Genomic DNA, 70,717 nt, shown 5'->3' on the forward strand with positions numbered 1-70,717 from the left:
GCTCAATTACATAGTTATGACTTTGGACAGTAACACTTTGATTTTGGTCACTAATCCTATGTCACTGAAGGACGTTCTTTGACCAGAGACACGTTTCAGGTGTCAGACCAGGTCTGGAAAAATTAGGGCGCGAGTCGCCATTGTGAGCTGGCAGCTCAGAAGGCCCCTGGTATCCTGGGCTCAGCTTGGGCTGTGAGGTCACAGAGCCGCTCTGTGTCACACCTGGTGTGTAGTGCTGTGCACGGACACCGCTCCGGCAGTGCTGGCAGCGGCAGCAGCGGCGGCAGCAGCATCTGCAGCGGCAGCAGCATTTGCAGCGGCAGCAGCGGAAGCGCCAGCATTTGCAGCAGCGGCGGCAGTGGCCAAAGCAGCAGCAGCATTTGCAGCAGCAGCGGTCACAGCAGCAGCATCATTTACAGCAGCAGCGGCAGTGGTCACAGCAGCAGCAGTTATTTGCAGCAGCAGCGGCATTTGCAGCGGCAGCAGCGGAAAGGCCAGCATTTGCAGCAGCGGCGGCTGTGGCCAAAGCAGCAGCAGCATCGGCAGTAGCAGCATTTGCTGCAGCAGCTGCAGCGGCCACAGAAGCAGCAGCAGCATTAGTGGCAGAGCCAGTGGCTGTGACACAAGTTCTTGGGATTCCCTTACACTCCATCAGCTCTCCTTCTACTCAGCTGAGGCTGAATATGGCAGAAAAGGCAAGAACCAAAGCTGAGGAGGGATTTTCACTTTATTGATAGTCATTGAACACTATCCCAACAGAACCCTTCAGCTCTCGTCATGCCCTGCTCTGCCTTGCTATTGGCATTTCTCTGTTTAACTCCCTTTCCGTAGAGACTGGAAACATAATTTTAGCACTGGAATGTCTGTTATAATGTAAAATGTACATAAGTGAAAGGAAAGAAAAGAAAATGTCAGCTACTTAACGAACTAAGGAAACTTCTCGCAGCAACAAATATACACCTGTGATGCTGATGGGATTGCTTTTTAAAACCCGCAAAAATATTATGTGAAATGCAGTCAGTAAAGCTGCGTCTCTCACTCGGTGCAGCTCTGCTCCCTCCTGCTGGCCACATGTGCACGTTCTTGTGCCTTAAACCAGGGAAACCCAACTGCAGGAGATCCGAATATTCATTTAACCAAACAGCGCTTCATCAGAGCTCTTTGCGGGTTCCCTGCTCAAAGTGACGCATGTTTTGGGGTAATCACTGTTACTGAACAGACCGCAAAGGAAAATACTGAGTTTGCATCTTGGGAGTCACAGGGCACTGAGAACCCAGACACCTGTGCTGAGAGTTGGATTTGGTCATTAGAGCAAGATTATTCCTGCGGTAATCTGAGGGTGCGAGGGAAACAGTGATTTGGGGAGGATAGGATACTTTTTATAGCTGTCACATTTTTGGCAACACAGTGTTTGTGGGTCCCTGACACGGACAATCAGAGATGTGGCGGCTGAGGTTCTGGAGTGGAAATGCTTTTCTTCTGCTATTGAAGCCCAAATCCCCCTCCAACAGTCTGAGAGTAACGAATCTGGAAATATTAGTTTGCCTCAGCAGGCAAAGCCTCTGGTGCCCAGTGGTGCTGTGTGACCGCTGTGTCACTTGTCACCTCTGTCACTGAGTGTAAAGACAGTGTAAAACCAGGTGCTTTGGAAAGCTCCCCCAGTCTCTGCTGATGTTCAAAATCTGTCTCACGTGCACCCTGAACATACACATGGAGACAGGACAAGCAGATCTCAGGAAGGCCTGGCCCTGCAGGCCGGACGTCCCCAGTCCCGCATCCCCAGCTGATGCCATCGCACAGCCCCCCGATGTCACAGAGCATTTCCAGGACGATCCCAGGTGTCCCCAGGGTCCCCTGGCCGCTGCCACCACAACCTCTCTTGCCACATCTCTGGCTGCCCTCCCTGACAACCTCTCTTGCCACATCTCTGGCTGCTCTCACTGCTCGCCACGCTCTGTGCCGCAGAGACGAGGCAGACGCAGACGTTGTCGTCCTCATCCCTTTCGATGCCGCGGCTGAGACAGGTGAAGTCCGGAGACTCCTGCTTCCCTGCCATGGTTCAGCATTGGCCATGAGCTCCCCTGTGACCAGTGGGATTTGCATCCCCAGGCTTTGAACAAATCCAGTGGGGGGGAATCCACAACTGCTCTGGGCAAAGGGTCTCGACACCCTCATCATACAATCTGTTATCAAGAGTTCTGGTGTTCTCTGGTGAGACAGGACTTGCACGGTACAGGACCAAGATGTCACCAATGGGTGACTGAGATCGTTTAAAGAGCCACTGTCAAAGATATGAGCAAAAGTGGTTTAATATGATGTTGGAAAAATGCAACTGAACAAAGTTCCACGGCAAGGTTCACTAGTAACGTACAGCACAGTCATTTGAACAGTGATTCAAAACTACTAAGGCACAAAGCAAAGTACCAAGGCACAATTCTGCTTTTTCCTCAGGCTTTCAAAGCATCTCCCAGCATGGACGGAGCTTTCATGGGCACTTGGAGACCTCATCGCCCACGGGGCCTCATCTCGGCCCAGTTCACCCCCCCTGGACCCAAATACTCAGTCCAGGGGACAACGGGTAAGACAAGGAGCAGAGCGGTGTGTGGCACGGTGAGCACACCCGGCACAAAACCAGCTACAAACCCGCTTCCCTTTTCTTCCTAGGGTACATCAACCACAACCCCACCAAAGTCAGAGCCCCCGCGTACACCTGCAGAGGGGCAAAAGCTCCTGCGGAAGGCGGCTGCTCCCCAGGCCCTCGCTATTACGTGGAGCCCTCCATGACCAGGACTGGGAAGTACGTGGCTCCAGCCTACGCCATCACTGGACTGCCCAGGATCAAGACGGAGATCACACCTGGACCCAGTGAGTAACATTTCTCCAGCTGTTTGTTCAGACAAGGCAAATATGTTTTCACCTTTCCCTGCCATAGCGGCACACAAGAGAGATGGGTACAAAAGATAGATGGGCACAAAAGATAGATGAATACAAAACATAGATGGGTACAAAAGATAGATGGGTACAAAAGGCCCAGCTCACCCTTCCAATGAGCTGTCGATGTTTCCCAGCAGCTGGCACTTCTGCAGCTGTTAGGGAGAGAAGCTCTTGTTGAAATTGCCACCTTAGATTAAGAAAAACACCAGAACTTCACCGCTTTTGTGCTGTTGTCCTCTGCCCCAGGCGATTACAGCCCGGAGAAGTCCAACCGACACATCTTTAAGAGCACACCTGAGCCATCCATGGGCTTCCGGAACAGGGGAGTCAAAACCGACTTCACTCCAGGTACGTGAGCACAGGAGATGGAAACCCCTGCAGCTGGGGAGGCCTCTATGACAATGTGCTGCTCAGCTTTTCACCCAGAGTCAGCTGGGAAAGGGGGCAGACATCCCTCCTGCTGCCCTGAGCAGGCTGCAGGGCGCCTGTCTCTGCCCAGAGGTTTCTTCTCTTCCCGTTGCTCTTGCAGGTCCCGGCACCTACACCTTGCCCAGGGTGCTGGGCCCCAACACGGCGCACACGGCTGCCAGCCCGTGCTACTCCATGACGAGCAGGAGCCAGCGGGATCGCTACGATGCCGATCTGGCCAAGGTGAGAGTCACATCCAGGGGCCGCAAAAACACACAAAGAGAAAAATCACTGCCCACGCCTCCACCAAGTTGCACTAGAAGGGCTGTGTGGTTCCCAAATCCTTTGCCCAGCTCGCTGAACTGGTGCATCCTGTGCCGGGCGCAGGTAAGAACAAACACCGGCCATTTTCACCCAGCAGCTGCCCTGACTCTCTTACAGACCCCAGGCCCTGCAGCGCTCCCGAAGATCGAGCTGGACGTTTTCAAAACCAGAGCTCCCGGGTACACCATGGGAACCCGCTCCCAGCTCCGAGACAAGACGGTCAAACCGGGGCCAGCGGACTACGGCACGGGAAGGGTAAGGCAGCCGCCTTCTGCTCCTGCGCGGCTTTGCCAAAGCATCTCCCCTTCCGCTGGGGCTGCCTTGAGCTGCACAGTGTCCTGCTGCAGTGACAAGCTGCAGGACAGCCCTCCTGTCCCTTCCCTTGTCCCCAGCCCAGCAGAGGGAAGGCAAGGAACACTGCTTTCCCCTTACGCTGTCTCAGCCAGGAAATGTTACAGGCTCATACACTGCGAGCTCTTCAAGAGGCCACTCCTCAGAAGGGACAAGCAGACACAGGTCCCCGCCTTCCTAATGCTGGGAAGATGATTTTGGAGGGGAGGGGAATCCAGTAAAGTCTGGCTGGAGCTCGACGTCCTCTGGACTCAGACCCAGCTCAGCTCAGCTCAGCTCAGCTTTCCACACCAGCTGTGATGAGCTTTTCAGTCTGTTTGCTGCAGGGCAACAGGCACCCAGACAAGTGATGACAAGTGCCCATGGTCACCTTTTCCTCCTTTACCCCTTCCAGGTGGAGCTGATCAAGCCCCAGGCGCCTGCAGCCACGTTTGGACTGCGCCATTCCGTGTACACCACTCCCCTGATCCTCCACGTTTGAGATGTGTTGAATAAAACAACGTGTTGCTCAGAGAGGTTTTTTTCTTCACCTTGAGACATGGGGAGGGGTCTTCTGTGGGTGAGGAAGAGCTGCTTGCTCTGTTCAACCCTACAAGCAGCTAAAACCCTGCAAGATTCAGACTGGAGAGCATTGAAATCCTAAGAGGAAGTGACAGACAGGTCTAACTGCACATTTTCTCCTGATTGCCCTAAACACAACCAAATGAGGATCCCGATTGCTCACTTCACCCTGGACTTGTCTTGTTCCTCCTCTGAAACCTGCTGCACACCTGGCTGAGGACAGATACAATCCACACAGTGCGACTGGAGCTGAACGCTGCACCCCAAAAGCAGCCGGGTCCTTCCCTGCACGCTCTCAGCAGAGAGCAGAGCATCCTGGGGACAGCTCGGGAAAAATAATCACTAATTCCTATTTGAAAAGGCAAAAAATAGTGATACAGCAAGGATTTCTCCTGGGTGATACGGGATATTTTTCATAGGTTTGCCATGATGTGTCCTGGAGGCTCAATTACATAGTTATGACTTTGGACAGTAACACTTTGATTTTGGTCACTAATCCTATGTCACTGAAGGACGTTCTTTGACCAGAGACACGGTTCAGGTGTCAGACCAGCCTGTCCAAAGCACTCCTGCTCTGAACCAGCTCGTACGAGGCTCTACGTTTGCAATCATTAGAGCTTTATCCTGGGATACGTGATGGGAGACGCAGACAAGTGTCTGCAGGGGAAATTGGTGATTTGCACATTGAAGCCGTTATTTCAGCCCCAGCAAACGTCAAGGGCCAGCAAACTCTGTGCAAACTGTGCACAGGCACAACCTGGAAACAGAGGCAGGACCTGGAAACACACACACGACCTGGAAACACGGGCACAACCTGGAAACACGGGCACAACCTGGAAACAGGGGCACAACCTGGAAACATGGGCACAACCTGGAAACACGGGCACAACCTGGAAACACGGGCACAACCTGGGAGCACAGGCAGCAGGAGCCCGAGACAGCTCCAGTTCATCTCCTCCAGTGTTCGGGTGCAAGCTCAAGACATTTGAGAACGTAGAGACACCTCACCTGAGGCCCACACGCTTTGGCTTCCCATGTTTCAAACTCCTGAGCTTAATAGGAAATGTTTAAATATTTTTATATCTATGTTTAAGAGCTGGAGGTATTCTGATGGTCAGGAAAAAGAAGAATTACAAATTGGAAAAAGATTCCTGCAAGTTGCCTTTGCAGAGAAAGCATAAAGGCAAGTTAAGCCTGGATGAACTACCCAATGTCCCTGAGAACCTCATGTCTGTCTGTCCAGCCCTCCAGGGATGGCGACTCCAGCACTGCCCTGGGCAGCCTGTTCCAATGCCCCACAGCCCTTTGGGGAAGAAATTGTTCCCACATCCAACCTCAGCCTCCCCTGGCGCAACTTGAGGCCGTTTCCTCTGCTCCTGGCGCTTGTTCCTTGGGAAAAGTGACAAATTCATCGGACATTACCAGCTGACTTCTCTACCAGCTTGCACAAAACTTTCTTTTCTAAGAAGCAGGGATGAAGTTGATCTATACGACAACACTGATCTATACCATGACACTGATCTATACCACACTATGCTGCCCTGCTTGCTAAGGCCTTTGGGTCACTGGATCTGGTATTGTCTGACTTAAGTCCCAACCTACCAACAAAGGGCATTTTTAAGGATGCCAGAGCAATGAAGACGTTTGTGTACAATGGGACATTCCACCCTATGGCTTGAATATCAACTAAGGAGCATCAATTCCTATAAGATTTACTCCATTTGAAATATGGCATCTATATATCTATATGATACTGAAATGAGGCGTGAAGAAAGGAAAACTCATGACTTCTGTAAAGCCCATGTAATAAAACTGCCCAGATTTCAGATCACAGATATATTCCAAATATCTCAACTCGACCATTGTGCTCACAGGCTCCTGTCCTGCTCAGGGACTCCAACCATTCCAACATCTGCACGGCTTTTGAGACCAGGGAATAGCCCAGGGGATGAAAATTTGGGTGTGAGTCGCCATTGTGAGCTGGCAGCTCAGAAGGCCCCTGGTATCCTGGGCTCAGCTTGGGCTGTGAGGTCACAGAGCCGCTCTGTGTCACACCTGGTGTGTAGTGCTGTGCACGGACACCGCTCCGGCAGTGCTGGCAGCGGCAGCAGCGGCGGCAGCAGCATCTGCAGCGGCAGCAGCATTTGCAGCGGCAGCAGCGGAAGTGCCAGCATTTGCAGCAGCGGCGGCAGTGGCCAAAGCAGCAGCAGCATTTGCAGCAGCAGCGGTCACAGCAGCAGCATCATTTACAGCAGCAGCGGCAGTGGTCACAGCAGCAGCAGTTATTTGCAGCAGCTGCAGTGGCCACAGCAGCAGCAGTATTTGTGGCAGAGCTCGTGGCAGTGCCACGATGCAGGGGTGGGGGGTCACCTCGCTCCTTATCCTCCTCCTCCTGGTTCTGCAAGCCCAGGAGGCCGGGGCAGCGCCGTATGGAGATTGGAGACCTGGTAGGCAGGCAGGCGGGGGTGGGCACCCGGCCCAGAGATTTCCAGTAAGAAATCCCCGAGGATCCGTGTGTTTGTCCATCCAGCCCTTGAGGGGTCTTACATGCGGCCTGGAAACAGCATCTTGAGAGCTGCCAGGGGCCAGCAAGCAGGTCACCATGGACCCTCAACAGCTTGGGAACCTCCACCCACATCTGGGTCCCACATCATTACCTGACCCCCCCTCCAGTCACCGCAGGTCACTGAGAAAGAAGCAGATTGAGAAGATCTAACGGAATGTGCTTGATTCCAGATGTGCCTGTAGCCGATGGCCTTGCGACTCCTCAGCCGGCTCTTGTCCGGGAGCATCACGGCAATCCCTCAGGTCTGTTATTGAACCAGTGAGCATTTAGGGTTTAATATTCTAAAGACGTCCATTGAAATATTTCCTGGGAGCTTCTCTGCTGTGTCTGTCTGCAGACACGGCTGCACGCAAGGGATTTCTAGGGTACAACTGCTCCCAGGGCTGACACTCGGGGCATCTCATGATGCCGTTGTGGCTTTTAAGCTCTTTGGGGAGCTGCCAGCTCAGAGCTGTTCAGTGACGATGGTGGCATCACAGTGTGTGATGGAAACTTCTCGGGGGTGTTCAGGTGCAGGTGTGAACACCGGGAGGGCTTTTCCAGCCTCGCAGCTCACTCGGCATCGCGAGGGTGAGTGCTCAGCCTTGGCTGACTTCACGGGCCAAGCACTTGTGTTCAGTATTTTATTGCTCAGGAATTTAACTTTATACTGTCTGTTAAGGTCCTCAGAGAACAAGGCCTAAGGTATTAAGACGAAAATCTTCCCAGCATAAATCAGTCCTCAACCAAGTCCTGGAGGAACTGGACAAAGTAGAGCACGGTGGGTAGTTATCGCTCTAGAGCAGAAGACTTGGGAAGTGGAGGTTTAGATACAAGTGCTCTTCAGAAGGGCGCTTTCCCTGACTATACTGACACCCTCAAATGCTCTGGCTTTGTTTCTGAGTGTTATCAATGTATTTTGAGAAATATTGCCTCCTGAAGATATTGGTTCTTGAAGAGGTTACTTCTCATTAAACTGACTCCATTTCTTTCTAAAGACCTGAGCCATGACACTGGGGAGACCGTGGCGATTCAGAAAAGAGGCGATCAGGTAGTGCCGATCTACGACGAAGGGACTTGGACAATGGAATCACGAGGCATGCCAGGTAATTGCTGTCCTTTGGTCATCCAGTGTCACGAACCAAAACCCCTGTGTCTGCAGGCTCCTCAGCAGCCAAACTCTTGCCTTGAGTGCCCCCCCAGGCACAAGGGAGGGGATCCCTCCTGTGCACTGAGGTCCAAAGGGATGCACTGAGAGATCGAGCACGGTTTAGGGGGAACCTGCCCCGAACTCCTGCATCCTCTGCTGAGGCTTTACCTCTCTCTGATTCTTGGCAGAGCTGCCCAACCCTGGGGAAGCCCGCCAGGCTGGAATCAACGGCCTCCTTGACAAGATTCCAGGTACAGAGCAGCCTTGCAGGGCCAGAAGTGGGAGACAAGGCCTGAAGGCTGGGGGCGTGCAAGCAGTGCCCGTGCTGCAGCAAAGGCAAAGGGGGTGCGGGGTTCAGGTGAATCCCCATGGGCCGGACTCTGTCCTCCTGGGGTGTGGGTCCCCGGGGAGGGAGAGCTGGGGGTGGCATTCCCTGACACAGGGACGGTTTCTGTCTGTCTCACTCCAAGGGACAGTTGGTCAAACAGCTGTCAGACCTCGCGTGACATCACCCGTAGTGTGCAGGAAACACTAAGGTACAGAATTGTTCATCCAGGTTGGAGCGTCAAGAGTAAGAACAATACTACTGACACCGCGACCTACAAGAACCGCTGCTTAGCAGCCGTCGTGGGGGTCTTGGGCACCATCCTGTTTGGGATAGTGCTGTTTTGTGCATGCTGGCTGTGCAAGAGGAGAATACAAAAGTGAGTTGTTGAGCAGGGGGTGTTGCCAAACTCCTGTATCAGACGGCGGCCATTAGCCTTGAAACATTTAGAGGCAGGGTATTCTGAAGTACCCGCTTAGTTACTGGCCAAACTCCACTGAGGTTCCTGCTGAGGATGGTTGAACTGGCTGCTCAGCTCCTGGGCGCTCTTTAACAAAACCTGCTCTTGCTGTTCCAAGTGTTAGTTTAAAGTGGCTCTGCCTCAACAAGAGCTGCCCCAGCAACAGATGCAGGCAGAGCAAGGTCAGGAAGAAAAACAAGGGACGACATTGCCATGGAAAGGGAGAAGCACAATAGTGACGTGTTCCTGCCAGCAGAAATCACCCTGTTGGGTGCTGCTGTAAACCCCAGATGTTCACCTCGGCCAGGGTGTCCCTGCAGCTCCGACCGCAGCTCCCCGTGCAGCCGGGTGCCTGCACACCACAGGGCGCCCAGCGCTGCCCCGCAGCCTCGCACCCCCCGGCACCGCGGCCACGGCCGGGACTCAGCAGCCTCTTCTCTCCGCAGGCGCCGCGAAGCCAAGGCCATGGGAGATGGGAACGTGTAACAGCAATAAACACAGTTGAGCAGCACAATTGCCTGGGAACTCACCAGTTCTGCGCGAACTTCATGTCGGGGCAGGCAGGGAGGTGGATGCCGCGGTGCCAGCGGGCAGGGAGCTGGGGGGGGACCTTCCGTCTGGCTGGGGGGACACAGCTTCCCTGGTGGGACCGGCCTGCGGAGCTGGGCCAGGAGGGAGAGCTGCAGACACAGGAAACATTGGGGCTTTTCACAAAATGATTTTAACCTCATGTCCATCAATTCCCACTTTTACCATCTCATAACACATCGTGATGCTTAATACATCTCCCACCTTTTGTATTCCAGCAAAAGCTTAAATAAACCATCTGTCCTACAGTAACAATTAAAGCTTTACAGAAGACAGGAAACTACCGCTGAACCTCGTGCTGCTGAACCACGTGCTGCCATTTCTTTCTATGAGCTGCCATTTCTTTCTGTCAGTAATTGCAACATATGGAGAAAGAGACCCGAGAAATTGCCTTTCTTAGCTTCCAGACCAATAGATACATATGAGTGTGAAAAACTGAAACTAAACTCATGAAGGAATCCCAAATTATCTTTATATCACAGGCCATGCTAATTTCTGCAGGCCTGGAGGGAGCAACTTCAATGCCTTATTCAGCTTTATTCATTAACTGAAATATTTTCATTGAAATAAAGTTTCACCAAAATAAAGTATTTTCATGTCAGTCTGCTGATTTTCTTAATTTTTCAACACTATTATGTTTCACTGAAACAAAGATGCCTTGTTACCTTTACTCCACGTCTATAATTTCACAGAGACTCGTCATGTTAATTTGATGCTATTTACTACTATATGTTATTATTTGGTTTTGACATACATCAAATGCCGTGTGTCAGAGTGCTGTGATATTGGTCCCACGGGAAAGTGGAGCTTTTTGTATCTGCATAGTTGGTGCTTAAATACAATACATTTCAGAATAAGGAGCAAAATGAGTTTCTGAGCATTGAATGGTCTGTCAGAGGGAAATCCCATATTCCAGTACTAACCAACGAAGCAAAGTGTCTGCTGCTTACAGACCACGGGAATTTAATTGTCATATCACATTCTGGCAGGTTTCTTGCACTGACGGGGCTCTCATGACATTTCACAGTGATAATAATGATTCAGATTTCAATGGATTCAAATTTAGACTGCTGGGAAGAGAAGGGGACTCAAAAAGAGATTGCTGAGCAGAGACATGACGGCAAAGACTCTGGTGAACCTGAAGAGACGGCAATACTGCACTCTCAAACCCTCCATGTCTGCACATAGATATACAGATATTCTTAACGGCGCAGAAATGTGGAGCTGCTCACCTTGCAAGAAAAGATCCTGCTCACCAAGCAGGAGGCCCAAGCTTTACCACTAAACACAACTCCCATGATCTGCAAACATCACTTCAGTAACTCGGGCTGCCTGGAAAAACTGCTCTTCACCCTTCCTGTTTAACTGAAACTGTCCTTTCAATTCCAAAGGCCACCCATTAGCATTACAAAGTCACAGGACTTTCTCCTCAGTTCTGCTGCGCTGCTTTGCTCACATTCAGGATGCTGAGACAGCCTGATCTCTGAGGGAATTTTGTTTTGTTTTAAGCAGAAGAAGAGATATTCTCATTCGAGACACCAACAAGACGCCTAACAAGAGTCTTTTGCGAACAAAAATCCTTAAACTACTGTAAGCGGCTGAAGCGGACCGCGGTAAGTGCGGCGCTGCCCTGCGGTCCCTGCGCGCAGCAGCCCCGGCCCCGCCGCCTCAGCCGCCTCTTCCCGCCCTTTGTCCCGCCCGTTGTTCTCCCTCAGGGCCCGGCGGCCCCTCAGCGCCTCCCGCCGCCGCTGCCCCTGCCCTGCGCCCGCTCGCGGGACTGCGAACGGGGCCTTTAGACAGCAAAAAGACTATTTTCTAAAATAATGTGCCTTTGACAAGTGATTCTGGAACCTTTTCAGTGATTCTCTGCCACAGTTCGCACACAAAACAAACTGACCAACGGGACACAAAAGCCCAACATTCATGACCCTCCCTGACTGAACAAGCACGGCTTTCAAGAACAATTGACATCACAGAAAATAAGTTGGGGCAAGGTGAAAACAATTCTTCTTCCCACCTAAAGTAACAGACACCCACAGGATTGAATTGCCTATTTATTGTAAAACAATTTCTGGGGGCAATGTTTTATCGGGCACCTGTACTTTGGAGCACTCTATGGCTACGTGGGACCTTAGAGCACAGTTTGGAAGGTACAAGGGCTTTTACTGGATAAAATCCCACCGATGTCAATCCCCAGCACCCCGGCTGCCTACGTCTTTACCCCGGAGTTCATCGAGCTCTTTCTTCCTCTTGCTTTTCTTTGTTAGAGGATGAGATTTCCCAAGCGGCAGGGCTGTTGTTCTGAACAGTAACGTGCTTGGGAATTGGCCACGGGGCCGGTTTTCCCTGAGCAGGTTTAGGGTGGCAGGTCGCTCTCTTCAGCCTCCCGGCACCTGGACTCCTCAGGAACATCTGCCGCAGGAGCTGAATTCAGCGCTTGCCAAGGGCCCCAGAGTCACCCAGGGATGAAAAGCCCACAGTAAATACACTGCTGAGGAAACACCAAACACCGAGTCACCATCCACCATTTCTGTATTTAACTCCCTTTCTAGCAGAGACTGGAAAGAAACATTTTAGCACTAGTATGTGTGTTTTAATGTCAGACAAAGATCAGTGAAAGGGAAGGAAACATCAGCTACTTAAAAAAACAATGAAACCTCTCACAGCAACAAATACACACCTGAAATGGTGATGGGATTTCTTTTTAAAACACAGTTGAACAGCACAATTGTCTGGGAACTCACCAGTTCTGCGCCGAACTGCAGTGGTTCTTGTAGGTCGCAGGATCTGTAGTATTGTTCTTATTCTTGGTGCTCCACACCTGGGCCCAGTGAGTAACATTCCTCCAGCTGTTTGTTCAGACAAGGCAAATACGTTTTCACATTTCCCTGCCGTAGCGGCACACGAGAGAGATGGGAACAAAACATAGATGGGTACAAAAGAGAGATGGGTACAAAAGATAGATGAATACAAAAGATAGATGGGTACAAAAGATAGATGGGTACAAAAGGATGAATAGATGAATCCAGCAAAGTCTGGCTGGAGCTCGACGTCCTCTGCACTCAGCCCCAGCTCAGCTCAGCTCAGCTCAGCTTTTCACACCTGCTGTGATGAGCTTTTCAGTCTGTTAACTGCTGAAATCTAGACTTTTACTGTCTGCAAAAACAAACTTCATTAATGTCTTTTACCTCCTGCTAAACTGGTTTTGTCTTTTGTTCACATACGTCCCCCAAAACGAGAAGGAAATGCAATGAATCACAGCCTCAGGACATCTCGAGTGCTCTGCTAATACCTGAGGTTTCCAACGAGCGTGCTGCACGAATAGGTGCAGCGAGCTGGAGGCTGCAAGGCACACGAACAGGGTGTGCGAGGAGGAGCGGCCAGTGCACGTCGGCACCCTTGTTCTGGCAGACGGCGTCGCTGAGGACAAGCCTGCTGGGTCAGGACGCTGAACTGCGCTGCACCCACAGCCAGCCCTGACCAAACAGAGACACAGAGAGAAGAGATGCAGAGCGACTGTCCAGAAATGGCACTGGGCTCGGGAGAACGAGCAGGGCAACAGGCACCCAGACAAGTGATGACAAGTGCCCATGGTCACCTTTTCCTCCTTTACCTCTTCCAGGTGGAGCTGATCAAGCCCCAGGCGCCTGCAGCCACGTTTGGACTGCGCCATTCCGTGTACACCACTCCCCTGATCCTCCACCTTTGAGATGTGTTGAATAAAACAACGTGTTGCTCAGAGAGGTTTTCTCTTCACCTTGAGACATGGGGAGGGGTCTTCTGTGGGTGAGGAAGAGCTGCTTGCTCTGTTCAACCCTACAAGCAGCAAAAACCCTGCAAGATTCAGACTGGAGGGCACAGAAATCATAAGAGGAAATGACGCAGACAGGTCTAGCTGCATATTTTCTCCTGATTGCCCTAAACACAACCAAATGAGGGCCCTGATTCCTCACTTTGCCCCGGACTTGTCTTCTTCCTCCTCTGAAACCTGCTGCACAGGTAATCATTAATTCCTATTTGAAAAGGCAAAAAGCAGTGATACAGCAAGGATTTCTCCTGGGTGATACGGGATATTTTTTATAGGTTTGCCATGATGTGTTTGGAGGCTCAATTACATAGTTATGACTTTGGACAGTAACACTTTGATTTTGGTCACTAATCCTGTCATTGAAGGACGTTCTTTGACCAGAGACACATTTCAGGTGTCAGACCAGGCCTGGAAAAATTTGGGTGTGAGTCGCCATTGTGAGCTGGCAGCTCAGAAGGCCCCTGGTATCCTGGGCTCAGCTTGGGCTGTGAGGTCACAGAGCCGCTCTGTGTCACACCTGGTGTGTAGTGCTGTGCACGGACACCGCTCCGGCAGTGCTGGCAGCGGCAGCAGCGGCGGCAGCAGCATCTGCAGCGGCAGCAGCATTTGCAGCGGCAGCAGCGGAAGCGCCAGCATTTGCAGCAGCGGCGGCAGTGGCCAAAGCAGCAGCAGCATTTGCAGCAGCAGCGGTCACAGCAGCAGCATCATTTACAGCAGCAGCGGCAGTGGTCACAGCAGCAGCAGTTATTTGCAGCAGCAGCGGTCACAGCAGCAGCATCATTTACAGTAGCAGCGGCAGTGGTCACAGCAGCAGCAGCATCTGCAGCAGCAGCGGCATTTGCAGCAGCAGCAGCGGAAAGGCCAGCATTTGCAGCAGCGGCGGCTGTGGCCAAAGCAGCAGCAGCATCGGCAGTAGCAGCATTTGCTGCAGCAGCTGCAGCGGCCACAGAAGCAGCAGCAGCATTAGTGGCAGAGCCAGTGGCTGTGACACAAGTTCTTGGGATTCCCTTACACTCCATCAGCTCTCCTTCTACTCAGCTGAGGCTGAATATGGCAGAAAAGGCAAGAACCAAAGCTGAGGAGGGATTTTCACTTTGTTGATAGTCATTGAACACTATCCCAACAGAACCCTTCAGCTCTCGTCATGCCCTGCTCTGCCTTGCTATTGGCATTTCTCTGTTTAACTCCCTTTCCGTAGAGACTGGAAACATAATTTTAGCACTGGAATGTCTGTTATAATGTAAAATGTACATAAGTGAAAGAAAAGAAAATGTCAGCTACTTAACGAACTAAGGAAACTTCTCGCAGCAACAAATATACACCTGTGATGCTGATGGGATTGCTTTTTAAAACCCGCAAAAATATTATGTGAAATGCAGTCAGTAAAGCTGCGTCTCTCACTCGGTGCAGCTCTGCTCCCTCCTGCTGGCCACATGTGCACGTTCTTGTGCCTTAAACCAGGGAAACCCAACTGCAGGAGATCCCAATATTCATTTAACCAAACAGCGCTTCATCAGAGCTCTTTGCGGGTTCCCTGCTCAAAGTGACGCATGTTTTGGGGTAATCACTGTTACTGAACAGACCGCAAAGGAAAATACTGAGTTTGCATCTTGGGAGTCACAGGGCACTGAGAACCCAGACACCTGTGCTGAGAGCTGGATTTGGTCATTAGAGCAAGATTATTCCTGTGGTAATCTGAGGGTGCGAGGGAAACAGTGATTTGGGGAGGATATGATACTTTTTATAGCTGTCACATTTTTGGCAACACAGTGTTTGTGGGTCCCTGACACGGACAATCAGAGATGTGGCGGCTGAGGTTCTGGAGTGGAAATGCTTTTCTTCTGCTATTGAAGCCCAAATCCCCCTCCAACAGTCTGAGAGTAACGAATCTGGAAATATTAGTTTGCCTCAGCAGGCAAAGCCTCTGGTGCCCAGTGGTGCTGTGTGACCGCTGTGTCACTTGTCACCTCTGTCACTGAGTGTAAAGACAGTGTAAAACCAGGTGCTTTGGAAAGCTCCCCCAGTCTCTGCTGATGTTCAAAATCTGTCTCATGTGCACCCTGAACATACACATGGAGACAGGACAAGCAGATCTCAGGAAGGCCTGGCCCTGCAGGCCGGACGTCCCCAGTCCCGCATCCCCAGCTGATGCCATCGCACAGCCCCCCGATGTCACAGAGCATTTCCAGGACGATCCCAGGTGTCCCCAGGGTCCCCTGGCCGCTGCCACCACAACCTCTCTTGCCACATCTCTGGCTGCCCTCACTGACAACCTCTCTTGCCACATCTCTGGCTGCTCTCACTGCTCGCCACGCTCTGTGCCGCAGAGACGAGGCAGACGCAGACGTTGTTGTCCTCATCCCTTTCGATGCCGCGGCTGAGACAGGTGGAGTCCGGAGACTCCTGCTTCCCTGCCACGGTTCAGCATTGGCCATGAGCTCCCCTGTGACCAGTGGGATTTGCATCCCCAGGCTTTGAACAAATCCAGTGGGGGGGAATCCACAACTGCTCTGGGCAAGGGATCTCGACACCCTCATCGTACAATCTGTTATCAAGAGTTCTGGTGTTCTCTGGTGAGACAGGACTTGCACAGTACAGGACCAAGATGTCACCAATGGGTGACTGAGATCGTTTAAAGAGCCACTGTCAAAGATATGAGCAAAAGTGGGTTTAATATGATGTTGGAAAAATGCAACTGAACAAAGTTCCACGGCAAGGTTCACTAGTAACGTACAGCACAGTCATTTGAACAGTGATTCAAAACTACTAAGGCACAAAGCAAAGTACCAAGACACAATTCTGCTTTTTCCTCAGGCTTTCAAAGCATCTCCCAGCATGGACGGAGCTTTCGTGGGCACTTGGAGACCTCATCGCCCACGGGGCCTCATCTCGGCCCAGTTCACCCCCCCTGGACCCAAATACTCAGTCCAGGGGACAACGGGTAAGACAAGGAGCAGAGCGGTGTGTGGCACGGTGAGCACACCCGGCACAAACCAGCTACAAACCCGCTTCCCTTTTCTTCCTAGGGTACATCAACCACAACCCCACCAAAGTCAGAGCCCCCGCGTACACCTGCAGAGGGGCAAAAGCTCCTGCGGAAGGCGGCTGCTCCCCAGGCCCTCGCTATTACGTGGAGCCCTCCATGACCAGGACTGGGAAGTACATGGCTCCAGCCTACGCCATCACTGGACTGCCCAGGATCAAGACGGAGATCACACCTGGACCCAGTGAGTAACATTGCTCCAGCTGTTTGTTCAGACAAGGCAAATATGTTTTCACCTTTCACCTTTTGTACCACTACCATAGTGGTACAAAACATAGATGTGTACAAAAGATAGATGGGTACAAAAGATAAATGAATACAAAAGATAGATGGGTGCAGAAGGCTCAGCTCACCCTTTCAATGAGCTGTCGATGTTTTCCAGCAACTGGCTCTTCTGCAGCTGTTAGGGAGAGCAGCTCCCGGTGAAATTGCCTCCTTAGACTGAGAAAAATACCAGAACTTCACCGCTTTTGTGCTGTTGTCCTCTGCCCCAGGCGATTACAGCCCGGAAAAGTCCAACCGACACATCTTTAAGTGCCCGCCTGAGCCATCCATGGCGTTCCGGAACAGGGGAGTCAAAACCGACTTCACTCCAGGTACGTGAGCACAGGAGATGGAAACCCCTGCAGCTGGGGAGGCCTCTATGACAATGTGCTGCTCAGCTTTTCACCCAGAGTCAGCTGGGAAAGGGGGCAGACATCCCTCCTGCTGCCCTGAGCAGGCTGCAGGGCGCCTGTCTCTGCCCAGAGGTTTCTTCTCTTCCCGTTGCTCTTGCAGGTCCCGGCACCTACACCTTGCCCAGGGTGCTGGGCCCCAACACGGCGCACACGGCTGCCAGCCCGTGCTACTCCATGACGAGCAGGAGCCAGCGGGATCGCTACGATGCCGATCTGGCCAAGGTGAGAGTCACATCCAGGGGCCGCAAAAACACACAAAGAGAAAAATCACTGCCCACGCCTCCACCAAGTTGCACTAGAAGGGCTGTGTGGTTCCCAAATCCTTTGCCCAGCTCGCTGAACTGGTGCATCCTGTGCCGGGCGCAGGTAAGAACAAACACCGGCCATTTTCACCCAGCAGCTGCCCTGACTCTCTTACAGACCCCAGGCCCTGCAGCGCTCCCGAAGATCGAGCTGGACGTTTTCAAAACCAGAGCTCCCGGGTACACCATGGGAACCCGCTCCCAGCTCCGAGACAAGACGGTCAAACCGGGGCCAGCGGACTACGGCACGGGAAGGGTAAGGCAGCCGCCTTCTGCTCCTGCGCGGCTTTGCCAAAGCATCTCCCCTTCCGCTGGGGCTGCCTTGAGCTGCACAGTGTCCTGCTGCAGTGACAAGCTGCAGGACAGCCCTCCTGTCCCTTCCCTTGTCCCCAGCCCAGCAGAGGGAAGGCAAGGAACACTGCTTTCCCCTTACGCTGTCTCAGCCAGTCAATGTTACAGGCTCATACACTGCGAGCTCTTCAGGAGGCCACTCCTCAGAAGGGACAAGCAGACACAGGTCCCCGCCTTCCTAATGCTGGGAAGATGATTTTGGAGGGGAGGGGAATCCAGTAAAGTCTGGCTGGAGCTCGACGTCCTCTGGACTCAGACCCAGCTCAGCTCAGCTCAGCTCAGCTTTCCACACCAGCTGTGATGAGCTTTTCAGTCTGTTTGCTGCAGGGCAACAGGCACCCAGACCAGCCATGAGAAGTGCCCATGGTCACCTTTTCCTCCTTTACCTCTTCCAGGTGGAGCTGATCAAGCCCCAGGCGCCTGCAGCCACGTTTGGACTGCGCCATTCCGTGTACACCACTCCCCTGATCCTCCACCTTTGAGATGTGTTGAATAAAACATCGTGTTGCTCAGAGATGTTTTTTCTTCACCTTGAGACATGGGGAGGGGGCTTCTATGGGTGAGGAAGAGCTGCTTGCTCTGTTCAACCCTACAAGCAGCTAAAACCCTGTAAGATTCAGACTGGAGAGCATTGAAATCCTAAGAGGAAGTGACAGACAGGTCTAACTGCACATTTTCTCCTGATTGCCCTAAACACAACCAAATGAGGATCCCGATTGCTCACTTCACCCTGGACTTGTCTTGTTCCTCCTCTGAAACCTGCTGCACACCTGGCTGAGGACAGATACAATCCACACAGTGCGACTGGAGCTGAACGCTGCACCCCAAAAGCAGCCGGGTCCTTCCCTGCACGCTCTCAGCAGAGAGCAGAGCATCCTGGGGACAGCTCGGGAAAAATAATCACTAATTCCTATTTGAAAAGGCAAAAAATAGTGATACAGCAAGGATTTCTCCTGGGTGATACGGGATATTTTTTATAGGTTTGCAGTGATGTGTCCTGGAGGCTCAATTACATAGTTATGACTTTGGACAGTAACACTTTGATTTTGGTCACTAATCCTATGTCACTGAAGGATGTTCTTTGACCAGAGACACGGTTCAGGTGTCAGACCAGCCTGTCCAAAGCACTCTTGCTCTGAACCAGCTCGTACGAGGCTCTACGTTTGCAATCATTAGAGCTTTATCCTGGGATACATGATGGGAGACGCAGACAAGTGTCTGCAGGGGAAATTGGTGATTTGCACATTGAAGCCGTTATTTCAGCCCCAGCAAACGTCAAGGGCCAGCAAACTCTGTGCAAACTGTGCACAGGCACAACCTGGAAACAGAGGCAGGACCTGGAAACACACACACGACCTGGAAACACGGGCACAACCTGGAAACACGGGCACAACCTGGAAACACGGGCACAACCTGGGAGCACGGGCACAACCTGGGAGCACAGGCAGCAGGAGCCCGAGACAGCTCCAGTTCATCTCCTCCAGTGTTCGGGTGCAAGCTCAAGACATTTGAGAACGTAGAGACACCTCACCTGAGGCCCACACGCTTTGGCTTCCCATGTTTCAAACTCCTGAGCTTAATAGGAAATGTTTAAATATTTTTATATCTATGTTTAAGAGCTGGAGGTATTCTGATGGTCAGGAAAAAGAAGAATTACAAATTGGAAAAAGATTCCTGCAAGTTGCCTTTGCAGAGAAAGCATAAAGGCAAGTTAAGCCTGGAAGAACTACCCAATGTCCTGAGAACCTCATGTCCGTCTGTCCAGCCCTCCAGGGATGGTGACTCCAGCACTGCCCTGGGCAGCCTGTTCCAATGCCCCACAGCCCTTTGGGGAAGAAATTGTTCCCACATCCAACCTCAACCTCCCCTGGCGCAACTTGAGGCCGTTTCCTCTGCTCCTGGCGCTTGTTCCTGGGGAAAAGTGACAAATTCATCAGACATTACCAGCTGACTTCTCTACCAGCTTGCACAAAACTTTCTGTTCTGAGAAGGAGGGATGAAGTGGATCCATACCATGACACTGATCTATACCACACTATGCTGCCCTGCTTGCTAAGGTCTTTGGGTCACTGGATCTGGTATTGTCTGACTTAAGTCCTGACCTACTGTCGAGGGTTTAGATTGTGGGGTGACAATAAAACCCTGGCAGATGTATTGTTAACTGCCTCTCCCCCCCACTTCCCCCTTTTGCCCCTCCCTCTCCCCCCTTCCCACTCAGCACAGGCGATCGGGAGGGACAGAAGGACAGAGAGAAGAGAGTTGGAAGAATTAACAATGTTTTACTAATGCTACTAATAAGAATAGAAAAAATAATACAAAATACACAAAACCAATCTTGAAAGTCTCAGCAACTGCAGAGCTGGCACCCAAAGTCCTGGACTGGACTCTGCAGCAACCGGAGCTGGATTCAGTCTGTCACTGGCCTCAGTTCGCAGGGACGACTCGCAAGGTCCTCTGCTAATGTCGCCATAAGGAAAAGGGACGAGATCCTCGTGATCTCCCACTTTTATATGCAGTATTCACGTGAATGGAATGTTATACACAGTTGGTCAGTTTCTTGGTCACTTGTTTCTCGTCGCCCCTCTCGACAGATGTCCATCCGTGCTTATCAATAAGTTTGCATTCCATTGCTGTGTCACCAAAACATCTATCTGGTTCTCCAGGAAAATGCAGTTAATATGAAGCTTGAGCTGACAGGCAAAATTCACTGAAAGAGAAACTTGTTTTTAACAAAACCAGGACACCTACCAACACTAGAAAAGACAATTTTAGGGATGCCAGAGCAATGAAGACATTTGTGTACAATGGGACATTCCACCCTATGGCTTGAATATCAACTAAGGAGCATCAATTCCTATAAGATTTACTCCATTTGAAATATGGCATCTATAAATCTATATGATACTGAAATGAGGCGTGAAGAAAGGAAAACTCATGACTTCTGTAAAGCCCATGTAATAAAACTGCCCAGATTTCAGATCACAGATATATTCCAAATATCTGTACTCAACCATTGCGCTCACAGGCTCCTGTCCTGCTCAGGGACTCCAACCATTCCAACATCTGCACAGCGAGCTACAGGAATCCAGGAGCATCCTGGAGTGCATGGAGGAGAATTTCTGATATCAGGGAATAGCCCAGGGGATGAAAATTTGGGTGTGAGTCGCCATTGTGAGCTGGCAGCTCAGAAGGCCCCTGGTATCCTGGGCTCAGCTTGGGCTGTGAGGTCACAGAGCCGCTCTGTGTCACACCTGGTGTGTAGTGCTGTGCACGGACACCGCTCCGGCAGTGCTGGCAGCGGCAGCAGCGGCGGCAGCAGCATCTGCAGCGGCAGCAGCATTTGCAGCGGCAGCAGCGGAAGCACCAGCATTTACAGCAGCGGCGGCAGTGGCCAAAGCAGCAGCAGCATTTGCAGCAGCAGCGGTCACAGCAGCAGCATCATTTACAGCAGCAGCGGCAGTGGTCACAGCAGCAGCAGTTATTTGCAGCAGCTGCAGTGGCCACAGCAGCAGCAGTATTTGTGGCAGAGCTCGTGGCAGTGCCACGATGCAGGGGTGGGGGGTCACCTCACTCTTTATCCTCCTCCTCCTGGCTCTGCAAGCCCAGGAGGCCGGGGCAGCTCCGTATGGAGATTGGAGACCTGGTAGGCGGGCAGGCGGGGGTGGGCACCCGGCCCAGAGATTTCCAGTAAGAAATCCCCGAGGATCCATGTGTTTGTCCATCCAGCCCTTGAGGGGTCTTACATGCGGCCTGGAAACAGTATTTTGAGAGCTGCCAGGTGCCAGCAAGCAGGTCATCATGGACCATCTGCAGCTTTGGGAACCTCCACCCACATCTAGGTCCCACATCATTACCTGACCCCCCCACAGTCACCGCAGGTCACTGAGAAAGAAGCGGATTGACAAGATCTAACGGAATGTGCTTGATTCCAGATGTGCCTGTAGCCGGTGGCCTCGCGACTCCTCAGCCGGCTCTTGTCCGGGAGCATCACGGCAATCCCTCAGGTCTGTTGCTTGAACCAGTGAGCATTTAGGGTTTAATATTCTAAAGACGTCCATTGAAATATTTCCTGGGACTTTCTCTGCTGTGTCTGTCTGGCGACATGTCTGGACACAAGGGATTTCTAGGATACAACTGGCTTCTGGGGCTGACACTCGGGGCATTCTCATGATCACGTTGTGGCTTTTAAGCTCTTTGGGGAGCTGCCAGCTCAGAGCTGTTCAGTGACGATGGTGGCATCACAGTGTGTGATGGAAACTTCTCGGGGGTGTTCAGGTGCAGGTGTGAACACCGGGAGGGCTTTTCCAGCCTCGCAGCTCACTCGGCATCGCGAGGGTGAGTGCTCAGCCTTGGCTGACTTCACGGGCCAAGCACTCCTGTTCAGTATTTTATTGCTCAGGAATTTAACTTTCTACTGTCCGTTAAGGTCCTCAGAGAACAAGGCCTAAGGTATTAAGACGAAAATCTTCCCAGCGTAAATCAGTCCTCAACCAAGTCCTGGAGGAACTGGACAAAGTAGAGCACGGTGGGTAGTTATCGCTCTAGAGCAGAAGACTTGGGAAGTGGAGGTTTAGATACATGTGCTCCTCAGAAGGGCGCTTTCCCCAACTGAACTGACACCCTGAAGATATTGGTTCTTGAAGAGGTTACTTCTCATTAAACTGACTCCATTTCTTTCTAAAGACCTGAGCCATGACACTGGGGAGACCGTGGCGTTTCAGAAAAGAGGCGATCAGGTAGTGCCGATCTACGACGAAGGGACTTGGACAATGGAATCACAAGGCATGCCAGGTAATTGCTGTCCTTTGGTCATCGTCTGTCACGAACCAAAACCCCTGTGTCTGCAGGCTCCTCAGCAGCCAAACTCTTGCCTTGAGTGCCCCCCCAGGCACAAGGGAGGGGATCCCTCCTGTGCACTGAGGTCCAAAGGGATGCACTGAGAGATCGAGCACGGTTTAGGGGGAACCTGCCCCGAACTCCTGCATCCTCTGCTGAGGCTTTACCTCTCTCTGATTCTTGGCAGAGCTGCCCAACCCTGGGGAAGCCCGCCAGGCTGGAATCAACGGCCTCCTTGACAAGATTCCAGGTACAGAGCAGCCTTGCAGGGCCAGAAGTGGGAGAGAAGGCCTGAAGGCTGGGGGCGTGCAAGCAGTGCCCGTGCTGGAGCAAAGGCAAAGGGGGTGCGGGGTTCAGGTGAATCCCCATGGGCCGGACTCTGTCCTCCTGGGGTGTGGGTCCCCGGGGAGGGAGAGCTGGGGGTGGCATTCCCTGACACAGGGACGGTTTCTGTCTGTCTCACTCCAAGGGACAGTTGGTCAAACAGCTGTCAGACCTCGCGTGAGATCACCCGTAGTGTGCAGGAAACACTAAGGTACAGAATTGTTCATCCAGGTTGGAGCGTCAAGAGTAAGAACAATACTGCAGATACCGCGACCTACAAGAACCGCTGCTTAGCAGCCGTCGTGGGGGTCTTGGGCACCATCCTGTTTGGGATAGTGCTGTTTTGTGCATGCTGGCTGTGCAAGAGGAGAATACAAAAGTGAGTTGTTGAGCAGGGGGTGTTGCCAAACTCCTGTATCAGACGGCGGCCATTAGCCTTGAAACATTTAGAGGCAGGGTATTCTGAAGTACCCGCTTAGTTACTGGCCAAACTCCACTGAGGTTCCTGCTGAGGATGGTTGAACTGGCTGCTCAGCTCCTGGCTGCTCTTTAACAAAACCTGCTCTTGCTGTTCCAAGTGTTAGTTTAAAGTGGCTCTGCCTCAACAAGAGCTGCCCCAGCAACTGACGTAGGCAGAGCAAGGTCAGGAAGAAAAACAAGGGACGACATTGCCAACGAAAGGGAGAAGCACAATAGTGACGTGTTCCTGCCAGCAGAAATCACCCTGTTGGGTGCTGCTGTAAACCCCAGATGTTCACCTCGGGCAGGGTGTCCCTGCAGCTCCGACCGCAGCTCCCCGTGCAGCCGGGTGCCCGCACACCACAGGGCGCCCAGCGCTGCCCCGCAGCCTCGCACCCCCCGGCACCGCGGCCACGGCCGGGACTCAGCAGCCTCTTCTCTCCGCAGGCGCCGCGAAGCCAAGGCCATGGGAGATGGGAACGTGTAACAGCAATAAACACAGTTGAGCAGCACAATTGCCTGGGAACTCACCAGTTCTGCGCGAACTTCATGTCGGGGCAGGCAGGGAGGTGGATGCCGCGGTGCCAGCGGGCAGGGAGCTGGGGGGGGACCTTCCGTCTGGCTGGGGGGACACAGCTTCCCTGGTGGGACCGGCCTGCGGAGCTGGGCCAGGAGGGAGAGCTGCAGACACAGGAAACATTGGGGCTTTTCACAAAATGACTTCAACCTCATGTCCATCAATTCCCACTTTTACCATCTCATAACACATCGTGATGCTTAATACATCTCCCAGCTTTTGTATTCCAGCAAAAGCTTAAATAAACCATCTGTCCTACAGTAACAAAGCTTTACAGAAGACAGGAAACTACCGCTGAACCTCGTGCTGCTCAACCACGTGCTGCCATTTCTTTCTATGAGCTGCCATTTCTTTCTGTCAGTAATTGCAACATATGGAGCAAGAGACCCGAGAAATTGCCTTTCTTAGCTTCCAGACCAATAGATACATATGAGTGTGAAAAACTGAAACTAAACTCATGAAGGAATCCCAAATTATCTTTATATCACGGGCCATGCTAATTTCTGCAGGCCTGGAGGGAGCAACTTCAATGCCTTATTCAGCTTTATTCATTAACTGAAATATTTTCATTGAAATAAAGTTTCACCAAAATAAAGTATTTTCATGTCAGTCTGCTGATTTTCTTAATTTTTCAACACTATTATGTTTCACTGAAACAAAGATGCCTTGTTACCTTTACTCCACGTCTATAATTTCACAGAGACTCGTCATGTTAATTTGATGCTATTTACTACTATATGTTATTATTTGGTTTTGACATACATCAAATGCCGTGTGTCAGAGTGCTGTGATATTGGTCCCACGGGAAAGTGGAGCTTTTTGTATCTGCATAGTTGGTGCTTAAATACAATACATTTCAGAATAAGGAGCAAAATGAGTTTCTGAGCATTGAATGGTCTGTCAGAGGGAAATCCCATATTCCAGTACTAACCAACGAAGCAAAGTGTCTGCTGCTTACAGACCACAGGAATTTAATTGTCATATCACATTCTGGCAGGTTTCTTGCACTGACGGGGCTCTCATGACATTTCACAGTGATAATAATGATTCAGATTTCAATGGATTCAAATTTAGACTGCTGGGAAGAGAAGGGGACTCAAAAAGAGATTGCTGAGCAGAGACATGACGGCAAAGACTCTGGTGAACCTGAAGAGACGGCAATACTGCACTCTCAAACCCTCCATGTCTGCACATAGATATACAGATATTCTTAACGGCGCAGAAATGTGGAGCTGCTCACCTTGCAAGAAAAGATCCTGCTCACCAAGCAGGAGGCCCAAGCTTTACCACTAAACACAACTCCCATGATCTCAAACATCACTTCAGTAACTCGGGCTGCCTGGAAAAACTGCTCTTCACCCTTCCTCGTTTAACTGAAACTGTCCTTTCAGTTCCAAAGGCCACCCATTAGCATTACAAAGTCACAGGACTTTCTCCTCAGTTCTGCTGCGCTGCTTTGCTCACATTCAGGATGCTGAGACAGCCTGATCTCTGAGGGAATTTTGTTTTGTTTTAAGCAGAAGAAGAGATATTCTCATTCGAGACACCAACAAGACGCCTAACAAGAGTCTTTTGCGAACAAAAATCCTTAAACTACTGTAAGCGGCTGAAGCGGACCGCGGTAAGTGCGGCGCTGCCCTGCGGTCCCTGCGCGCAGCAGCCCCGGCCCCGCCGCCTCAGCCGCCTCTTCCCGCCCTTTGTCCCGCCCGTTGTTCTCCCTCAGGGCCCGGCGGCCCCTCAGCGCCTCCCGCCGCCGCTGCCCCTGCCCTGCGCCCGCTCGCGGGACTGCGAACGGGGCCTTTAGACAGCAAAGAGACTATTTTCTAAAATAATGTGCCTTTGACAAGTGATTCTGGAACCGTTTCAGTGATTCTCTGCCACAGTTCGCACACAAAACAAACTGACCAACGGGACACAAAAGCCCAACATTCATGACCCTCCCTAACTGAACAAGCACGGCTTTCCAGAACAATTGACATCACAGAAAATAAGTTGGGGCAAGGTGAAAACAATTCTTCTTCCCACCTAAAGTAACAGACACCCACAGGATTGAATTGCCTATTTATTGTAAAACAATTTCTGGGGGCAATGTTTTATCGGGCACCTGTACTTTGGTGCACTCTATGGCTACGTGGGACCTTAGAGCACAGTTTGGAAGGTACAAGGGCTTTTACTGGATAAAATCCCACCGATGTCAATCCCCAGCACCCCGGCTGCCTACGTCTTCACCCTGGAGTTCATGGAGCTGTTTCTTCCTCTTGCTTTTCTTTGTTAGAGGATGAGATTTCCCAAGCGGCAGGGCTGCTGTTCTGAACAGTAACGTGCTTGGGAATTGGCCACGGGGCCGGTTTTCCCTGAGCAGGTTTAGGGTGGCAGGTCGCTCTCTTCAGCCTCCCGGCACCTGGACTCCTCAGGAACATCTGCCGCAGGAGCTGAATTCAGCGCTTGCCAAGGGCCCCAGAGTCACCCAGGGATGAAAAGCCCACAGTAAATACACTGCTGAGGAAACACCAAACACCGAGTCACCATCCACCATTTCTGTATTTAACTCCCTTTCTAGCAGAGACTGGAAAGAAACATTTTAGCACTAGTATGTGTGTTTTAATGTCAGACAAAGATCAGTGAAAGGGAAGGAAACATCAGCTACTTAAAAAAACAATGAAACCTCTCACAGCAACAAATACACACCTGAAATGGTGATGGGATTTCTTTTTAAAACACAGTTGAACAGCACAATTGTCTGGGAACTCACCAGTTCTGCGCCGAACTGCAGTGGTTCTTGTAGGTCGCAGGATCTGTAGTATTGTTCTTATTCTTGGTGCTCCACACCTGGGCCCAGTGAGTAACATTCCTCCAGCTGTTTGTTCAGACAAGGCAAATACGTTTTCACATTTCCCTGCCGTAGCGGCACACGAGAGAGATGGGAACAAAACATAGATGGGTACAAAAGAGAGATGGGTACAAAAGATAGATGAATACAAAAGATAGATGGGTACAAAAGATAGATGGGTACAAAAGGATGAATAGATGAATCCAGCAAAGTCTGGCTGGAGCTCGACGTCCTCTGCACTCAGCCCCAGCTCAGCTCAGCTCAGCTCAGCTTTTCACACCTGCTGTGATGAGCTTTTCAGTCTGTTAACTGCTGAAATCTAGACTTTTACTGTCTGCAAAAACAAACTTCATTAATGTCTTTTACCTCCTGCTAAACTGGTTTTGTCTTTTGTTCACATACGTCCCCCAAAACGAGAAGGAAATGCAATGAATCACAGCCTCAGCACATCTCGAGTGCTCTGCTAATACCTGAGGTTTCCAACGAGCGTGCTGCACGAATAGGTGCAGCGAGCTGGAGGCTGCAAGGCACACGAACAGGGTGTGCGAGGAGGAGCGGCCAGTGCACGTCGGCACCCTTGTTCTGGCAGACGGCGTCGCTGAGGACAAGCCTGCTGGGTCAGGACGCTGAACTGCGCTGCACCCACAGCCAGCCCTGACCAAACAGAGACACAGAGAGAAGAGATGCAGAGCGACTGTCCAGAAATGGCACTGGGCTCGGGAGAACGAGCAGGGCAACAGGCACCCAGACAAGTGATGACAAGTGCCCATGGTCACCTTTTCCTCCTTTACCTCTTCCAGGTGGAGCTGATCAAGCCCCAGGCGCCTGCAGCCACGTTTGGACTGCGCCATTCCGTGTACACCACTCCCCTGATCCTCCACCTTTGAGATGTGTTGAATAAAACAACGTGTTGCTCAGAGAGGTTTTCTCTTCACCTTGAGACATGGGGAGGGGTCTTCTGTGGGTGAGGAAGAGCTGCTTGCTCTGTTCAACCCTACAAGCAGCAAAAACCCTGCAAGATTCAGACTGGAGGGCACAGAAATCATAAGAGGAAATGACGCAGACAGGTCTAGCTGCATATTTTCTCCTGATTGCCCTAAACACAACCAAATGAGGGCCCTGATTCCTCACTTTGCCCCGGACTTGTCTTCTTCCTCCTCTGAAACCTGCTGCACAGGTAATCATTAATTCCTATTTGAAAAGGCAAAAAGCAGTGATACAGCAAGGATTTCTCCTGGGTGATACGGGATATTTTTTATAGGTTTGCCATGATGTGTTTGGAGGCTCAATTACATAGTTATGACTTTGGACAGTAACACTTTGATTTTGGTCACTAATCCTGTCATTGAAGGACGTTCTTTGACCAGAGACACATTTCAGGTGTCAGACCAGGCCTGGAAAAATTTGGGTGTGAGTCGCCATTGTGAGCTGGCAGCTCAGAAGGCCCCTGGTATCCTGGGCTCAGCTTGGGCTGTGAGGTCACAGAGCCGCTCTGTGTCACACCTGGTGTGTAGTGCTGTGCACGGACACCGCTCCGGCAGTGCTGGCAGCGGCAGCAGCGGCGGCAGCAGCATCTGCAGCGGCAGCAGCATTTGCAGCGGCAGCAGCGGAAGCGCCAGCATTTGCAGCAGCGGCGGCAGTGGCCAAAGCAGCAGCAGCATTTGCAGCAGCAGCGGTCACAGCAGCAGCATCATTTACAGCAGCAGCGGCAGTGGTCACAGCAGCAGCAGTTATTTGCAGCAGCAGCGGTCACAGCAGCAGCATCATTTACAGTAGCAGCGGCAGTGGTCACAGCAGCAGCAGCATCTGCAGCAGCAGCGGCATTTGCAGCAGCAGCAGCGGAAAGGCCAGCATTTGCAGCAGCGGCGGCTGTGGCCAAAGCAGCAGCAGCATCGGCAGTAGCAGCATTTGCTGCAGCAGCTGCAGCGGCCACAGAAGCAGCAGCAGCATTAGTGGCAGAGCCAGTGGCTGTGACACAAGTTCTTGGGATTCCCTTACACTCCATCAGCTCTCCTTCTACTCAGCTGAGGCTGAATATGGCAGAAAAGGCAAGAACCAAAGCTGAGGAGGGATTTTCACTTTGTTGATAGTCATTGAACACTATCCCAACAGAACCCTTCAGCTCTCGTCATGCCCTGCTCTGCCTTGCTATTGGCATTTCTCTGTTTAACTCCCTTTCCGTAGAGACTGGAAACATAATTTTAGCACTGGAATGTCTGTTATAATGTAAAATGTACATAAGTGAAAGAAAAGAAAATGTCAGCTACTTAACGAACTAAGGAAACTTCTCGCAGCAACAAATATACACCTGTGATGCTGATGGGATTGCTTTTTAAAACCCGCAAAAATATTATGTGAAATGCAGTCAGTAAAGCTGCGTCTCTCACTCGGTGCAGCTCTGCTCCCTCCTGCTGGCCACATGTGCACGTTCTTGTGCCTTAAACCAGGGAAACCCAACTGCAGGAGATCCCAATATTCATTTAACCAAACAGCGCTTCATCAGAGCTCTTTGCGGGTTCCCTGCTCAAAGTGACGCATGTTTTGGGGTAATCACTGTTACTGAACAGACCGCAAAGGAAAATACTGAGTTTGCATCTTGGGAGTCACAGGGCACTGAGAACCCAGACACCTGTGCTGAGAGCTGGATTTGGTCATTAGAGCAAGATTATTCCTGTGGTAATCTGAGGGTGCGAGGGAAACAGTGATTTGGGGAGGATATGATACTTTTTATAGCTGTCACATTTTTGGCAACACAGTGTTTGTGGGTCCCTGACACGGACAATCAGAGATGTGGCGGCTGAGGTTCTGGAGTGGAAATGCTTTTCTTCTGCTATTGAAGCCCAAATCCCCCTCCAACAGTCTGAGAGTAACGAATCTGGAAATATTAGTTTGCCTCAGCAGGCAAAGCCTCTGGTGCCCAGTGGTGCTGTGTGACCGCTGTGTCACTTGTCACCTCTGTCACTGAGTGTAAAGACAGTGTAAAACCAGGTGCTTTGGAAAGCTCCCCCAGTCTCTGCTGATGTTCAAAATCTGTCTCATGTGCACCCTGAACATACACATGGAGACAGGACAAGCAGATCTCAGGAAGGCCTGGCCCTGCAGGCCGGACGTCCCCAGTCCCGCATCCCCAGCTGATGCCATCGCACAGCCCCCCGATGTCACAGAGCATTTCCAGGACGATCCCAGGTGTCCCCAGGGTCCCCTGGCCGCTGCCACCACAACCTCTCTTGCCACATCTCTGGCTGCCCTCACTGACAACCTCTCTTGCCACATCTCTGGCTGCTCTCACTGCTCGCCACGCTCTGTGCCGCAGAGACGAGGCAGACGCAGACGTTGTTGTCCTCATCCCTTTCGATGCCGCGGCTGAGACAGGTGGAGTCCGGAGACTCCTGCTTCCCTGCCACGGTTCAGCATTGGCCATGAGCTCCCCTGTGACCAGTGGGATTTGCATCCCCAGGCTTTGAACAAATCCAGTGGGGGGGAATCCACAACTGCTCTGGGCAAGGGGTCTCGACACCCTCATCGTACAATCTGTTATCAAGAGTTCTGGTGTTCTCTGGTGAGACAGGACTTGCACAGTACAGGACCAAGATGTCACCAATGGGTGACTGAGATCGTTTAAAGAGCCACTGTCAAAGATATGAGCAAAAGTGGGTTTAATATGATGTTGGAAAAATGCAACTGAACAAAGTTCCACGGCAAGGTTCACTAGTAACGTACAGCACAGTCATTTGAACAGTGATTCAAAACTACTAAGGCACAAAGCAAAGTACCAAGACACAATTCTGCTTTTTCCTCAGGCTTTCAAAGCATCTCCCAGCATGGACGGAGCTTTCGTGGGCACTTGGAGACCTCATCGCCCACGGGGCCTCATCTCGGCCCAGTTCACCCCCCCTGGACCCAAATACTCAGTCCAGGGGACAACGGGTAAGACAAGGAGCAGAGCGGTGTGTGGCACGGTGAGCACACCCGGCACAAACCAGCTACAAACCCGCTTCCCTTTTCTTCCTAGGGTACATCAACCACAACCCCACCAAAGTCAGAGCCCCCGCGTACACCTGCAGAGGGGCAAAAGCTCCTGCGGAAGGCGGCTGCTCCCCAGGCCCTCGCTATTACGTGGAGCCCTCCATGACCAGGACTGGGAAGTACATGGCTCCAGCCTACGCCATCACTGGACTGCCCAGGATCAAGACGGAGATCACACCTGGACCCAGTGAGTAACATTGCTCCAGCTGTTTGTTCAGACAAGGCAAATATGTTTTCACCTTTCACCTTTTGTACCACTACCATAGTGGTACAAAACATAGATGTGTACAAAAGATAGATGGGTACAAAAGATAAATGAATACAAAAGATAGATGGGTGCAGAAGGCTCAGCTCACCCTTTCAATGAGCTGTCGATGTTTTCCAGCAACTGGCTCTTCTGCAGCTGTTAGGGAGAGCAGCTCCCGGTGAAATTGCCTCCTTAGACTGAGAAAAATACCAGAACTTCACCGCTTTTGTGCTGTTGTCCTCTGCCCCAGGCGATTACAGCCCGGAAAAGTCCAACCGACACATCTTTAAGTGCCCGCCTGAGCCATCCATGGCGTTCCGGAACAGGGGAGTCAAAACCGACTTCACTCCAGGTACGTGAGCACAGGAGATGGAAACCCCTGCAGCTGGGGAGGCCTCTATGACAATGTGCTGCTCAGCTTTTCACCCAGAGTCAGCTGGGAAAGGGGGCAGACATCCCTCCTGCTGCCCTGAGCAGGCTGCAGGGCGCCTGTCTCTGCCCAGAGGTTTCTTCTCTTCCCGTTGCTCTTGCAGGTCCCGGCACCTACACCTTGCCCAGGGTGCTGGGCCCCAACACGGCGCACACGGCTGCCAGCCCGTGCTACTCCATGACGAGCAGGAGCCAGCGGGATCGCTACGATGCCGATCTGGCCAAGGTGAGAGTCACATCCAGGGGCCGCAAAAACACACAAAGAGAAAAATCACTGCCCACGCCTCCACCAAGTTGCACTAGAAGGGCTGTGTGGTTCCCAAATCCTTTGCCCAGCTCGCTGAACTGGTGCATCCTGTGCCGGGCGCAGGTAAGAACAAACACCGGCCATTTTCACCCAGCAGCTGCCCTGACTCTCTTACAGACCCCAGGCCCTGCAGCGCTCCCGAAGATCGAGCTGGACGTTTTCAAAACCAGAGCTCCCGGGTACACCATGGGAACCCGCTCCCAGCTCCGAGACAAGACGGTCAAACCGGGGCCAGCGGACTACGGCACGGGAAGGGTAAGGCAGCCGCCTTCTGCTCCTGCGCGGCTTTGCCAAAGCATCTCCCCTTCCGCTGGGGCTGCCTTGAGCTGCACAGTGTCCTGCTGCAGTGACAAGCTGCAGGACAGCCCTCCTGTCCCTTCCCTTGTCCCCAGCCCAGCAGAGGGAAGGCAAGGAACACTGCTTTCCCCTTACGCTGTCTCAGCCAGGAAATGTTACAGGCTCATACAGTGCGAGCTCTTCAGGAGGCCACTCCTCAGAAGGGACAAGCAGACACAGGTCCCCGCCTTCCTAATGCTGGGAAGATGATTTTGGAGGGGAGGGGAATCCAGTAAAGTCTGGCTGGAGCTCGACGTCCTCTGGACTCAGACCCAGCTCAGCTCAGCTCAGCTCAGCTTTCCACACCAGCTGTGATGAGCTTTTCAGTCTGTTTGCTGCAGGGCAACAGGCACCCAGACCAGCCATGAGAAGTGCCCATGGTCACCTTTTCCTCCTTTACCTCTTCCAGGTGGAGCTGATCAAGCCCCAGGCGCCTGCAGCCACGTTTGGACTGCGCCATTCCGTGTACACCACTCCCCAGACCTTTGAGATGTGTTGAATAAAACAACGTGTTGCTCAGAGAGGTTTTTTCTTTACCTTGAGACAAGGGGAGGGGTCTTCTGTGGGTGAGGAAGAGCTGCTTGCTCTGTTCAACCCTACAAGCAGCTAAAACCCTGCAAGATTCAGACTGGAGAGCATTGAAATCCTAAGAGGAAGTGACAGACAGGTCTAACTGCACATTTTCTCCTGATTGCCCTAAACACAACCAAATGAGGATCCCGATTGCTCACTTCACCCTGGACTTGTCTTGTTCCTCCTCTGAAACCTGCTGCACACCTGGCTGAGGACAGATACAATCCACACAGTGCGACTGGAGCTGAACGCTGCACCCCAAAAGCAGCCGGGTCCTTCCCTGCACGCTCTCAGCAGAGAGCAGAGCATCCTGGGGACAGCTCGGGAAAAATAATCACTAATTCCTATTTGAAAAGGCAAAAAATAGTGATACAGCAAGGATTTCTCCTGGGTGATACGGGATATTTTTTATAGGTTTGCAGTGATGTGTCCTGGAGGCTCAATTACATAGTTATGACTTTGGACAGTAACACTTTGATTTTGGTCACTAATCCTATGTCACTGAAGGACGTTCTTTGACCAGAGACACGGTTCAGGTGTCAGACCAGCCTGTCCAAAGCACTCCTGCTCTGAACCAGCTCGTACGAGGCTCTACGTTTGCAATCATTAGAGCTTTATCCTGGGATACGTGATGGGAGACGCAGACAAGTGTCTGCAGGGGAAATTGGCGATTTGCACATTGAAGCCGTTATTTCAGCCCCAGCAAACGTCAAGGGCCAGCAAACTCTGTGCAAACTGTGCACAGGCACAACCTGGAAACAGAGGCAGGACCTGGAAACACAAACACGACCTGGAAACACGGGCACAACCTGGAAACACGGGCACAACCTGGAAACATGGGCACAACCTGGAAACACGGGCACAACCTGGAAACACGAGCACAACCTGGAAACACGGGCACAACCTGGAAACACGGGCACAACCTGGGAGCACAGGCAGCAGGAGCCCGAGACAGCTCCAGTTCATCTCCTCCAGTGTTCGGGTGCAAGCTCAAGACATTTGAGAACGTAGAGACACCTCACCTGAGGCCCACACGCTTTGGCTTCCCATGTTTCAAACTCCTGAGCTTAATAGGAAATGTTTAAATATTTTTATATCTATGTTTAAGAGCTGGAGGTATTCTGATGGTCAGGAAAAAGAAGAATTACAAATTGGAAAAAGATTCCTGCAAGTTGCCTTTGCAGAGAAAGCATAAAGGCAAGTTAAGCCTGGATGAACTACCCAATGTCCCTGAGAACCTCATGTCCATCTGTCCAGCCCTCCAGGGATGGTGACTCCAGCACTGCCCTGGGCAGCCTGTTCAATGCCCCACAGCCCTTTGGGGAAGAAATTGTTCCCACATCCAACCTCAACCTCCCCTGGCGCAACTTGAGGCCGTTTCCTCTGCTCCTGGCGCTTGTTCCTGGGGAAAAGTGACAAATTCATCAGACATTACCAGCTGACTTCTCTACCAGCTTGCACAAAACTTTCTGTTCTGAGAAGCAGGGATGAAGTGGATCCATACCATGACACTGATCTATACCACACTATGCTGCCCTGCTTGCTAAGGCCTTTGGGTCACTGGATCTGGTATTGTCTGACTTAAGTCCTGACCTACTGTCGAGGGTTTAGATTGCGGGGTGACAATAAAACCCTGGCAGATGTATTGTTAACTGCCTCTCCCCCCCACTTCCCCCTTTTGCCCCTCCCTCTCCCCCCTTCCCACTCAGCACAGGCGATCGGGAGGGACAGAAGGACAGAGAGAAGAGAGTTGGAAGAATTAACAATGTTTTACTAATGCTACTAATAAGAATAGAAAAAATAATACAAAATACACAAAACCAATCTTGAAAGTCTCAGCAACTGCAGAGCTGGCACCCAAAGTCCTGGACTGGACTCTGCAGCAACCGGAGCTGGATTCAGTCTGTCACTGGCCTCAGTTCGCAGGGACAACTCGCAAGGTCCTCTCCTAATGTCGCCGTAAGGAAAAAAGGGAAAAGGGACGAGATCCTCGTGATCTCCCACTTTTATATGAAGTATTCATGTGAATGGAATGTTATACACAGTTGGTCAGTTTCTTGGTCACTTGTTTCTCGTCGCCCCTCTCGCCAGATGTCCATCCGTGCTTATCAATAAGTTTGTATTCCATTGCTGTGTCACCAAAACATGTGTCTGGTTCTCCAGGAAAATGCAGCTAATATGAAGCTTGAGCTGACAGGCAAAATTCACTGAAAGAGAAACTTGTTTTTAACAAAACCAGGACACCTACCAACACCAGAAAAGACAATTTTAGGGATGCCAGAGCAATGAAGACATTTGTGTACAATGGGACATTCCACCCTATGGCTTGAATATCAACTAAGGAGCGTCAATTCCTATAAGATTTACTCCATTTGAAATATGGCATCTATAAATCTATATGATACTGAAATGAGGCGTGAAGAAAGGAAAACTCATGACTTCTGTAAAGCCCATGTAATAAAACTGCCCAGATTTCAGATCACAGATATATTCCAAATATCTGTACTCGACCATTGCGCTCACAGGCTCCTGTCCTGCTCAGGGACTCCAACCATTCCAACATCTGCACAGTGAGCTACAGGAATCCAGGAGCATCCTGGAGTGCATGGAGGAGAATTTCTGATATCAGGGAATAGCCCAGGGGATGAAAATTTGGGCGCGAGTCGACATTGTGAGCTGGCAGCTCAGAAGGCCCCTGGTATCCTGGGCTCAGCTTGGGCTGTGAGGTCACAGAGCCGCTCTGTGTCACACCTGGTGTGTAGTGCTGTGCACGGACACCGCTCCGGCAGTGCTGGCAGCGGCAGCAGCGGCGGCAGCAGCATCTGCAGCGGCAGCAGCATTTGCAGCGGCAGCAGCGGAAGCGTCAGCATTTGCAGCAGCGGCGGCTGTGGCCAAAGCAGCAGCAGCATTTGCAGCAGCAGCGGTCACAGCAGCAGCAGCATTTACAGTAGCAGCAGCAGTGGTCACAGCAGCAGCAGTTATTTGCAGCAGCTGCAGTGGCCACAGCAGCAGCAGTATTTGTGGCAGAGCTCGTGGCAGTGCCACGATGCAGGGGTGGGGGGTCACCTCACTCTTTATCCTCCTCCTCCCGGCTCTGCAAGCCCAGGAGGCCGGGGCAGCGCCGTATGGAGATTGGAGACCTGGTAGGCGGGCAGGCGGGGGTGGGCACCCGGCCCAGAGATTTCCACTAAGAAATCCCCGAGGATCCGTGTGTTTGTCCATCCAGCCCTTGAGGGGTCTTACATGCGGCCTGGAAACAGTATTTTGAGAGCTGCCAGGTGCCAGCAAGCAGGTCACCATGGACCCTCTGCAGCTTTGGGAACCTCCACCCACATCTGGGTCCCACATCATTACCTGACCCCCCCACAGTCACCGCTGGTCACTGAGAAAGAAGCAGATTGACAAGATCTAACGGAATGTGCTTGATTCCAGACGTGCCTGTAGCCGGTGGCCTTGCGACTCCTCAGCCGGCTCTTGTCCGGGAGCATCACGGCAATCCCTCAGGTCTGTTGCTTGAACCAGTGACCATTTAGGGTTTAATATTCTAAAGACGTCCACTGAAATATTTCCTGGGAGCTTCTCTGCTGTGTCTGTCTGCAGACACGGCTGGACGCAAGGGATTTCTAGGGTACAACTGCTCCCAGGGCTGACACTTGGGGCATCTCACGATTACGTTGTGGCTTTTAAGCTCTTTGGGGAGCTGCCAGCTCAGAGCTGTTCAGTGACGATGGTGGCATCACAGTGTGTGATGGAAACTTCTCGGGGGTGTTCAGGTGCAGGTGTGAACACCGGGAGGGCTTTTCCAGCCTCGCAGCTCACTCGGCATCGCGAGGGTGAGTGCTCAGCCTTGGCTGACTTCACGGGCCAAGCACTCCTGTTCAGTATTTTATTGCTCAGGAATTTAACTTTCTACTTTCCCTTAAGGTCCTCAGAGAACAAGGCCTAAGGTATTAAGACGAAAATCTTCCCAGCGTAAATCAGTCCTCAACCAAGTCCTGGAGGAACTGGACAAAGTAGAGCACGGTGGGTAGTTATCGCTCTAGAGCAGAAGACTTGGGAAGTGGAGGCTTAGATACAAGTGCTCTTCAGAAGGGCGCTTTCCCCAACTGAACTGACACCCTCAAATGCTCTGGCTTTGTTTCTGAGTGTTATCAATGTATTCTGAGAAATATCGCCTCCTGAAGATATTGGTTCTTGAAGAGGTTACTTCTCATTAAACTGACTCCATTTCTTTCTAAAGACCTGAGCCATGACACTGGGGAGACCGTGGCGATTCAGAAAAGAGGCGATCAGGTAGTGCCGATCTACGACGAAGGGACTTGGACAATGGAATCACGAGGCATGCCAGGTAATTGCTGTCCTTTGGTCATCGTCTGTCATGAACCAAAACCCCTGTGTCTGCAGGCTCCTCAGCAGCCAAACTCTTGCCTTGAGTGCCCCCCCAAGGCACAAGGGAGGGGATCCCTCCTGTGCACTGAGGTCCAAAGGGATGCACTGAGGTCCAAAGGGATGCACTGAGAGATCGAGCACGGTTTAGGGGGAACCTGCCCCGAACTCCTGCATCCTCTGCTGAGGCTTTACCTCTCTCTGATTCTTGGCAGAGCTGCCCAACCCTGGGGAAGCCCGCCAGGCTGGAATCAACGGCCTCCTTGACAAGATTCCAGGTACAGAGCAGCCTTGCAGGGCCAGAAGTGGGAGACAAGGCCTGAAGGCTGGGGGCGTGCAAGCAGTGCCCGTGCTGGAGCAAAGGCAAAGGGGGTGCGGGGTTCAGGTGAATCCCCATGGGCCGGACTCTGTCCTCCTGGGGTGTGGGTCCCCGGGGAGGGAGAGCTGGGGGTGGCATTCCCTGACACAGGGACGGTTTCTGTCTGTCTCACTCCAAGGGACAGTTGGTCAAACAGCTGTCAGACCTCGCGTGAGATCACCCGTAGTGTGCAGGAAACACTAAGGTACAGAATTGTTCATCCAGGTTGGAGCGTCAAGAGTAAGAACAATACTGCAGATACCGCGACCTACAAGAACCGCTGCTTAGCAGCCGTCGTGGGGGTCTTGGGCACCATCCTGTCTGGGATAGTGCTGTTTTGTGCATGCTGGCTGTGCAAGAGGAGAATACAAAAGTGAGTTGTTGAGCAGGGGGTGTTGCCAAACTCCTGTATCAGATGGCGGCCATTAGCCTTGAAACATTTAGAGGCAGGGTATTCTGAAGTGCCCGCTTAGTTACTGGCCAAACTCCACTGAGGTTCCTGCTGAAAGATGGCTTAACCTGCCGCTTAGCTCCTGGGCACTCTTTCCTGAAAACCGCTCTTCTGCTTCAAAGTATTAGTTAAAATGGCTCTGCCTCAACAAGAGCTGCCCCAGCAACAGATGCAGGCAGAGCAAGGTCAGGAAGAAAAACAAGGGACGACATTGCCATGGAAAGGGAGAAGCACAATAGTGACGTGTTCCTGCCAGCAGAAATCACCCTGTTGGGTGCTGCTGTAAACCCCAGATGTTCACCTCGGCCAGGGTGTCCCTGCAGCTCCGACCGCAGCTCCCCGTGCAGCCGGGTGCCTGCACACCACAGGGCGCCCAGCGCTGCCCCGCAGCCTCGCACCCCCCGGCACCGCGGCCACGGCCGGGACTCAGCAGCCTCTTCTCTCCGCAGGCGCCGCGAAGCCAAGGCCATGGGAGATGGGAACGTGTAACAGCAATAAACACAGTTGAGCAGCACAATTGCCTGGGAACTCACCAGTTCTGCGCGAACTTCATGTCGGGGCAGGCAGGGAGGTGGATGCCGCGGTGCCAGCGGGCAGGGAGCTGGGGGGGGACCTTCCGTCTGGCTGGGGGGACACAGCTTCCCTGGTGGGACCGGCCTGCGGAGCTGGGCCAGGAGGGAGAGCTGCAGACACAGGAAACATTGGGGCTTTTCACAAAATGACTTCAACCTCATGTCCAACAATTCCCACTTTTACCATCACATAACACATCGTGATGCTTAATACATCTCCCAGCTTTTGTATTCCAGCAAAAGCTTAAATAAACCATCTGTCCTACAGTAACAATTAAAGCTTTACAGAAGACAGGAAACTACCGCTGAACCTCGTGCTGCTGAACCACGTGCTGCCATTTCTTTCTATGAGCTGCCATTTCTTTCTGTCAGTAATTGCAACATATGGAGAAAGAGACCCGAGAAATTGCCTTTCTTAGATTCCAGACCAATAGATACATATGAGTGTGAAAAACTGAAACTAAACTCATGAAGGAATCCCAAATTATCTTTATATCACGGGCCATGCTAATTTCTGCAGGCCTGGAGGGAGCAACTTCAATGCCTTATTCAGCTTTATTCATTAACTGAAATATTTTCATTGAAATAAAGTTTCACCAAAATAAAGATGTTTCCTGTCAGTCTGCTGATTTTCTTAATTTTTCAACACTATTATGTTTCACTGAAACAAAGATGCCTTGTTACCTTTACTCCACGTCTATAATTTCACAGAGACTCGTCATGTTAATTTGATGCTATTTACTACTATATGTTATTATTTGGTTTTGACAAACATCAAATGTCGTGTGTCAGAGTGCTGTGATATTGGTCCCACGGGAAAGTGGAGCTTTTTGTATCTGCATAGTTGGTGCTTAAATACAATACATTTCAGAATAAGGAGCAAAATGAGTTTCTGAGCATTGAATGGTCTGTCAGAGGGAAATCCCATATTCCAGTACTAACCAACGAAGCAAAGTGTCTGCTGCTTACAGACCACAGGAATTTAATTGTCATATCACATTCTGGCAGGTTTCTTGCACTGACGGGGCTCTCATGACATTTCACAATGATAATAATGATTCAGATTTCAATGGATTCAAATTTAGACTGCTGGGAAGAGAAGGGGACTCAAAAAGAGATTGCTGAGCAGAGACATGACGGCAAAGACTCTGGTGAACCTGAAGAGACGGCAATACTGCACTCTCAAACCCTCCATGTCTGCACATAGATATACAGATATTCTTAACGGCGCAGAAATGTGGAGCTGCTCACCTTGCAAGAAAAGATCCTGCTCAACAAGCAGGAGGCCCAAGCTTTACCACTAAACACAACTCCCATGATCTCAAACATCACTTCAGTAACTCGGGCTGCCTGGAAAAACTGCTCTTCACCCTTCCTCGTTTAACTGAAACTGTCCTTTCAATTCCAAAGGCCACCCATTAGCATTACAAAGTCACAGGACTTTCTCCTCAGTTCTGCTGCGCTGCTTTGCTCACATTCAGGATGCTGAGACAGCCTGATCTCTGAGGGAATTTTGTTTTGTTTTAAGCAGAAGAAGAGATATTCTCATTCGAGACACCAACAAGACATCTAACAAGAGTCTTTTGCGAACAAAAATCCTTAAACTACTGTAAGCGGCTGAAGCGACCGCGGTAAGTGCGGCGCTGCCCTGCGGTCCCTGCGCGCAGCAGCCCCGGCCCCGCCGCCTCAGCCGCCTCTTCCCGCCCTTTGTCCCGCCCGTTGTTCTCCCTCAGGGCCCGGCGGCCCCTCAGCGCCTCCCGCCGCCGCTGCCCCTGCCCTGCGCCCGCTCGCGGGACTGCGAACGGGGCCTTTAGACAGCAAAGAGACTATTTTCTAAAATAATGTGCCTTTGACAAGTGATTCTGGAACCTTTTCAGTGATTCTCTGCCACAGTTCGCACACAAAACAAACTGACCAACGGGACACAAAAGCCCAACATTCATGACCCTCCCTAACTGAACAAGCACGGCTTTCCAGAACAATTGACATCACAGAAAATAAGTTGGGGCAAGGTGAAAACAATTCTTCTTCCCACCTAAAGTAACAGACACCCACAGGATTGAATTGCCTATTTATTGTAAAACAATTTCTGGGGGCAATGTTTTATCGGGCACCTGTACTTTGGTGCACTCTATGGCTACGTGGGACCTTAGAGCACAGTTTGGAAGGTACAAGGGCTTTTACTGGATAAAATCCCACCGATGTCAATCCCCAGCACCCCGGCTGCCTACGTCTTCACCCTGGAGTTCATCGAGCTGTTTCTTCCTCTTGCTTTTCTTTGTTAGAGGATGAGATTTCCCAAGCGGCAGGGCTGTTGTTCTGAACAGTAACGTTCTTGGGAATTGGCCACGGGGCCGGTTTTCCCTGAGCAGGTTTAGGGTGGCAGGTCGCTCTCTTCAGCCTCCCGGCACCTGGACTCCTCAGGAACATCTGCCGCAGGAGCTGAATTCAGCGCTTGCCAAGGGCCCCAGAGTCACCCAGGGATGAAAAGCCCACAGTAAATACACTGCTGAGGAAACACCAAACACCGAGTCACCATCCACCATTTCTGTATTTAACTCCCTTTCTAGCAGAGACTGGAAAGAAACATTTTAGCACTAGTATGTGTGTTTTAATGTCAGACAAAGATCAGTGAAAGGGAAGGAAACATCAGCTACTTAAAAAAACAATGAAACTTCTCACAGCAACAAATACACACCTGAAATGTTGATGGGATTTCTTTTTAAAACACAGTTGAACAGCACAATTGTCTGGGAACTCACCAGTTCTGCGCCGAACTGCAGTGGTTCTTGTAGGTCGCGGGATCTGTAGTATTGTTCTTATTCTTGGTGCTCCGCACCTGGGCCCAGTGAGTAACATTGCTCCAGCTGTTTGTTCAGACAAGGCAAATACGTTTTCACATTTCCCTGCCATAGCGGCACACAAGAGAGATGGGAACAAAACATAGATGGGTACAAAAGAGAGATGGGTACAAAAGATAGATGGGTACAAAAGATAGATGAATACAAAAGGATGAATAGATGAATCCAGCAAAGTCTGGCTGGAGCTCGACGTCCTCTGGACTCAGCCCCAGCTCAGCTCAGCTCAGCTCAGCTTTTCACACCTGCTGTGATGAGCTTTTCAGTCTGTTAACTGCTGAAATCTAGACTTTTCTTTTACTGTCTGCAAAAACAAACTTCATTAATGTCTCTTACCTGCTGCTAAACTGTTTTTCTGTTTTGTTCACATACGTCCCCCAAAATGAGAAGGAAATGCAATGAATCACAGCCTCAGGACATCTCGAGTGCTCTGCTAATACCTGAGGTTTCCAACGAGCGTGCTGCACGAATAGGTGCAGCGAGCTGGAGGCTGCAAGGCACACGAACAGGGTGTGCGAGGAGGAGCGGCCAGTGCACGTCGGCACCCTTGTTCTGGCAGACGGCGTCGCTGAGGACAAGCCTGCTGGGTCAGGACGCTGAACTGCGCTGCACCCACAGCCAGCCCTGACCAAACAGAGACACAGAGAGAAGAGATGCAGAGCGACTGTCCAGAAATGGCACTGGGCTCGGGGGAACGAGCAGGGCAACAGGCACCCAGACAAGTGATGACAAGGGCCCATGGTCACCTTTTCCTCCTTTACCCCTTCCAGGTGGAGCTGATCAAGCCCCAGGCGCCTGCAGCCACGTTTGGACTGCGCCATTCCGTGTACACCACTCCCCTGATCCTCCACCTTTGAGATGTGTTGAATAAAACAACGTGTTGCTCAGAGAGGTTTTCTCTTCACCTTGAGACATGGGGAGGGGTCTTCTGTGGGTGAGGAAGAGCTGCTTGCTCTGTTCAACCCTACAAGCAGCAAAAACCCTGCAAGATTCAGACTGGAGGGCACAGAAATCATAAGAGGAAATGACGCAGACAGGTCTAGCTGCATATTTTCTCCTGATTGCCCTAAACACAACCAAATGAGGGCCCTGATTCCTCACTTTGCCCTGGACTTGTCTTCTTCCTCCTCTGAAACCTGCTGCACAGGTAATCATTAATTCCTATTTGAAAAGGCAAAAAGCAGTGATACAGCAAGGATTTCTCCTGGGTGATATGGGATATTTTTTATAGGTTTGCCATGATGTGTTTGGAGGCTCAATTACATAGTTATGACTTTGGACAGTAACACTTTGATTTTGGTCACTAATCCTATGTCACTGAAGGACGTTCTTTGACCAGAGACACATTTCAGGTGTCAGACCAGGCCTGGAAAAGTTTGGGCGCGAGTCGCCATTGTGAGCTGGCAGCTCAGAAGGCCCCTGGTATCCTGGGCTCAGCTTGGGCTGTGAGGTCACAGAGCCGCTCTGTGTCACACCTGGTGTGTAGTGCTGTGCACGGACACCGCTCCGGCAGTGCTGGCAGCGGCAGCAGCGGCGGCAGCAGCATCTGCAGCGGCAGCAGCATTTGCAGCGGCAGCAGCGGAAGCGCCAGCATTTACAGCAGCGGCGGCAGTGGCCAAAGCAGCAGCAGCATTTGCAGCAGCAGCGGTCACAGCAGCAGCATCATTTACAGCAGCAGCGGCAGTGGTCACAGCAGCAGCAGCATCTGCAGCAGCAGCGGCATTTGCAGCGGCAGCAGCGGAAAGGCCAGCATTTGCAGCAGCGGCGGCTGTGGCCAAAGCAGCAGCAGCATCGGCAGTAGCAGCATTTGCTGCAGCAGCTGCAGCGGCCACAGAAGCAGCAGCAGCATTAGTGGCAGAGCCAGTGGCTGTGACACAAGTTCTTGGGATTCCCTTACACTCCATCAGCTCTCCTTCTACTCAGCTGAGGCTGAATATGGCAGAAAAGGCAAGAACCAAAGCTGAGGAGGGATTTTCACTTTGTTGATAGTCATTGAACACTATCCCAACAGAACCCTTCAGCTCTCGTCATGCCCTGCTCTGCCTTGCTATTGGCATTTCTCTGTTTAACTCCCTTTCCGTAGAGACTGGAAACATAATTTTAGCACTGGAATGTCTGTTATAATGTAAAATGTACATAAGTGAAAGAAAAGAAAATGTCAGCTACTTAACGAACTAAGGAAACTTCTCGCAGCAACAAATATACACCTGCGATGCTGATGGGATTGCTTTTTAAAACTCCCAAATTTATTATGTGAAATGCAGTCAGTAAAGCTGCGTCTCTCACTCGGTGCAGCTCTGCTCCCTCCTGCTGGCCACATGTGCACGTTCTTGTGCCTTAAACCAGGGAAACCCAACTGCAGGAGATCCCAATATTCATTTAACCAAACAGCGCTTCATCAGAGCTCTTTGCGGGTTCCCTGCTCAAAGTGACGCATGTTTTGGGGTAATCACTGTTACTGAACAGACCGCAAAGGAAAATACTGAGTTTGCATCTTGGGAGTCACAGGGCACTGAGAACCCAGACACCTGTGCTGAGAGTTGGATTTGGTCATTAGAGCAAGATTATTCCTGCGGTAATCTGAGGGTGCGAGGGAAACAGTGATTTGGGGAGGATACGATACTTTTTATAGCTGTCACATTTTTTGCAACACAGTGTTTGTGGGTCCCTGACACGGACAATCAGAGATGTGGCGGCTGAGGTTCTGGAGTGGAAATGCTTTTCTTCTGCTATTGAAGCCCAAATCCCCCTCCAACAGTCTGAGAGTAACGAATCTGGAAATATTAGTTTGCCTCAGCAGGCAAAGCCTCTGGTGCCCAGTGGTGCTGTGTGACCGCTGTGTCACTTGTCACCTCTGTCACTGAGTGTAAAGACAGTGTAAAACCAGGTGCTTTGGAAAGCTCCCCCAGTCTCTGCTGATGTTCAAAATCTGTCTCATGTGCACCCTGAACATACACATGGAGACAGGACAAGCAGATCTCAGGAAGGCCTGGCCCTGCAGGCCGGACGTCCCCAGTCCCGCATCCCCAGCTGATGCCATCGCACAGCCCCCCGATGTCACAGAGCATTTCCAGGACGATCCCAGGTGTCCCCAGGGTCCCCTGGCCGCTGCCACCACAACCTCTCTTGCCACATCTCTGGCTGCCCTCCCTGACAACCTCTCTTGCCACATCTCTGGCTGCTCTCACTGCTCGCCACGCTCTGTGCCGCAGAGACGAGGCAGACGCAGACGTTGTTGTCCTCATCCCTTTCGATGCCGCGGCTGAGACAGGTGAAGTCCGGAGACTCCTGCTTCCCTGCCGTGGTTCAGCATTGGCCATGAGCTCCCCTGTGACCAGTGGGATTTGCATCCCCAGGCTTTGAACAAATCCAGTGGTGGGAAATCCACAACTGCTCTGGGCAAGGGGTCTCGACACCCTCATCGTACAATCTGTTATCAAGAGTTCTGGTGTTCTCTGGTGAGACAGGACTTGCACGGTACAGGACCAAGATGTCACCAATGGGTGACTGAGATCGTTTAAAGAGCCACTGTCAAAGATATTAACAAAAGTGGTTTTAATATGATGTTGGAAAAATGCAACTGAACAAAGTTCCACGGCAAGGTTCACTAGTAACGTACAGCACAGTCATTTGAACAGTGATTCAAAACTACTAAGGCACAAAGCAAAGTACCAAGACACAATTCTGCTTTTTCCTCAGGCTTTCAAAGCATCTCCCAGCAGGGACGGAGCTTTCGTGGGCACTTGGAGACCTCATCGCCCACGGGGCCTCATCTCGGCCCAGTTCACCCCCCCTGGACCCAAATACTCAGTCCAGGGGACAACGGGTAAGACAAGGAGCAGAGCGGTGTGTGGCACGGTGAGCACACCCGGCACAAACCAGCTACAAACCCGCTTCCCTTTTCTTCCTAGGGTACATCAACCACAACCCCACCAAAGTCAGAGCCCCCGCGTACACCTGCAGAGGGGCAAAAGCTCCTGCGGAAGGCGGCTGCTCCCCAGGCCCTCGCTATTACGTGGAGCCCTCCATGACCAGGACTGGGAAGTACGTGGCTCCAGCCTACGCCATCACTGGACTGCCCAGGATCCAGACGGAGATCACACCTGGACCCAGTGAGTAACATTGCTCCAGCTGTTTGTTCAGACAAGGCAAATATGTTTTCACATTTCCCTGCCATAGCGGCACACGAGAGAGATGGGTACAAAAGATAGATGGGCACAAAACATAGATGGGTACAAAAGGCTCAGCTCACCCTTTCAATGAGCTGTCGATGTTTCCCAGCAGCTGGCTCTTCTGCAGCTGTTAGGGAGAGCAGCTCTTGGTGAAATTGCCTCCTTAGACTGAGAAAAATACCAGAACTTCACCGCTTTTGTGCTGTTGTCCTCTGCCCCAGGCGATTACAGCCCGGAGAAGTCCAACCGACACATCTTTAAGTGCCCGCCTGAGCCATCCATGGCGTTCCGGAACAGGGGAGTCAAAACCGACTTCACTCCAGGTACGTGAGCACAGGAGATGGAAACCCCTGCAGCTGGGGAGGCCTCTATGACAATGTGCTGCTCAGCTTTTCACCCAGAGTCAGCTGGGAAAGGGGGCAGACATCCCTCCTGCTGCCCTGAGCAGGCTGCAGGGCGCCTGTCTCTGCCCAGAGGTTTCTTCTCTTCCCGTTGCTCTTGCAGGTCCCGGCACCTACACCTTGCCCAGGGTGCTGGGCCCCAACACGGCGCACACGGCTGCCAGCCCGTGCTACTCCATGACGAGCAGGAGCCAGCGGGATCGCTACGATGCCGATCTGGCCAAGGTGAGAGTCACATCCAGGGGCCGCAAAAACACACAAAGAGAAAAATCACTGCCCACGCCTCCACCAAGTTGCACTAGAAGGGCTGTGTGGTTCCCAAATCCTTTGCCCAGCTCGCTGAACTGGTGCATCCTGTGCCGGGCGCAGGTAAGAACAAACACCGGCCATTTTCACCCAGCAGCTGCCCTGACTCTCTTACAGACCCCAGGCCCTGCAGCGCTCCCGAAGATCGAGCTGGACGTTTTCAAAACCAGAGCTCCCGGGTACACCATGGGAACCCGCTCCCAGCTCCGAGACAAGACGGTCAAACCGGGGCCAGCGGACTACGGCACGGGAAGGGTAAGGCAGCCGCCTTCTGCTCCTGCGCGGCTTTGCCAAAGCATCTCCCCTTCCGCTGGGGCTGCCTGGAGCTGCACAGTGTCCTGCTGCAGTGACAAGCTGCAGGACAGCCCTCCTGTCCCTTCCCTTGTCCCCAGCCCAGCAGAGGGAAGGCAAGGAACACTGCTTTCCCCTTACGCTGTCTCAGCCAGGAAATGTTACAGGCTCATACACTGCGAGCTCTTCAGGAGGCCACTCCTCAGAAGGGACAAGCAGACACAGGTCCCAGCCTTCCTAATGCTGGGAAGATGATTTTGGAGGGGAGGGGAATCCAGTAAAGTCTGGCTGGAGCTCGACGTCCTCTGGACTCAGCCCCAGCTCAGCTCAGCTCAGCTCAGCTTTCCACACCAGCTGTGATGAGCTTTTCAGTCTGTTTGCTGCAGGGCAACAGGCACCCAGACCAGCCATGAGAAGTGCCCATGGTCACCTTTTCCTCCTTTACCTCTTCCAGGTGGAGCTGATCAAGCCCCAGGCGCCTGCAGCCACGTTTGGACTGCGCCATTCCGTGTACACCACTCCCCTGATCCTCCACCTTTGAGATGTGTTGAATAAAACATCGTGTTGCTCAGAGATGTTTTTTCTTCACCTTGAGACATGGGGAGGGGGCTTCTATGGGTGAGGAAGAGCTGCTTGCTCTGTTCAACCCTACAAGCAGCTAAAACCCTGCAAGATTCAGACTGGAGAGCATTGAAATCCTAAGAGGAAGTGACAGGCAGGTCTAACTGCACATTTTCTCCTGATTGCCCTAAACACAACCAAATGAGGATCCCGATTGCTCACTTCACCCTGGACTTGTCTTGTTCCTCCTCTGAAACCTGCTGCACACCTGGCTGAGGACAGATACAATCCACACAGTGCGACTGGAGCTGAACGCTGCACCCCAAAAGCAGCCGGGTCCTTCCCTGCACGCTCTCAGCAGAGAGCAGAGCATCCTGGGGACAGCTCGGGAAAAATAATCACTAATTCCTATTTGAAAAGGCAAAAAATAGTGATACAGCAAGGATTTCTCCTGGGTGATACGGGATATTTTTCATAGGTTTGCCATGATGCGTCCTGGAGGCTCAATTACATAGTTATGACTTTGGACAGTAACACTTTGATTTTGGTCACTAATCCTATGTCACTGAAGGACGTTCTTTGACCAGAGACACGGTTCAGGTGTCAGACCAGCCTGTCCAAAGCACTCCTGCTCTGAACCAGCTCGTACGAGGCTCTACGTTTGCAATCATTAGAGCTTTATCCTGGGATACGTGATGGGAGACGCAGACAAGTGTCTGCGGGGGAAATTGGCGATTTGCACATTGAAGCCGTTATTTCAGCCGCAGCAAACGTCAAGGGCCAGCAAACTCTGTGCAAACTGTGCACAGGCACAACCTGGAAACAGAGGCAGGACCTGGAAACACACACACGACCTGGAAACACGGGCACAACCTGGAAACACGGGCACAACCTGGAAACACGGGCACAACCTGGAAACATGGGCACAACCTGGAAACACGGGCACAACCTGGGAGCACAGGCAGCAGGAGCCCGAGACAGCTCCAGTTCGTCTCCTCCAGTGTTCGGGTGCAAGCTCAAGACATTTGAGAACGTAGAGACACCTCACCTGAGGCCCACACGCTTTGGCTTCCCATGTTTCAAACTCCTGAGCTTAATAGGAAATGTTTAAATATTTTTATATCTATGTTTAAGAGCTGGAGGTATTCTGATGGTCAGGAAAAAGAAGAATTACAAATTGGAAAAAGATTCCTGCAAGCTGCCTTTGCAGAGAAAGCATAAAGGCAAGTTAAGCCTGGATGAACTACCCAATGTCCCTGAGAACCTCATGTCCGTCTGTCCAGCCCTCCAGGGATGGTGACTCCAGCACTGCCCTGGGCAGCCTGTTCCAATGCCCACAGCCCTTTGGGGAAGAAATTGTTCCCACATCCAACCTCAACCTCCCCTGGCGCAACTTGAGGCCGTTTCCTCTGCTCCTGGCGCTTGTTCCTGGGGAAAAGTGACAAATTCATCAGACATTACCAGCTGACTTCTCTACCAGTTTGCACAAAACTTTCTGTTCTGAGAAGCAGGGATGAAGTGGATCCATACCATGACACTGATCCATACCATGACACTGATCTATACCACACTATGCTGCCCTGCTTGCTAAGGTCTTTGGGTCACTGGATCTGGTATTGTCTGACTTAAGTCCTGACCTACTGTCGAGGGTTTAGATTGCGGGGTGACAATAAAACCCTGGCAGATGTATTGTTAACCTCCTCTCCCCCCCACTTCCCCCTTTTGCCCCTCCCTCCTCCCCCTTCCCACTCAGCACAGGCGAGCGGGAGGGACAGAAGGACAGAGAGAAGAGAGTTGGAAGAATTAACAATGTTTTACTAATGCTACTAATAAGAATAGAAAAAATAATACAAAATATACAAAACCAATCTTGAAAGTCTCAGCAACTGCAGAGCCGGCACCCAAAGTCCTGGACTGGACTCTGCAGCAACCGGAGCTGGATTCAGTCTGTCACTGGCCTCAGTTCGCAGGGACGACTCGCAAGGTCCTCTCCTAATGTCGCCATAAGGAAAAGGGACGAGATCCTCGTGATCTCCCACTTTTATATGAAGTATTCACGTGAATGGAATGTTATACACAGTTGGCCAGTTTCTTGGTCACTTGTTTCTCGTCGCCCCTCTCGCCAGATGTCCATCCGTGCTTATCAATAAGTTTGCATTCCAGTGCTAGGTTTACCAAAACATGTGTCTGGTTCTCCAGGAAAATGCAGCTGATATGAAGCTTGAGCTGACAGGCAAAATTCACTGAAAGAGAAACTTGTTTTTAACAAAACCAGGACACCTACCAACACTAGAAAAGACAATTTTAGGGATGCCAGAGCAATGAAGACATTTGTGTACAATGGGACATTCCACCCTATGGCTTGAATATCAACTAAGGAGCATCAATTCCTATAAGATTTACTCCATTTGAAATATGGCATCTATAAATCTATATGATGCTGAAATGAGGCGTGAAGAAAGGAAAACTCATGACTTCTGTAAAACCCATGTAATAAAACTGCCCAGATTTAAGATCACAGATATATTCCAAATATCTGTACTCGACCATTGTGCTCACAGGCTCCTGTCCTGCTCAGGGACTCCAACCATTCCAACATCTGCACAGTGAGCTGCAGGAATCCAGGAGCATCCTGGAGTGCATGGAGGAGAATTTCTGATATCAGGGAATAGCCCAGGGGATGAAAATTTGGGTGTGAGTCGCCATTGTGAGCTGGCAGCTCAGAAGGCCCCTGGTATCCTGGGCTCAGCTTGGGCTGTGAGGTCACAGAGCCGCTCTGTGTCACACCTGGTGTGTAGTGCTGTGCACGGACACCGCTCCGGCAGTGCTGGCAGCGGCAGCAGCGGCGGCAGCAGCATCTGCAGCGGCAGCAGCATTTGCAGCGGCAGCAGCGGAAGCGCCAGCATTTACAGCAGCGGCGGCAGTGGCCAAAGCAGCAGCAGCATTTGCAGCAGCAGCGGTCACAGCAGCAGCATCATTTACAGCAGCAGCGGCAGTGGTCACAGCAGCAGCAGTTATTTGCAGCAGCTGCAGTGGCCACAGCAGCAGCAGTATTTGTGGCAGAGCTCGTGGCAGTGCCACGATGCAGGGGTGGGGGGTCACCTCACTCTTTATCCTCCTCCTCCTGGTTCTGCAAGCCCAGGAGGTCGGGGCAGCGCCGTATGGAGATTGGAGACCTGGTAGGCGGGCAGGCGGGGGTGGGCACCCGGCCCAGAGATTTCCAGTAAGAAATCCCCGAGGATCCGTGTGTTTGACAATCCAGCCTTGAGGGGTGTTGCACATGGCCTGGAAACAGTATTTTGAGACCTGCCAGGTGCCAGCAAGCAGGTCACCATGGACCCTCTGCAGCTTTGGGAACCTCCACCCACATCTAGGTCCCACATCATTACCTGACCCCCCCACAGTCACCGCAGGTCACTGAGAAAGAAGCAGATTGACAAGATCTAACGGAATGTGCTTGATTCCAGATGTGCCTGTAGCCGATGGCCTTGCGACTCCTCAGCCGGCTCTTGTCCGGGAGCATCACGGCAATCCCTCAGGTCTGTTACTTGAACCAGTGAGCATTTAGGGTTTAATATTCTAAAGACGTCCACTGAAATATTTCCTGGGAGCTTCTCTGCTGTGTCTGTCTGCAGACACGGCTGGACGCAAGGGATTTCTAGGGTACAACTGGCTTCTGGGGCTGACACTCGGGGCATTCTCATGATTACGTTGTGGCTTTTAAGCTCTTTGGGGAGCTGCCAGCTCAGAGCTGTTCAGTGACGATGGTGGCATCACAGTGTGTGATGGAAACTTCTCGGGGGTGTTCAGGTGCAGGTGTGAACACCGGGAGGGCTTTTCCAGCCTCGCAGCTCACTCGGCATCGCGAGGGTGAGTGCTCAGCCTTGGCTGACTTCACGGGCTAAGCACTCCTGTTCAGTATTTTATTGCTCAGGAATTTAACTTTATACTGTCCGTTAAGGTCCTCAGAGAACAAGGCCTAAGGTATTAAGACGAAAATCTTCCCAGCGTAAATCAGTCCTCAACCAAGTCCTGGAGGAACTGGACAAAGTAGAGCACGGTGGGTAGTTATCGCTCTAGAGCAGAAGACTTGGGAAGTGGAGGTTTAGATACAAGTGCTCTTCAGAAGGGCGCTTTCCCCAACTGAACTGACACCCTCAAATGCTCTGGCTTTGTTTCTGAGTGTTATCAATGTATTCTGAGAAATATCGCCTCCTGAAGATATTGGTTCTTGAAGAGGTTACTTCTCATTAAACTGACTCCATTTCTTTCTAAAGACCTGAGCCATGACACTGGGGAGACCGTGGCGATTCAGAAAAGAGGCGATCAGGTAGTGCCGATCTACGACGAAGGGACTTGGACAATGGAATCACGAGGCATGCCAGGTAATTGCTGTCCTTTGGTCATCGTCTGTCACGAACCAAAACCCCTGTGTCTGCAGGCTCCTCAGCAGCCAAACTCTTGCCTTGAGTGCCCCCCCAGGCACAAGGGAGGGGATCCCTCCTGTGCACTGAGGTCCAAAGGGATGCACTGAGAGATCGAGCACGGTTTAGGGGGAACCTGCCCCGAACTCCTGCATCCTCTGCTGAGGCTTTACCTCTCTCTGATTCTTGGCAGAGCTGCCCAACCCTGGGGAAGCCCGCCAGGCTGGAATCAACGGCCTCCTTGACAAGATTCCAGGTACAGAGCAGCCTTGCAGGGCCAGAAGTGGGAGACAAGGCCTGAAGGCTGGGGGCGTGCAAGCAGTGCCCGTGCTGGAGCAAAGGCAAAGGGGGTGCGGGGTTCAGGTGAATCCCCATGGGCCGGACTCTGTCCTCCTGGGGTGTGGGTCCCCGGGGAGGGAGAGCTGGGGGTGGCATTCCCTGACACAGGGACGGTTTCTGTCTGTCTCACTCCAAGGGACAGTTGGTCAAACAGCTGTCAGACCTCGCGTGAGATCACCCGTAGTGTGCAGGAAACACTAAGGTACAGAATTGTTCATCCAGGTTGGAGCGTCAAGAGTAAGAACAATACTACTGACACCGCGACCTACAAGAACCGCTGCTTAGCAGCCGTCGTGGGGGTCTTGGGCACCATCCTGTTTGCGATAGTGCTGTTTTGTGCATGCTGGCTGTGCAAGAGGAGAATACAAAAGTGAGTTGTTGAGCAGGGGGTGTTGCCAAACTCCTGTATCAGATGGCGGCCATTAGCCTTGAAACATTTAGAGGCAGGGTATTCTGAAGTGCCCGCTTAGTTACTGGCCAAACTCCACTGAGGTTCCTGCTGAGGATGGTTGAACTGGCTGCTCAGCTCCTGGGCGCTCTTTAACAAAACCTGCTCTTGCTGTTCCAAGTGTTAGTTTAAAGTGGCTCTCCCTCAACAAGAGCTGCCCCAGCAACAGATGCAGGCAGAGCAAGGTCAGGAAGAAAAACAAGGGACGACATTGCCATGGAACGTGAGAAGCACAATAGTGACGTGTTCCTGCCAGCAGAAATCACCCTGTTGGGTGCTGCTGTAAACCCCAGATGTTCACCTCGGCCAGGGTGTCCCTGCAGCTCCGACCGCAGCTCCCCGTGCAGCCGGGTGCCTGCACACCACAGGGCGCCCAGCGCTGCCCCGCAGCCTCGCACCCCCCGGCACCGCGGCCACGGCCGGGACTCAGCAGCCTCTTCTCTCCGCAGGCGCCGCGAAGCCAAGGCCATGGGAGATGGGAACGTGTAACAGCAATAAACACAGTTGAGCAGCACAATTGCCTGGGAACTCACCAGTTCTGCGCGAACTTCATGTCGGGGCAGGCAGGGAGGTGGATGCCGCGGTGCCAGCGGGCAGGGAGCTGGGGGGGGACCTTCCGTCTGGCTGGGGGGACACAGCTTCCCTGGTGGGACCGGCCTGCGGAGCTGGGCCAGGAGGGAGAGCTGCAGACACAGGAAACATTGGGGCTTTTCACAAAATGACTTCAACCTCATGTCCATCAATTCCCACTTTTACCATTTCATAACACATCGTGATGCTTAATACATCTCCCAGCTTTTGTATTCCAGCAAAAGCTTAAATAAACCATCTGTCCTACAGTAACAAAGCTTTACAGAAGACAGGAAACTACCGCTGAACCTCGTGCTGCTGAACCACGTGCTGCCATTTCTTTCTATGAGCTGCCATTTCTTTCTGTCAGTAATTGCAACATATGGAGCAAGAGACCCGAGAAATTGCCTTTCTTAGATTCCAGACCAATAGATACATATGAGTGTGAAAAACTGAAACTAAACTCATGAAGGAATCCCAAATTATCTTTATATCACGGGCCATGCTAATTTCTGCAGGCCTGGAGGGAGCAACTTCAATGCCTTATTCAGCTTTATTCATTAACTACAACATTTTCATTGAAACAAAGTTTCACCAAAATAAAGTATTTTCATGTCAGTCTGCTGATTTTCTTAATTTTTCAACACTATTATGTTTCACTGAAACAAAGATGCCTTGTTACCTTTACTCCACGTCTATAATTTCACAGAGACTCCGAGTCACCATCCACCATTTCTGTATTTAACTCCCTTTCTAGCAGAGACTGGAAAGAAACATTTTAGCACTAGTATGTGTGTTTTAATGTCAGACAAAGATCAGTGAAAGGGAAGGAAACATCAGCTACTTAAAAAAACAATGAAACTTCTCACAGCAACAAATACACACCTGAAATGGTGATGGGATTTCTTTTTAAAACACAGTTGAACAGCACAATTGTCTGGGAACTCACCAGTTCTGCGCCGAACTGCAGTGGTTCTTGTAGGTCGCAGGATCTGTAGTATTGTTCTTATTCTTGGTGCTCCACACCTGGGCCCAGTGAGTAACATTCCTCCAGCTGTTTGTTCAGACAAGGCAAATACGTTTTCACATTTCCCTGCCATAGCGGCACACGAGAGAGATGGGAACAAAACATAGATGGGTACAAAAGATAGATGGGTACAAAAGATAGATGGGTACAGAAGGATGAATAGATGAATCCAGCAAAGTCTGGCTGGAGCTCGACATCCTCTGCACTCAGCCCCAGCTCAGCTCAGCTCAGCTTTTCACACCTGCTGTGATGAGCTTTTCAGTCTGTTAACTGCTGAAATCTAGACTTTTCTTTTACTGTCTGCAAAAACAAACTTCATTAATGTCTTTTACCTCCTGCTAAACTGTTTTTCTCTTTTGTTCACATACGTCCCCCAAAACGAGAAGGAAATGCAATGAATCACAGCCTCAGCACATCTCGAGTGCTCTGCTAATACCTGAGGTTTCCAACGAGCGTGCTGCACGAATAGGTGCAGCGAGCTGGAGGCTGCAAGGCACACGAACAGGGTGTGCGAGGAGGAGCGGCCAGTGCACGTCGGCACCCTTGTTCTGGCAGACGGCGTCGCTGAGGACAAGCCTGCTGGGTCAGGACGCTGAACTGCGCTGCACCCACAGCCAGCCCTGACCAAACAGAGACACAGAGAGAAGAGATGCAGAGCGACTGTCCAGAAATGGCACTGGGCTCGGGGGAACGAGCAGGGCAACAGGCACCCAGACAAGTGATGAGAAGTGCCCATGGTCACCTTTTCCTCCTTTACCTCTTCCAGGTGGAGCTGATCAAGCCCCAGGCGCCTGCAGCCACGTTTGGACTGCGCCATTCCGTGTACACCACTCCCCTGATCCTCCACCTTTGAGATGTGTTGAATAAAACAACGTGTTGCTCAGAGAGGTTTTCTCTTCACCTCGAGACATGGGGAGGGGTCTTCTGTGGGTGAGGAAGAGCTGCTTGCTCTGTTTAACCCTACAAGCAGCTAAAACCCTGCAAGATTCAGACTGGAGGGCACAGAAATCATAAGAGGAAATGACGCAGACAGTTCTAGCTGCATATTTTCTCCTGATTGCCCTAAACACAACCAAATGAGGGCCCTGATTCCTCACTTTGCCCCGGACTTGTCTTCTTCCTCCTCTGAAACCTGCTGCACAGGTAATCATTAATTCCTATTTGAAAAGGCAAAAAGCAGTGATACAGCAAGGATTTCTCCTGGGTGATATGGGATATTTGTTATAGGTTTGCCATGATGTGCTTGGAGGCTCAATTACATAGTTATGACTTTGGACAGTAACACTTTGATTTTGGTCACTAATCCTGTCACTGAAGGACGTTCTTTGACCAAAGACACGGTTCAGGTGTCAGACCGGGCCTGGAAAAATTTGGGCGCGAGTCGCCATTGTGAGCTGGCAGCTCAGAAGGCCCCTGGTATCCTGGGCTCAGCTTGGGCTGTGAGGTCACAGAGCCGCTCTGTGTCACACCTGGTGTGTAGTGCTGTGCACGGACACCGCTCCGGCAGTGCTGGCAGCGGCAGCAGCGGCGGCAGCAGCATCTGCAGCGGCAGCAGCTTTTGCAGCGGCAGCAGCGGAAGCGCCAGCATTTACAGCAGCGGCGGCTGTGGCCAAAGCAGCAGCAGCATTTGCAGCAGCAGCGGTCACAGCAGCAGCATCATTTACAGCAGCAGCGGCAGTGGTCACAGCAGCAGCAGCATCTGCAGCGGCAGCGGCATTTGCAGCTGCAGCAGCGGAATCGCCAGCATTTGCAGCAGCGGCGGCAGTGGCCAAAGCAGCAGCAGCATCGGCAGTAGCAGCATTTGCTGCAGCAGCTGCAGCGGCCACAGAAGCAGCAGCAGCATTAGTGGCAGAGCCAGTGGCTGTGACACAAGTTCTTGGGATTCCCTTACACTCCATCAGCTCTCCTTCTACTCAGCTGAGGCTGAATATGGCAGAAAAGGCAAGAACCAAAGCTGAGGAGGGATTTTCACTTTGTTGATAGTCATTGAACACTATCCCAACAGAACCCTTCAGCTCTCGTCATGCCCTGCTCTGCCTTGCTATTGGCATTTCTGTTTAACTCCCTTTCCGTAGAGACTGGAAACATAATTTTAGCACTGGAATGTCTGTTATAATGTAAAATGTACATAAGTGAAAGAAAAGAAAATGTCAGCTACTTAACGAACTAATGAAACTTCTCGCAGCAACAAATATACACCTGTGATGCTGATGGGATTGCTTTTTAAAACCCGCAAAAATATTATGTGAAATGCAGTCAGTAAAGCTGCGTCTCTCACTCGGTGCAGCTCTGCTCCCTCCTGCTGGCCACATGTGCACGTTCTTGTGCCTTAAACCAGGGAAACCCAACTGCAGGAGATCCCAATATTCATTTAACCAAACAGCGCTACATCAGAGCTCTTTGCGGGTTCCCTGCTCAAAGTGACGCATGTTTTGGGGTAATCACTGTTACTGAACAGACCGCAAAGGAAAATACTGAGTTTGCATCTTGGGAGTCACAGGGCACTGAGAACCCAGACACCTGTGCTGAGAGTTGGATTTGGTCATTAGAGCAAGATTATTCCTGCGGTAATCTGAGGGTGCGAGGGAAACAGTGATTTGGGGAGGATACGATACTTTTTATAGCTGTCACATTTTTGGCAACACAGTGTTTGTGGGTCCCTGACACGGACAATCAGAGATGTGGCGGCTGAGGTTCTGGAGTGGAAATGCTTTTCTTCTGCTATTGAAGCCCAAATCCCCCTCCAACAGTCTGAGAGTAACGAATCTGGAAATATTAGTTTGCCTCAGCAGGCAAAGCCTCTGGTGCCCAGTGGTGCTGTGTGACCGCTGTGTCACTTGTCACCTCTGTCACTGAGTGTAAAGACAGTGTAAAACCAGGTGCTTTGGAAAGCTCCCCCAGTCTCTGCTGATGTTCAAAATCTGTCTCATGTGCACCCTGAACATACACATGGAGACAGGACAAGCAGATCTCAGGAAGGCCTGGCCCTGCAGGCCGGACGTCCCCAGTCCCGCATCCCCAGCTGATGCCATCGCACAGCCCCCCGATGTCACAGAGCATTTCCAGGACGATCCCAGGTGTCCCCAGGGTCCCCTGGCCGCTGCCACCACAACCTCTCTTGCCACATCTCTGGCTGCCCTCCCTGACAACCTCTCTTGCCACATCTCTGGCTGCTCTCACTGCTCGCCACGCTCTGTGCCGCAGAGACGAGGCAGACGCAGACGTTGTTGTCCTCATCCCTTTCGATGCCGCGGCTGAGACAGGTGAAGTCCGGAGACTCCTGCTTCCCTGCCGTGGTTCAGCATTGGCCATGAGCTCCCCTGTGACCAGTGGGATTTGCATCCCCAGGCTTTGAACAAATCCAGTGGTGGGAAATCCACAACTGCTCTGGGCAAGGGGTCTCGACACCCTCATCGTACAATCTGTTATCAAGAGTTCTGGTGTTCTCTGGTGAGACAGGACTTGCACGGTACAGGACCAAGATGTCACCAATGGGTGACTGAGATCGTTTAAAGAGCCACTGTCAAAGATATTAACAAAAGTGGTTTTAATATGATGTTGGAAAAATGCAACTGAACAAAGTTCCACGGCAAGGTTCACTAGTAACGTACAGCACAGTCATTTGAACAGTGATTCAAAACTACTAAGGCACAAAGCAAAGTACCAAGACACAATTCTGCTTTTTCCTCAGGCTTTCAAAGCATCTCCCAGCAGGGACGGAGCTTTCGTGGGCACTTGGAGACCTCATCGCCCACGGGGCCTCATCTCGGCCCAGTTCACCCCCCCTGGACCCAAATACTCAGTCCAGGGGACAACGGGTAAGACAAGGAGCAGAGCGGTGTGTGGCACGGTGAGCACACCCGGCACAAAACCAGCTACAAACCCGCTTCCCTTTTCTTCCTAGGGTACATCAACCACAACCCCACCAAAGTCAGAGCCCCCGCGTACACCTGCAGAGGGGCAAAAGCTCCTGCGGAAGGCGGCTGCTCCCCAGGCCCTCGCTATTACGTGGAGCCCTCCATGACCAGGACTGGGAAGTACGTGGCTCCAGCCTACGCCATCACTGGACTGCCCAGGATCCAGACGGAGTTCACACCTGGACCCAGTGAGTAACATTGCTCCAGCTGTTTGTTCAGACAAGGCAAATATGTTTTCACATTTCCCTGCCATAGCGGCACACGAGAGAGATGGGTACAAAAGATAGATGGGCACAAAACATAGATGGGTACAAAAGGCTCAGCTCACCCTTTCAATGAGCTGTCGATGTTTCCCAGCAGCTGGCTCTTCTGCAGCTGTTAGGGAGAGCAGCTCTTGGTGAAATTGCCTCCTTAGACTGAGAAAAATACCAGAACTTCACCGCTTTTGTGCTGTTGTCCTCTGCCCCAGGCGATTACAGCCCGGAGAAGTCCAACCGACACATCTTTAAGTGCCCGCCTGAGCCATCCATGGCGTTCCGGAACAGGGGAGTCAAAACCGACTTCACTCCAGGTACGTGAGCACAGGAGATGGAAACCCCTGCAGCTGGGGAGGCCTCTATGACAATGTGCTGCTCAGCTTTTCACCCAGAGTCAGCTGGGAAAGGGGGCAGACATCCCTCCTGCTGCCCTGAGCAGGCTGCAGGGCGCCTGTCTCTGCCCAGAGGTTTCTTCTCTTCCCGTTGCTCTTGCAGGTCCCGGCACCTACACCTTGCCCAGGGTGCTGGGCCCCAACACGGCGCACACGGCTGCCAGCCCGTGCTACTCCATGACGAGCAGGAGCCAGCGGGATCGCTACGATGCCGATCTGGCCAAGGTGAGAGTCACATCCAGGGGCCGCAAAAACACACAAAGAGAAAAATCACTGCCCACGCCTCCACCAAGTTGCACTAGAAGGGCTGTGTGGTTCCCAAATCCTTTGCCCAGCTCGCTGAACTGGTGCATCCTGTGCCGGGCGCAGGTAAGAACAAACACCGGCCATTTTCACCCAGCAGCTGCCCTGACTCTCTTACAGACCCCAGGCCCTGCAGCGCTCCCGAAGATCGAGCTGGACGTTTTCAAAACCAGAGCTCCCGGGTACACCATGGGAACCCGCTCCCAGCTCCGAGACAAGACGGTCAAACCGGGGCCAGCGGACTACGGCACGGGAAGGGTAAGGCAGCCGCCTTCTGCTCCTGCGCGGCTTTGCCAAAGCATCTCCCCTTCCGCTGGGGCTGCCTTGAGCTGCACAGTGTCCTGCTGCAGTGACAAGCTGCAGGACAGCCCTCCTGTCCCTTCCCTTGTCCCCAGCCCAGCAGAGGGAAGGCAAGGAACACTGCTTTCCCCTTACACTGTCTCAGCCAGGAAATGTTACAGGCTCATACACTGCGAGCTCTTCAGGAGGCCACTCCTCAGAAGGGACAAGCAGACACAGGTCCCAGCCTTCCTAACGCTGGGAAGATGATTTTGGAGGGGAGGGGAATCCAGTAAAGTCTGGCTGGAGCTCGACGTCCTCTGGACTCAGCCCCAGCTCAGCTCAGCTCAGCTCAGCTTTCCACACCAGCTGTGATGAGCTTTTCAGTCTGTTTGCTGCAGGGCAACAGGCACCCAGACCAGCCATGAGAAGTGCCCATGGTCACCTTTTCCTCCTTTACCTCTTCCAGGTGGAGCTGATCAAGCCCCAGGCGCCTGCAGCCACGTTTGGACTGCGCCATTCCGTGTACACCACTCCCCTGATCCTCCACGTTTGAGATGTGTTGAATAAAACAACGTGTTGCTCAGAGATGTTTTTTTCTTTACCTTGAGACATGGGGAGGGGGCTTCTGTGGGTGAGGAAGAGCTGCTTGCTGTGTTTAACCCTCTAAGCAGCTAAAACCCTGCAAGATTCAGACTGGAGAGCATTGAAATCCTAAGAGGAAGTGACAGACAGGTCTAACTGCACATTTTCTCCTGATTGCCCTAAACACAACCAAATGAGGATCCCGATTGCTCACTTCACCCTGGACTTGTCTTGTTCCTCCTCTGAAACCTGCTGCACACCTGGCTGAGGACAGATACAATCCACACAGTGCGACTGGAGCTGAACGCTGCACCCCAAAAGCAGACGGGTCCTTCCCTGCACGCTCTCAGCAGAGAGCAGAGCATCCTGGGGACAGCTCGGGAAAAATAATCACTAATTCCTATTTGAAAAGGCAAAAAATAGTGATACAGCAAGGATTTCTCCTGGGTGATACGGGATATTTTCCATAGGTTTGCAGTGATGTGTCCTGGAGGCTCAATTACATAGTTATGACTTTGGACAGTAACACTTTGATTTTGGTCACTAATCCTATGTCACTGAAGGACGTTCTTTGACCAGAGACACGGTTCAGGTGTCAGACCAGCCTGTCCAAAGCACTCCTGCTCTGAACCAGCTCGTACGAGGCTCTACGTTTGCAATCATTAGAGCTTTATCCTGGGATACGTGATGGGAGACGCAGACAAGTGTCTGCAGGGGAAATTGGTGACTTGCACATTGAAGACTTTGTTTCAGCCCCAGCAAACGTCAAGGGCCAGCAAACTCTGTGCAAACTGTGCACAGGCACAACCTGGAAACAGAGGCAGGACCTGGAAACACACACACGACCTGGAAACACACACACGACCTGGAAACACGGGCACAACCTGGAAACACGGGCACAACCTGGAAACACGGGCACAACCTGGGAGCACAGGCAGCAGGAGCCCGAGACAGCTCCAGTTCATCTCCTCCAGTGTTCGGGTGCAAGCTCAAGACATTTGAGAACGTAGAGACACCTCACCTGAGGCCCACACGCTTTGGCTTCCCATGTTTCAAACTCCTGAGCTTAATAGGAAATGTTTAAATATTTTTATATCTATGTTTAAGAGCTGGAGGTATTCTGATGGTCAGGAAAAAGAAGAATTACAAATTGGAAAAAGATTCCTGCAAGTTGCCTTTGCAGAGAAAGCGCAAAGGCCAGTTAAGCCTGGATGAACTACCCAATGTCCCTGAGAACCTCATGTCCGTCTGTCCAGCCCTCCAGGGATGGTGACTCCAGCATTGCCCTGGGCAGCCTGTTCCAATGCCCCACAGCCCTTTGGGGAAGAAATTGTTCCCAGATCCAACCTCAACCTCCCCTGGCGCAACTTGAGGCCGTTTCCTCTGCTCCTGGCGCTTGTTCCTGGGGAAAAGTGACAAATTCATCAGACATTACCAGCTGACTTCTCTACCAGCTTGCACAAAACTTTCTGTTCTGAGAAGCAGGGATGAAGTGGATCCATACCATGACACTGATCTATACCACACTATGCTGCCCTGCTTGCTAAGGTCTTTGGGTCACTGGATCTGGTATTGTCTGACTTAAATCCTGACCTACTGTCGAGGGTTAAGATTGCGGGGTGACAATAAAACCCTGGCAGGTGTATTGTTAACCTCCTCTCCCCCCCACTTCCCCCTTTTGCCCCTCCCTCTCGCCCCCTTCCCACTCAGCACAGGCGAGCGGGAGGGACAGAAGGACAGAGAGAAGAGAGTTGGAAAAATTAAAGATGTTTTACTAATGCTACTAATAAGAATAGAGAAAATAATACAAAATACACAAAACCAATCTTGAAAGTCTCAGCAACTGCAGAGCCGGCACCCAAAGTCCTGGACTGGACTCTGCAGCAACCGGAGCTGGATTCGGTCTGTCACTGGCCTCAGTTCGCAGGGACGACTCGCAAGGTCCTCTCCTAATGTCGCCATAAGGAAAAGGGACGAGATCCTCGTGATCTCCCACTTTTATATGAAGTATTCACGTGAATGGGATGTTATACACAGTTGGTCAGTTTCTTGGTCACTTGTTTCTCGTCGCCCCTCTCGCCAGATGTCCATCCGTGCTTATCAATAAGTTTGCATTCCAGTGCTAGGTTTACCAAAACATGTGTCTGGTTCTCCAGGAAAATGCAGCTGATATGAAGCTTGAGCTGACAGGCAAAATTCACTGAAAGAGAAACTTGTTTTTAACAAAACCAGGACACCTACCAACACCAGAAAAGACAATTTTAGGGATGCCAGAGCAATGAAGACATTTGTGTACAATGGGACATTCCACCCTATGGCTTGAATATCAACTAAGGAGCATCAATTCCTATAAGAATTACTCCATTTGAAATATGGCGTCTATAAATCTATATGATACTGAAATGAGGCGTGAAGAAAGGAAAACTCATGACTTCTGTAAAGCCCATGTAATAAAACTGCCCAGGTTTAAGAGATATATTCCAAATATCTCAACTCGACCATTGTGCTCACAGGCTCCTGTCCTGCTCAGGGACTCCAACCATTCCAACATCTGCACAGCGAGCTACAGGAATCCAGGAGCATCCTGGAGTGCATTGGAGGAGAATTTCTGATATCAGGGAATAGCCCAGGGGATGAAAATTTGGGCGCGAGTCGCCATTGTGAGCTGGCAGCTCAGAAGGCCCCTGGTATCCTGGGCTCAGCTTGGGCTGTGAGGTCACAGAGCCGCTCTGTGTCACACCGGGTGTGTAGTGCTGTGCACGGACACCGCTCCGGCAGTGCTGGCAGCGGCAGCAGCGGCGGCAGCAGCATCTGCAGCGGCAGCAGCATTTGCAGCGGCAGCAGCGGAAGCGCCAGCATTTGCAGCAGCGGCGGCAGTGGCCAAAGCAGCAGCAGCATTTGCAGCAGCAGCGGTCACAGCAGCAGCATCATTTACAGCAGCAGCGGCAGTGGTCACAGCAGCAGCAGTTATTTGCAGCAGCTGCAGTGGCCACAGCAGCAGCAGTATTTGTGGCAGAGCTCGTGGCAGTGCCACGATGCAGGGGTGGGGGGTCACCTCACTCTTTATCCTCCTCCTCCTGGCTCTGCAAGTCCAGGAGGCCGGGGCAGCGCCGTATGGAGATTGGAGACCTGGTAGGCGGGCAGGCGGGGGTGGGCACCCAGCCCAGAGATTTCCAGTAAGAAATCCCATGAGGATCCGTGTGTTTGTCCATCCAGCCCATGAGGGGTGTTACATGCGGCCTGGAAACAGTATTTTGAGAGCTGCCAGGTGCCAGCAAGCAGGTCACCATGGACCCTCTGCAGCTTTGGGAACCTCCACCCACATCTGGGTCCCACATCATTACCTGACCCCCCCACAGTCACCGCAGGTCACTGAGAAAGAAGCAGATTGACAAGATCTAACGGAATGTGCTTGATTCCAGATGTGCCTGTAGCCGATGGCCTTGCGACTCCTCAGCCGGCTCTTGTCCGGGAGCATCACGGCAATCCCTCAGGTCTGTTACTTGAACCAGTGAGCATTTAGGGTTTAATATTCTGAAGACGTCCACTGAAATATTTCCTGGGAGCTTCTCTGCTGTGTCTGTCTGCAGACACGGCTGGACGCAAGGGATTTCTAGGGTACAACTGGCTTCTGGGGCTGACACTCGGGGCATCTCATGATCACGTTGTGGCTTTTAAGCTCTTTGGGGAGCTGCCAGCTCAGAGCTGTTCAGTGACGATGGTGGCATCACAGTGTGTGATGGAAACTTCTCGGGGGTGTTCAGGTGCAGGTGTGAACACCGGGAGGGCTTTTCCAGCATCGCAGCTCACTCGGCATCGCGAGGGTGAGTGCTCAGCCTTGGCTGACTTCACGGGCCAAGCACTTGTTTTCAGTATTTTATTGCTCAGGAATTTAACTTTATACTTTCCATTAAGGTCCTCAGAGAACAAGGCCTAAGGTATTAAGACGAAAATCTTCCCAGCGTAAATCAGTCCTCAACCAAGTCCTGGAGGAACTGGACAAAGTAGAGCACGGTGGGTAGTTATCGCTCTAGAGCAGAAGACTTGGGAAGTGGAGGCTTAGATACAAGTGCTCCTCAGAAGGGCGCTTTCCCCGACTGAACTGACACCCTCAAATTCTCTGGCTTTGTTTCTGAGTGTTATCAATGTATTTTGAGAAATATCACCTCCTGAAGATACTGGTTCTTGAAGAGGTTACTTCTCATCAAACTGACTCCATTTCTTTCTAAAGACCTGAGCCATGACACTGGGAAGACCGTGGCGATTCAGAAAAGAGGCGATCAGGTAGTGCCGATCTACGACGAAGGGACTTGGACAATGGAATCACGAGGCATGCCAGGTAATTGCTGTCCTTTGGTCATCGTCTGTCATGAACCAAAACCCCTGTGTCTGCAGGCTCCTCAGCAGCCAAACTCTTGCCTTGAGTGCCCCCCCAGGCACATGGGAGGGGATCCCTCCTGTGCACTGAGGTCCAAAGGGATGCACTGAGGTCCAAAGGGATGCACTGAGAGATCGAGCACGGTTTAGGGGGAACCTGCCCCGAACTCCTGCATCCTCTGCTGAGGCTTTACCTCTCTCTGATTCTTGGCAGAGCTGCCCAACCCTGGGGAAGCCCGCCAGGCTGGAATCAACGGCCTCCTTGACAAGATTCCAGGTACAGAGCAGCCTTGCAGGGCCAGAAGTGGGAGACAAGGCCTGAAGGCTGGGGGCGTGCAAGCAGTGCCCGTGCTGGAGCAAAGGCAAAGGGGGTGCGGGGTTCAGGTGAATCCCCATGGGCCGGACTCTGTCCTCCTGGGGTGTGGGTCCCCGGGGAGGGAGAGCTGAGGGTGGCATTCCCTGACACAGGGACGGTTTCTGTCTGTCTCACTCCAAGGGACAGTTGGTCAAACAGCTGTCAGACCTCGCGTGAGATCACCCGTAGTGTGCAGGAAACACTAAGGTACAGAATTGTTCATCCAGGTTGGAGCGTCAAGAGTAAGAACAATACTGCAGATACCGCGACCTACAAGAACCGCTGCTTAGCAGCCGTCGTGGGGGTCTTGGGCACCATCCTGTTTGGGATAGTGCTGTTTTGTGCATGCTGGCTGTGCAAGAGGAGAATACAAAAGTGAGTTGTTGAGCAGGGGGTGTTGCCAAACTCCTGTATCAGATGGCGGCCATTAGCCTTGAAACATTTAGAGCCAGGGTATTCTGAAGTGCCCGCTTAGTTACTGGCCAAACTCCACTGAGGTTCCTGCTGAGGATGGTTGAACTGGCTGCTCAGCTCCTGGGCGCTCTTTAACAAAACCTGCTCTTGCTGTTCCAAGGGTTAGTTAAAAGTGGCTCTGCCTCAACAAGAGCTGCCCCAGCAACAGATGCAGGCCGAGCAAGGTCAGGAAGAAAAACAAGGGACGACATTGCCATGGAAAGGGAGAAGCACAATAGTGACGTGTTCCTGCCAGCAGAAATCACCCTGTTGGGTGCTGCTGTAAACCCCAGATGTTCACCTCGGCCAGGGTGTCCCTGCAGCTCCGACCGCAGCTCCCCGTGCAGCCGGGTGCCTGCACACCACAGGGCGCCCAGCGCTGCCCCGCAGCCTCGCACCCCCCGGCACCGCGGCCACGGCCGGGACTCAGCAGCCTCTTCTCTCCGCAGGCGCCGCGAAGCCAAGGCCATGGGAGATGGGAACGTGTAACAGCAATAAACACAGTTGAGCAGCACAATTGCCTGGGAACTCACCAGTTCTGCGCGAACTTCATGTCGGGGCAGGCAGGGAGGTGGATGCCGCGGTGCCAGCGGGCAGGGAGCTGGGGGGGGACCTTCCGTCTGGCTGGGGGGACACAGCTTCCCTGGTGGGACCGGCCTGCGGAGCTGGGCCAGGAGGGAGAGCTGCAGACACAGGAAACATTGGGGCTTTTCACAAAATGACTTCAACCTCATGTCCATCAATTCCCACTTTTACCATCTCATAACACATCGTGATGCTTAATACATCTCCCAGCTTTTGTATTCCAGCAAAAGCTTAAATAAACCATCTGTCCTACAGTAACAAAGCTTTACAGAAGACAGGAAACTACCGCTGAACCTCGTGCTGCTGAACCACGTGCTGCCATTTCTTTCTATGAGCTGCCATTTCTTTCTGTCAGTAATTGCAACATATGGAGCAAGAGACCCGAGAAATTGCCTTTCTTAGATTCCAGACCAATAGATACATATGAGTGTGAAAAACTGAAACTAAACTCATGAAGGAATCCCAAATTATCTTTATATCACGGGCCATGCTAATTCCTGCAGGCCTGGAGGGAGCAACTTCAATGCCTTATTCAGCTTTATTCATTAACTGAAATATTTTCATTGAAATAAAGTTTCACCAAAATAAAGTATTTTCATGTTAGTCTGCTGATTTTCTTAATTTTTCAACACTATTCTGTTTCACTGAAACAAAGATGCCTTGTTACCTTTACTCCACGTCTATAATTTCACAGAGACTCGTCATGTTAATTTGATGCTATTTACTACTATATGTTATTATTTGGTTTTGACATACATCAAATGCCGTGTGTCAGAGTGCTGTGATATTGGTCCCACGGGAAAGTGGAGCTTTTTGTATCTGCATAGTTGGTGCTTAAATACAATACATTTCAGAATAAGGAGCAAAATGAGTTTCTGAGCATTGAATGGTCTGTCAGAGGGAAATCCCATATTCCAGTACTAACCAACGAAGCAAAGTGTCTGCTGCTTACAGACCACAGGAATTTAATTGTCATATCACATTCTGGCAGGTTTCTTGCACTGACGGGGCTCTCATGACATTTCACAGTGATAATAATGATTCAGATTTCAATGGATTCAAATTTAGACTGCTGGGAAGAGAAGGGGACTCAAAAAGAGATTGCTGAGCAGAGACATGACGGCAAAGACTCTGGTGAACCTGAAGAGACGGCAATACTGCACTCTCAAACCCTCCATGTCTGCACATAGATATACAGATATTCTTAACGGCGCAGAAATGTGGAGCTGCTCACCTTGCAAGAAAAGATCCTGCTCACCAAGCAGGAGGCCCAAGCTTTACCACTAAACACAACTCCCATGATCTGCAAACATCACTTCAGTAACTCGGGCTGCCTGGAAAAACTGCTCTTCACCCTTCCTCGTTTAATTGAAACTGTCCTTTCAATTCCAAAGGCCACCCATTAGCATTACAAAGTCACAGGACTTTCTCCTCAGTTCTGCTGCGCTGCTTTGCTCACATTCAGGATGCTGAGACAGCCTGATCTCTGAGGGAATTTTGTTTTGTTTTAAGCAGAAGAAGAGATATTCTCATTCGAGACACCAACAAGACGCCTAACAAGAGTCTTTTGCGAACAAAAATCCTTAAACTACTGTAAGCGGCTGAAGCGGACCGCGGTAAGTGCGGCGCTGCCCTGCGGTCCCTGCGCGCAGCAGCCCCGGCCCCGCCGCCTCAGCCGCCTCTTCCCGCCCTTTGTCCCGCCCGTTGTTCTCCCTCAGGGCCCGGCGGCCCCTCAGCGCCTCCCGCCGCCGCTGCCCCTGCCCTGCGCCCGCTCGCGGGACTGCGAACGGGGCCTTTAGACAGCAAAGAGACTATTTTCTAAAATAATGTGCCTTTGACAGGTAATTCTGGAACCTTTTCAGTGATTCTCTGCCACAGTTCGCACACAAAACAAACTGACCAACGGGACACAAAAGCCCGACATTCATGACCCTCCCTAACTGAACAAGCACGGCTTTCCAGAAGAATTTACATCACAGAAAATAAGTTGAAGCAAGGTGAAAACAATTCTTCTTCCCACCTAAAGTAACAGACACCCACAGGATTGAATTGCCTATTTATTGTAAAACAATTTCTGGGGGCAATGTTTTATCGGGCACCTGTACTTTGGTGCACTCTATGGCTACGTGGGACCTTAGAGCACAGTTTGGAAGGTACAAGGGCTTTTACTGGATAAAATCCCACCGATGTCAATCCCCAGCACCCCGGCTGCCTACGTCTTCACCCTGGAGTTCATGGAGCTGTTTCTTCCTCTTGCTTTTTCTTTGTTAGAGGATGAGATTTCCCAAGCGGCAGGGCTGTTGTTCTGAACAGTAACGTGCTTGGGAATTGGCCACGGGGCCGGTTTTCCCTGAGCAGGTTTAGGGTGGCAGGTCGCTCTCTTCAGCCTCCCGGCACCTGGACTCCTCAGGAACATCTGCCGCAGGAGCTGAATTCAGCGCTTGCCAAGGGCCCCAGAGTCACCCAGGGATGAAAAGCCCACAGTAAATACACTGCTGAGGAAACACCAAACACCGAGTCACCATCCACCATTTCTGTATTTAACTCCCTTTCTAGCAGAGACTGGAAAGAAACATTTTAGCACTAGTATGTGTGTTTTAATGTCAGACAAAGATCAGTGAAAGGGAAGGAAACATCAGCTACTTAAAAAAACAATGAAACTTCTCACAGCAACAAATACACACCTGAAATGCTGATGGGATTTCTTTTTAAAACACAGTTGAACAGCGCAATTGTCTGGGAACTCACCAGTTCTGCGCCGAACTGCAGTGGTTCTTGTAGGTCGCAGGATCTGTAGTATTGTTCTTATTCTTGGTGCTCCGCACCTGGGCCCAGTGAGTAACATTCCTCCAGCTGTTTGTTCAGACAAGGCAAATACGTTTTCACATTTCCCTGCCATAGCGGCACACAAGAGAGATGGGAACAAAACATAGATGGGTACAAAAGATAGATGGGTACAAAAGATAGATGGGTACAAAAGATAGATGGGTACAAAAGGATGAATAGATGAATCCAGCAAAGTCTGGCTGGAGCTCGACGTCCTCTGCACTCAGCCCCAGCTCAGCTCAGCTCAGCTCAGCTTTTCACACCTGCTGTGATGAGCTTTTCAGTCTGTTAACTGCTGAAATCTAGACTTTTCTTTTACTGTCTGCAAAAACAAACTTCATTAATGTCTCTTACCTGCTGCTAAACTGTTTTTCTGTTTTGTTCACATACGTCCCCCAAAATGAGAAGGAAATCCAATGAATCACAGCCTCAGGACATCTCGAGTGCTCTGCTAATACCTGAGGTTTCCAACGAGCGTGCTGCACGAATAGGTGCAGCGAGCTGGAGGCTGCAAGGCACACGAACAGGGTGTGCGAGGAGGAGCGGCCAGTGCACGTCGGCACCCTTGTTCTGGCAGACGGCGTCGCTGAGGACAAGCCTGCTGGGTCAGGACGCTGAACTGCGCTGCACCCACAGCCAGCCCTGACCAAACAGAGACACAGAGAGAAGAGATGCAGAGCGACTGTCCAGAAATGGCACTGGGCTCGGGGGAACGAGCAGGGCAACAGGCACCCAGACAAGTGATGACAAGGGCCCATGGTCACCTTTTTCTCCTTTACCTCTTCCAGGTGGAGCTGATCAAGCCCCAGGCGCCTGCAGCCACGTTTGGACTGCGCCATTCCGTGTACACCACTCCCCTGATCCTCCACCTTTGAGATGTGTTGAATAAAACAACGTGTTGCTCAGAGAGGTTTTCTCTTCACCTTGAGACATGGGGAGGGGTCTTCTGTGGGTGAGGAAGAGCTGCTTGCTCTGTTCAACCCTACAAGCAGCAAAAACCCTGCAAGATTCAGACTGGAGGGCACAGAAATCATAAGAGGAAATGACGCAGACAGGTCTAGCTGCATATTTTCTCCTGATTGCCCTAAACACAACCAAATGAGGGCCCTGATTCCTCACTTTGCCCCGGACTTGTCTTCTTCCTCCTCTGAAACCTGCTGCACAGGTAATCATTAATTCCTATTTGAAAAGGCAAAAAGCAGTGATACAGCAAGGATTTCTCCTGGGTGATATGGGATATTTTTTATAGGTTTGCCATGATGTGTTTGGAGGCTCAATTACATAGTTATGACTTTGGACAGTAACACTTTGATTTTGGTCACTAATCCTATGTCACTGAAGGACGTTCTTTGACCAGAGACACATTTCAGGTGTCAGACCAGGCCTGGAAAAATTTGGATGTGAGTCGCCATTGTGAGCTGGCAGCTCAGAAGGCCCCTGGTATCCTGGGCTCAGCTTGGGCTGTGAGGTCACAGAGCCGCTCTGTGTCACACCTGGTGTGTAGTGCTGTGCACGGACACCGCTCCGGCAGTGCTGGCAGCGGCAGCAGCGGCGGCAGCAGCATCTGCAGCGGCAGCAGCATTTGCAGCGGCAGCAGCGGAAGCGCCAGCATTTGCAGCAGCGGCGGCAGTGGCCAAAGCAGCAGCAGCATTTGCAGCAGCAGCGGTCACAGCAGCAGCATCATTTACAGCAGCAGCGGCAGTGGTCACAGCAGCAGCAGCATCTGCAGCAGCAGCGGCATTTGCAGCGGCAGCAGCGGAAAGGCCAGCATTTGCAGCAGCGGCGGCTGTGGCCAAAGCAGCAGCAGCATCGGCAGTAGCAGCATTTGCTGCAGCAGCTGCAGCGGCCACAGAAGCAGCAGCAGCATTAGTGGCAGAGCCAGTGGCTGTGACACAAGTTCTTGGGATTCCCTTACACTCCATCAGCTCTCCTTCTACTCAGCTGAGGCTGAATATGGCAGAAAAGGCAAGAACCAAAGCTGAGGAGGGATTTTCACTTTGTTGATAGTCATTGAACACTATCCCAACAGAACCCTTCAGCTCTCGTCATGCCCTGCTCTGCCTTGCTATTGGCATTTCTCTGTTTAACTTCCTTTCCAGTAGAGACTGGAAACATAATTTTAGCACTGGAATGTCTGTTATAATGTAAAATGTACATAAGTGAAAGAAAAGAAAATGTCAGCTACTTAACGAACTAAGGAAACTTCTCGCAGCAACAAATATACACCTGTGATGCTGATGGGATTGCTTTTTAAAACCCGCAAAAATATTATGTGAAATGCAGTCAGTAAAGCTGCGTCTCTCACTCGGTGCAGCTCTGCTCCCTCCTGCTGGCCACATGTGCACGTTCTTGTGCCTTAAACCAGGGAAACCCAACTGCAGGAGATCCGAATATTCATTTAACCAAACAGCGCTTCATCAGAGCTCTTTGCGGGTTCCCTGCTCAAAGTGACG

General features: G+C 51.5%; 4 protein-coding genes across 4 annotated transcripts; all 4 read left to right on the forward strand.

Annotated features, from left to right (window-relative positions):
* Positions 1-2,472: 2,472 nt before the first annotated feature.
* On the forward strand, positions 2,473-4,498 carry LOC309450099 (ciliary microtubule associated protein 1A-like; the record flags this gene model as incomplete). The annotated part of the gene is made up of 6 exons (XM_082072762.1): positions 2,473-2,578; positions 2,665-2,865; positions 3,181-3,282; positions 3,464-3,585; positions 3,784-3,921; positions 4,412-4,498. 6 exons carry the CDS (start codon positions 2,473-2,475, stop codon positions 4,496-4,498), a joined length of 756 nt encoding a protein of 251 aa, XP_081928888.1.
* An 11,791-nt stretch (positions 4,499-16,289) lies between these two features.
* LOC309450100 (ciliary microtubule associated protein 1A-like) lies at positions 16,290-18,309 on the forward strand (the record flags this gene model as incomplete). The annotated part of the gene is made up of 6 exons (XM_082072763.1): positions 16,290-16,395; positions 16,481-16,681; positions 16,992-17,093; positions 17,275-17,396; positions 17,595-17,732; positions 18,223-18,309. 6 exons carry the CDS (start codon positions 16,290-16,292, stop codon positions 18,307-18,309), a joined length of 756 nt encoding a protein of 251 aa, XP_081928889.1.
* A 12,365-nt stretch (positions 18,310-30,674) lies between these two features.
* On the forward strand, positions 30,675-42,253 carry LOC309450101 (ciliary microtubule associated protein 1A-like; the record flags this gene model as incomplete). The annotated part of the gene is made up of 6 exons (XM_082072764.1): positions 30,675-30,780; positions 30,866-31,066; positions 31,377-31,478; positions 31,660-31,781; positions 31,980-32,117; positions 42,167-42,253. 6 exons carry the CDS (start codon positions 30,675-30,677, stop codon positions 42,251-42,253), a joined length of 756 nt encoding a protein of 251 aa, XP_081928890.1.
* Positions 42,254-44,649: 2,396 nt separating this feature from the next.
* LOC309450102 (ciliary microtubule associated protein 1A-like) lies at positions 44,650-47,107 on the forward strand (the record flags this gene model as incomplete). Its single annotated transcript, XM_082072765.1, has 7 exons — positions 44,650-44,667; positions 45,096-45,222; positions 45,308-45,508; positions 45,790-45,891; positions 46,073-46,194; positions 46,393-46,530; positions 47,021-47,107. 7 exons carry the CDS (start codon positions 44,650-44,652, stop codon positions 47,105-47,107), a joined length of 795 nt encoding a protein of 264 aa, XP_081928891.1.
* Between the last annotated feature and the right edge of the window lie 23,610 nt (positions 47,108-70,717).

This window comes from Streptopelia decaocto (assembly GCF_964273445.1).
Source record: "Streptopelia decaocto genome assembly, chromosome: 25".
Classification (NCBI taxonomy): Eukaryota; Metazoa; Chordata; class Aves; order Columbiformes; family Columbidae; genus Streptopelia; species Streptopelia decaocto.